The sequence below is a fragment of the Pelobates fuscus genome, chromosome 3 (genome assembly GCF_036172605.1).
Source record: "Pelobates fuscus isolate aPelFus1 chromosome 3, aPelFus1.pri, whole genome shotgun sequence".
Taxonomy (NCBI): Eukaryota; Metazoa; Chordata; class Amphibia; order Anura; family Pelobatidae; genus Pelobates; species Pelobates fuscus.
The window spans coordinates 98,754,876-98,826,964 of record NC_086319.1 but is presented as its reverse complement, the minus strand read 5'-3'; the positions used below and the strand labels follow the sequence as shown (position 1 = coordinate 98,826,964).

Below are 72,089 nucleotides of genomic sequence, written 5' to 3'. Positions count from 1 at the left end.
TGATCCATGGAAGCCCCACCCAGCAACTTGCAGGACTAAAATGGTCTGCTGTTAATGTCTTGGGTTCAGATACCACAGGACAAGTTCAGGTGATTTGTGGACAGGGCCAGACTCGCCCACCAGGATACCGGGAAATTTCCCGGTTGGCCGTGGCACCTGGGGGCTGCAGAACTCTTACTCTTCCCTATAGAGAGGGAGCCCTGCAGCCATTTTTAATAATAACATGGTGCCTGCCACATGTCGGTGCTGCCGGGTGGCCGGTCTGGCAGCACACTCTGAGGTGATTACTTACCTTGCGGCCGGCGGCCCCATCTCCTGTGCTGTATGACTGCTGTCAGTATCAGTGAGTGTGCCGGGCTGCCGCCTAACCGGTCCGGCGGTACACTCACTGATACTGACAACAGTATAGCTGTCAGCACAGGAGGACTGAGGGAGGGGAACAGAGCTGACTACCATGCTCCCTCGTGGTTCCCATAATTCCCAGCACAGCCACATCATAGAGTAGGGATTACTCTATGATGTGTAGATGCTTGGAATTATGGGAACCACGAGGGAGCATGGTAGTTAGCTCTGCCCCCTCCCTAGTCTTCCTGTGACAAGGTCAGCAGGGCCACAGAAAAAGAGGGGTAATAGAAACACAGGGGAAGGGGGGACAAATAGAGAGTTAATAGAAAGACACTGGGGGTGGGGCGGACAAAGAGAGGGTAATAGAGAGACAAAATGGGAAAGGGGGACACAGAGACTGAGGGGTAATAGAGAGACACGGGGAAGCAGGGACAAAGAGACAGATGGGGTAATAGAGAGACACCAGGGAAGGGGGAACGACAAAGAGAGGGGTAATAGAGGGGGGCAATGAGACAGAGGGGTAATAAAAAGACACAGGGGATGGGGGGGGGGGACAAAGAGACAGGGGTAATAGAGACACGGGGAAGGGGGACAAAGAGACAGAGGGGTAAGAGAGAGACACAGGGAGGAGAGGGGAAGAGAGACACAGGGAGGAGAGGGGAGAAAGAGACACACAGAAGGTTTGTTGGGGGACAAAGAGACATACAGAAGGGAAAGGGAACAAAATGACACAAGGTTTGTGGGAGGCATCGCTGGGCTGGGGGAAAAAGAGACACAGAGTGGCTGAGAGAAGAGAAAGAGGCACACAGAGTCTGGAGTTAGAAAGAGACACACAGATGAGATTTGGAAGGGGAGAAAGAGACAAAGGGGCTGGGGCTAAGACATACACAAAAGGGGCAGGGGGGAAGAGACATACAGAGGTTGGAGAAGGGTAAAAAGAAACACACAGGGGCTGGGATGAAGTAAAAGATACACAAGGGACAAAAAGGAGACAATTGGAGACAATTAAACGTAATAGACGTAATTGATGTGATAGACGTAATTGATGTGATCCTGACAGTAATACACACACATATATATATTTGAAAAAGACCCTTAGGGGTCGAAACGTCGGGATTAATTTTGTTATACTAAGAAAATAAATTTCACCTTTGAAAAAGCCCTACAAGTGCACCTCCTCTCCTTTCTGTATATATCCATACGCTGGAGAAACATTAAGGAAGCGTGCCGAGGATCACTTAATATACATTTATATATGCATAATACACATATAAATGTCATTAATATATACATATATGTAATGAGCACGTATTGGCCCAGTCTTGTTGCTAGTTGCATACTCATGCACAATAACATATTCAAAGTGAAGAGCGCATCCATAGGACTTCAAAATGAACAAGATAACTTCATTTTTTTTCAGTTGTGCAACTGCAGACATTCAGCATTTCAGTCCTGTTATGGTATTTTTTTTTTTAGCAATAAACAAAGATGTTTAAATGTCTATCTGTTCCTGTCCAAATTATAGAAAATTGAATTGCGTATATACGCTGAAGTAATTCAGACTGAGTTCAGGTTAAAATAACTTCGAGGAAATTTATTGGCAAGTGCCCCAAGAGCGGGCTCGCAGGCCCTTTTAAGAGGCATTTTGCGTCATCATTGATTATCAAGATATCAGTAAATAAACATCATTAATTTGATTAATTGTTAAGTGTCTGGGTTAGTGTCCACCTATCAATATGATTAATTGGCTCAAAAACTAAGTGGTTAGCTAAGTGTCCACCCACCGATAGGTGGTATTGTTCTGGACACGGGTGGGGACAGAGGGCTCAAGCGCCATCTTCCCTAGCATGAGGTTTACTCGGTGGAAAGGGGGGCTTGAGCGTCACTTCAGTTTGAGCTACACAGTCAGTGATGTCAGGTCTTGTGGTCAGGTGCAAGGTTCTCTTATGAATAGAACATTTCATTATTACAGTGTTCTCATGGCCTTGGCTATACTTTGTTGCAAGTTATAGGGAAATTCAGCAGTTCCCGAGTTAGTCATGTCTTTATAGAAAATACAGTCTCTGTTCATTGTATTAGATGTGCTGGGAAATTCTGTCATGTAATGTAGTTTTAAAATGGAAAAGTCAGGTAATGAGGACAAAATGGAGGATTTGTCACAGTGTGAGGTTAAAATGGAGTTAGTACAACAATTCAATATAGGTTCAATAAAGATTTTTAATAATTCTACATCAGTCCCCCCTATGAAATGTTAGATTCTAAGAGATAAAACTTTATTTGTTAATACCAGAAGACGTGTTAGCCCAAAGGCACAGAAACCCCGTGGCCGCTAGCTAGGTGTTAATGCAAAGTGCAATTCTGTCCCTAATTCTGACCCTAATAAGCTAACTCATCGTCAGTATGGCTCTCGAACACTTCACTCCCATGGGTGGCCCATGGTGGCTTGCCCACCACTTCTCCACACGGGGCCTTTACCATTCACTGACAGATGCTGTCCCTAGGCTGGACCTGTTGAAATCGTAGTGATAGGCAAAAAGACTCAAAACACATTCTTCTATATCTACTGGCAGGGTTAAAGGCACGGTGCCCAGATGAGGCCGGGCACCGCCACACACATAGCATGCGGTCTTGTTATGCTTATTGGCATTATATTTCATCCATTCTAACCATAGATTAACATCATTAAAACCTGTTTCAGCGGCCATGGTATCTTCAAAGGTGGGGTTAGCAATGGCCAAAAGGTCTTGAAAGGTCTGGATGTGTGGTTTTAATGGATTAGGGACCATATGGGTGGCCTTTGCCACTCAGAAGAGTTGCACATATCTTTGAGGTAGAAATGCCCTAACTTGTGATAGGAACCCTTTTTCCAATACATTCCCATTACATATTGGTCTGCATCTGTTGGACTTGGATGCTCAATATTGAGGATTAATTTCATTGGTGTACCCCCCCCAGGCTTTCTCAAAGTCATTCTCTGGAGAAGGGATCTATCATGATCATCTACTTTAGATAAGGCACTTTTTGGTTTGTAACCCCAGGCAGGCCCGGCATTCCATCCCGCCGCCCCCCAATGGTCACAATTGTGCCCCCATTGTTTGTCAACTACACAAACATATGGGTCTTTTGCGTGAGGGATATCTCTATAGATATTCTGAATTTGTGATGTAGGGAATGGGCATTCTACGATGTCACAAATAATCAAAGGTATAGGTAGCCACATGGGTACATGATGAATTATACCAGAAAGTGTACCCACCAACATCTTTGGTGATGGCTACCTGCTGGGCCTTAATTAGACTAATTAAGGAGATGATGTACCAGAGGTACATGGTTGTGCGGTATCTGCTTCCTCTGGGGCAGGAGACTTCTTGCAGTGGGAAGCGTGGATCCAATGTGGCCTGCCGGCCAATTTGACGGAGGTTGCGGTGATCAGGAGAACTTGGAATGGGCCGTCAAATCTTGGTTCCAGGGTGTTTTTCCGCACAAATTTCTTGACCAGAACCCAATCTCCGGGAAGCAGGTTGTGGGTACCTGTATCCAAATCGGGATCTGGAATTGAAGAGAAAACTTGGGCATGTATTTTGTTTAAGGCACTTGCAAGTTCAGTTACATAGTCTACTAAAACATCAGATTGAAGTTGTAACTGTTGCGGATAATAACAACCTAGTCTGGGTGCTGTCCCAAATAGAATCTCATATGGGGATAATGAGTGCTTCCCTCTAGGTGTGTGCCTAATGCTGAATAAGGCTATTGGCAGGCTCTCTGGCCAGGGCATCTTTGTTTCTTGTGACATTTTTAACATTCTGGCTTTTAAAGTGCCGTTCATGCGCTCTACTTTACCACTACTTTGTGGGTGGTAAGGTGTGTGAAAGGCTAGGGTCACCCCCAGAGCAGTCCAAATTTCTTTAGTCACTGTTGCTGTAAAAGCTGGGCCCTGATCACTTTCAATGACTTCTGGAAGTCCAAATCTACATACAATGTCTGTAAGTAGGCGTCTTGCGGTTGTTTTTGCAGTGATATTGGCCACTGGGTAGGCTTCTGGCCAGCCTGAGAACATGTCCACTATTACTAGTGCATATTCATGAGGCCCACTCTTGGGCATTTGGATATGGTCAATTTGAATTCTCTGGAATGGGTACATGGGTTTTGCCAGGTGTTTTGAAGGCACCTTGATTGGTTTTCCTGGATTGCATTTTGCACAAATGACACAGGCCCTGCAGAAGCTGTTGATCAATGTTGTGATTCCAGGTGCTTCATAATACTTTTGTATGAGGGCGGCCATTAGGTCTTTTGACAAATGTGCAGGTCCATGTGCCCATTGGACAACTGCTGGATATAAATTTTTCGGGAGGCAGAATTTGAAGTTGTTGTAGTATATTCCGTCCTTTAGGACAGCTCCTTTCTTCTTCCATTTCTGGATTTCTTCAGGAGTAATTGCAGCTTGCTGTTCTCGCAAAATTCTTAGATCAGTAGGAAGGGTTTGCAGGGTAAAAATAGGAACTTCTTCTTCTTGTCCGGACATTTCTTCATCCACTTCCTGCAAATCTCTGGCTGCTTGCTTAGCAGCCTGGTCAGCCAAATGGTTGCCCTTTGCTTTATCTGTATCCAACTTCCCATGTGCCTTCACTTTCAAAACGGCCACTTCTTCAGGGAGTAGGAGGGCATCCATTAGCTCCTTGATTGCAGAGCTGTGTTTGACTGGTGTACCGGCAGTGGTAAGAAATCCTCTTGTCTTCCAAATGAGGCCGAAGTCATGTGCCACACCCAGAGCATATCTTGAATCTGTATAGATGTTGGCACGTTTTCCTTCGGAAATTTTGCATGCTGAAGTCAGGGCTTGTAATTCAGCTTCCTGCGCAGACATCGCAGGTGGTAAAGATGATGACTTGATAACTTCATCTGTCGTGGTTACGGCGTACCCTGTATGGTATTTTCCTTCTTCATCAGCATACCTTGAACCGTCCACAAACAGGGTAAGATCAGGATCTGGTAATGGATTCTCATGCACAGTTGGTAAGTGTATTGTCTCCATTTTCATCTGTTCAAAACAGTCATGAGGTGTTTCTGGGTCATAATCATTCACTATGACCAAATCTTGAAACTCTTTTTTCCAGGAAATGGCGTGGCCATGCTTCAAGAAGATCAGTTGTTGGGTATTTGGCAATACCATTTTCCTGTAGCTGTGATTCATCCATGGTGGCCCATAATTTTGCCCTGGGCCCAAGATCATTCCATGACCTGGTTTTTAACTTGGTAACGGGGATATGTGGGATAGCAGTATCCCAATGACGGTACAGGTAATTGAGTTCTGGAGGTAGTTGGATCAGGACCATGCTAATGCCTTCAGAGTCACAATAGAAATCTTGAGCAGTGAGCTTCACATCTATCCAATGATAAAGCTCATCTTCATAGCAAGGTTCAGGAGTAATGTTTGGCTTGTACCACATGGTACAGAAGGCGTAATCCGGGCCTTCACAAAGAGGTGTATTTTCTTCATAAAAAGTTAAATCTGGATGCATTCTCTTGATGCACCCACAGAGAAGGTAGATGTAGGTTTCATCTATGATAAACCCATAGTAGATACCCCCCTCAGGGAGTGGAAGAAGAGTGGACGGATTAAGAACTTGACATCTTTGTATGGAAATGTTGTCAGGCAGAAGAAGGTGACATTGTAGACGCAGGTGTCTGGCAGGAGACACGTGCTTGAGCTGGACTTGGTTGATAATGGCAGAGATGTCATGGGGGGCCAAAACAACCAGAGGGTGGCCGAGGACTAGGTCTGCAGTTCTTTCAATAAGTTCTCTTGCAGCAAAAACAGCCCTGAGGCAGGAAGGAGTCCCTCTGGCCACAATATCCAGCTGGCAAGAAAAATATCCAATAGGCCTTTGGCGGCCTTTTAAGTCATTAGTTTGGGTAAGAACTCCTGTAGCATGGCCTTGTCTTTCAGAGACAAACAATTTGAAGGGTTTGGTATAGTCCGGTAGGCCCAAAGCAGGAGCAGAAGCAATGGCACGTTTTAGAGAGTTGACATTTTCCAGAGCTTCATTAGTCAGGCAGAATGGGTCGGACTTGAGTGCATCATAGAGAGGTTGCATAAGCAGAGAGGCTTCTGGGATCCATGCTCTGCAGTAGGAAATGAGGCCTAAAAAGGCATGAAGAGATTTTGAAGTCCTTGGAGGTGGAATATTCAGAACTGCTCTGACTCAATCCCGAGTGAGATGTCTGGTACCTTGAGATAGGCAATGACCAAGGAAAATTACTGAAAGTTGACAGAACTGCAGCTTGAGAAGTGAAGCTTTGCATCCTTGTTCTGCTAAATGGCAAAGGAGACTAATTGAACAGTCTTCAGTTGTGGGTATATCATCTCCACAGAGCAGTAAATCATCCACATACTGGAGCAATACAAGTTCTGGGTGTTCAGCTTGCCATGGGTCAAGGATGGTGCACATGGCTTTTGCAAATTGACTTGGAGAATTTTGTGCCCCTTGGGGCATGACAGTCCAGGTATACTGTTGCATTTCATGGGTGAAAGCAAACAGGTATTGACAGGTTGGATCCAGTGGAACACTGAAAAAGGCATTAGCCAAGTCAATGACTGTGAAGTACTTTGCAGATGGTGGGACTCCAGAGAGCAGAGTGTGAGGGTTTGGTACAAGAGGGGTGTCCAGGACAGTTGCTTCATTGACAGCACGGAGATCCTGAACCATCCTGTACTTTTCTGGCTCACCTTTTGGAGTTTTCTTCTTCACAGGAAATAATGGAGTATTACATTCTGATTTACATTTCACTAGAGCACCCTTCTCCAAGAGTGCTTTGATTTGAATTGAAATGGCTGCCGCCTGTGCTGGTTTTAAAGGATATTGTGGTTTTCTTGGTAACTTAGCTCCTGGAATAAGCTTTACCACCACAGGTGGGACATTTAGGTGACCTATGTCCTCTGGGCCTGAGGACCATAATTTAGCAGGCACCTTTGTTTTTAACACATCTGGAAAGTTGGATCTCTGTTTTGCTGCTTCCCCACGGGGTTCTTCTAAATGCAGCATCAGAGGTAGGGAGCATAAGGCTGAGGTGTCTGATTCAGATAGAGGTGTAGACATCTCTACTTGTCCATCTGGAGTGAAGGTGATAGATGCCTGCAGGCGTGAGAGGACATCAGCGCCTAACAGGTTAATTGGGCATGTGGAGGATACCACAAAACGAGCAAGCAGGCTAGTGCCAACTCGTAGTGGAGTCTTTAAAGGACTGTGTCTTGGCTGGCCATCCACTCCAACACAAGAGACATCAATATTTGACAGAAAAGATGGGTCTGGCAGGTCTTGTTCTCGTAGAACACTTCGGGCTGCACCTGTGTCAACAAGAAATGTGGTTGGTTGGCCCTCAATGGGTAAAGTCACTGTAGCAAGTGGCCCCCCCTTATCCCCTGTAGACACTGCCATGACAGGGGTTACAGACACAGGCTTGCCAATTTCCTATTCATCTGGTTCCTCAACTATTGGAACCGTTGTCTCGGCCTTAGGGGCCGGGGCAGGCTTGGACGGCTTTTTGTGCTCTCTTGGCTCTCTTCTAGGTTCTGGGCAATCACTTCTATAATGTCCTATAGCCTTGCAATTAAAACAAGTTACATTCTCTGGTTTAGCACCCTTGAGGGCAGGGGTGGTGCGGGACACCATGAGAGGAGCTGAACTGGGTCTTCTGGGGGTCTGGGCAGATTCCAGACCCCTAGCAACTAAGAGTAAAGTATCCAGAGGAACAACCTTATATTCAGGGCGTGCAGCAATGATTCCCTTACGTATGGAGTCTCTAACACCTTGGACAAACGCACCTGACAGCATTTGTGAATGAATCTTGTCAGTAAGATCAAACCCCAAATCTGTAAACATTTGATACAGTCTTGCATGAAACCTTTCCACTGATTCTCCTTTATCTTGTATAATATCAGTAAGGCCAGCAGCTTGATCTGCAAGTTTGTCCTTAGCCCAGTCTTTCAATTGGTTGCAAAAAGTTACTCCGGAGGGGTAATCAACATCACTTACAAGCAGATCTGTACTGAGGTGGCGGGCCATGCTGGGCCAATATGCATCCCCGGCTTTAATAGCACAAATGCTTAGTAAATCACGCCATGCTGCGGAATATGTCTTTTGAATTTGAACTATCCCTCTGTAAAAATAGGCTGCTTTTCTGGGTCAGGGAGTGACTTCATTAAAGCACTAGCTTGAGTGGGGTTAAAGGCAACATATTTAGGAGGGGCCCGTTCTCCCCGACCCTTGTGTCCAAAAGGATCATCGATGGAACGGTGGGCTGAGGCTCCCGCAGCCTCCAATGAGTCTTGGGATACCCTGTCATCCTCTTCCTCTTCTATTTCTATGATCTGGGCCCTTCTACGTGAGGGGGCCGCCTGAGGTGACAGAACCGGGGGATGGGAGGGAGTCCCAGATGCGGGAGTCGCTAGTGGGTCGTAATCTTGGGATAAGTAGTCACCGGGAAGCACCGGCATCAGGGGTGCCGAATGACTGGGGGCCGCCATATTGGAGGCGTGAAAGGAAGCTGCATTGGGGTTAAGGGAAGAAGTGGCGGCCATGTTGGATGTGGGCACATCCGGGGCAGATTGTGCCGGACTGGGCATGACCGGAACCTGGGGAGTGGCTTGGGGAAGGGGGTATGGATAATTTGGATAGGGCAGGGCCATGGGGTATGGGAAAGGGTATGGCCAGGCTGGGGAGGGCAGGAGAGTTGGGTGGGGATTAGGGAAGGAGGTGGGAATTTGGGCCGTGGTAGTGGCGGGTAAGGGAGAGGACGGAGAGGGATTAGTAGAGGTGGGTGTAGAAGGAGGAGCCGGAGCGGGTGTAGTAGGATTAGCAGCAGCAAGGGAGGAGGGGTTAATTAGTTGGGCGGATGCAGATGAAATGTTAGGATTAGGTACAGAAGGTAGTGTGGGGATGGATAAGGATGATGGGAATGTTAGAGATGGGGAAGGGGAAAAGAAAGATCCATCAGAATTCAGGACCGGGCAGACAGGGGAGGTGACGGGATGGGCATCGGGAGTATTGGGAGTGGGGAACATAGTCAGCTGGCTATCACCTATTGCTGACTGAACCTTGGGGATAGACATCCCCTGGGCGCCATTTTGGGGCGCTGGCTGAGGGAATACCCCAGCAACACAGTTATTATGATACACAAACAATTTCACACCTTTGTGATTTATTTCTTCCTCAACCCAACCTTCTTGCTGAATAGCCTTCGCTACTCTGTACCACGCTTCAGCAGTCTTTAATAAATCGTTATCTGTAAGCTTGCCTTTCTTCTCTGTCAGTAATCTATGCCAGCTTTCTGGCTGCAATCTACCACATGAAGGCACAGCAATTTTACACACTTTAGCAATTCTTTCAACACCTTTAACCATCTCCTCTCCCTCTCTGTCTTCAATTAAATCACATGCGAGCCAGCCCTTACTGGGCTTACTCAATTCCTGTCCCATATTCCCCTCTCCCCTACACCAGCGTCCCAGATATAGGGAAAGAAAGGAAAATGAACCAGAACGTCTACAATGCTCGACTGCCACTCAAGGAGGGTGGGTCCCCCTCAAGTGCGTCTTCCCAAAACGTAGACTAGTCACTGAATCCGCCTACCCGGGGTGGTAGACACGGATTGGAACGAGGTGAGAAGTGTGTGACCAATCACTTCTCTATCAAGAGAAATAGGAGTGGATAGAGTAATAATACAGGAAATGTAGAAAAGGTAAAAAGGTAAGGAGAAATCCTTAGAGACAGACACAGGAGTTTGAATGACTCCTAATTAAACAAACAAGACAACAATACAATTGAAATACAGTGCATGCATCACAGTTCAAATAAAATCGACAGTAATTCCTTTCCTTTACTCGTGTGACCAAAGTAAGTCACCTCCCTCAACCTCGTAGTGTCCCCGCTCGGGGAATGACTTCCTCAAGTCTCACTACCAGCGGCCACAGGAAACAGCAACCATCTCCGACCCGAATCCTGTATAGCCTCCCTCGTTATAGCAGTCCACGAAGCGTGGCCACCTCTATCCTCACTCCCGTAATGCCCCTATGAATCCCACTCATAAGTCTCACTACCACGTGGTGCGGGAAACAAGCAATTACAAATACAAAAAGAGAAGTCCTGCGCTAAAGCAGCAAGGACTACAACACACATCAGCCCCAACATATAGTAAAAACCAAAGAAAAGAAAATGTTACTTGCGCTTTTTCCTTAATCCCTATGTATATTTAGACAAATGGAGGTCATTTAGTTGCTCCAATGGCCATTGGAGGGATGCCCGCCTGCCAACGTCAAGGCAGACCCCCCCTAAGCGGGTCCTAACACTGACCCTTCAGCCTGCTTCCTTGAGCTTCTGGCAAAGATATCTCTAATGAGACAGAAAGGGGTATTTTTTATATACACCCCTTTACTTATTAACCCTTAATAGGGAACACATGGGATGGGATGGGTAGCAGCATTGTAACCAACCCCTTTCTGTCTCATTAGAGATATCTTTGCCAGAAGCTCAAGGAAGCAGGCTGAAGGGTCAGTGTTAGGACCCGCTTAGGGGGGGTCTGCCTTGACGTTGGCAGGCGGGCATCCCTCCAATGGCCATTGGAGCAACTAAATGACCTCCATTTGTCTAAATATACATAGGGATTAAGGAAAAAGCGCAAGTAACATTTTCTTTTCTTTGGTTTTTACTATATGTTGGGGCTGATGTGTGTTGTAGTCCTTGCTGCTTTAGCGCAGGACTTCTCTTTTTGTATTTGTATTTACTTTGTATCACACAGCCTGGTTACAATGCTGCTACCCATCCCATGTGTTCCCTATTAAGGGTTAATAAGTAAAGGGGTGTATATAAAAAATACCCCTTTCTGTCTCATTAGAGATATCTTTGCCAGAAGCTCAAGGAAGCAGGCTGAAGGGTCAGTGTTAGGACCCGCTTAGGGGGGGTCTGCCTTGACGTTGGCAGGCGGGCATCCCTCCAATGGCCATTGGAGCAACTAAATGACCTCCATTTGTCTAAATATACATAGGGATTAAGGAAAAAGCGCAAGTAACATTTTCTTTTCTTTGGTTTTTACTATATGTTGGGGCTGATGTGTGTTGTAGTCCTTGCTGCTTTAGTGCAGGACTTCTCTTTTTGTATTTGTATTTACTTTGTATCACACAGCCTGGTTACAATGCTGCTACCCATCCCATGTGTTCCCTATTAAGGGTTAATAAGTAAAGGGGTGTATATAAAAAATACCCCTTTCTGTCTCATTAGAGATATCTTTGCCAGAAGCTCAAGGAAGCAGGCTGAAGGGTCAGTGTTAGGACCCGCTTAGGGGGGGTCTGCCTTGACGTTGGCAGGCGGGCATCCCTCCAATGGCCATTGGAGCAACTAAATGACCTCCATTTGTCTAAATATACATAGGGATTAAGGAAAAAGCGCAAGTAACATTTTCTTTTCTTTGGGAAACAAGCAATGCCTGCTTGAATCCCCCTCTCCACAAATTAAATAATCAGGAGTGCCCCCAACTCAGCGCTCAAAGCTGGAGGGTTCCACCGCTCTGCAATAGAGCTACGTGCACAATGAGGCTAGCTAGGCTATCAAAGTGACACAAGAAGGATCACAGGAAATTATGAGTCTACACAATTTCCACAGTTCCAACACACCTCTTTTTCCATACAGCCACAGCCACGAGGCTCCTAAAAGAGGTAAACAGGCAAAGAAGACCCCCAGGAAAACTTCCACAGGTCAACCCCCCTTTTTCCCTACAGCCACAGCCACGTGGCTCCTAAAAGGAGTAAACAGGCAACAGGACTCCAGGCAAATCCCCCGGGTCCACCCCCCTTTATCCCAAAAAGGGGCAACAGACAAACACAGGACCCCTAGGCAAACTACCACGGGTCCACCTCCCCTTTATCCCAAAAGGGGAAACAAATAAACACTCAACCCGGGCACTTAACTAAAACAGGCCAATTCAAACACACCCAGGCAACAGATAGACTAAATGCAGGTAAACAAGTGAGTAACGAGACACCGGACAAGATATTACCTGTCTTTGATGTCCTCCCGGGAAGCAGTCACAGACACGTGGACGGGTCAATCAAAGGGGCCGGAACATACCGGTGGCTCTGCAGAAGTCTCTACCGTGTACCTGGAGGTGATCAGTCTCCTTTCCTTCCCCCCGGATTCCTCCGTCCAACAGCGTCTTCCTTAGGACGGCTCACCGGCCAGACATAGCCCGGTGCCCCACGTTGGGCGCCAAAGTTGTTATGGTATTTTTTTTTGCGATAAACAAAGATGTTTAAATGTCTATCTGTTCCTGTCCAAATTATAGAAAATTGAATTGCGTATATACGCTGAAGTAATTCAGACTGACACACGGAGTTCAGGTTAAAATAACTTCGAGGAAATTTATTGGCAAGTGCCCCAAGAGCGGGCTCGCAGGCCCTTTTAAGAGGCATTTTGCGTCATCATTGATTATCAAGATATCAGTAAATAAACATCATTAATTGGATTAATTGTTAAGTGTCTGGGTTAGTGTCCACCTATCAATATGATTAATTGGCTCAAAAACTAAGTGGTTAGCTAAGTGTCCACCCACCGATAGGTGGTATTGTTCTGGACACGGGTGGGGACAGAGGGCTCAAGCGCCATCTTCCCTAGCATGAGGTTTACTCGGTGGAAAGGGGGGCTTGAGCGTCACTTTACACAGTCAGTGATGTCAGGTCTTGTGGTCAGGTGCAAGGTTCTCTTATGAATAGAACATTTCATTATTACAGTGTTCTCATGGCCTTGGCTATACTTTGTTGCAAGTTATAGGGAAATTCAGCAGTTCCCGAGTTAGTCATGTCTTTATAGAAAATACAGTCTCTGTTCATTGTATTAGATGTGCTGGGAAATTCTGTAGTTTTAAAATGGAAAAGTCAGGTAATGAGGACAAAATGGAGGATTTGTCACAGTGTGAGGTTAAAATGGAGTTAGTACAACAATTCAATATAGGTTCAATAAAGATTTTTAATAATTCTACATCAGTCCCATTACTAAAATGTCCTTAATAGACCAAAGTATTTGTACTGAAACATTGATTACATGCAAATGTACGTCTACTTAAAAGAAAGGCGCTCTTTTGTTTATTTTGAAGCCCTATATGCGTTCTTTCGTTGGAGTAATAGTTTTCAATTTTAAGTTATTTTTTTCACCCTCTATATCTGCACACTATGCTGGCGCGACGCATTATTGGGCTGGTATAGAATTTTTTTAAAGGGCTGCTTTTAGTTCCCAGTCCGGCCCTGATTGTGGAGTCCATGGCTTAATGCATCAGAGCTGTTTTGGCAGCACGAGGGGGACCTACACAATATTAGGCAGGTAGTTTTAATGTTGTGACTGAACAGTGTATTTTGTTTCTTTTTTTATTTTTTGTTTGTGTTAAAAACAGATAATTCTTTAAAACTAGGTAGGAATTTATTTCTCTAATACATGCCATTTGTAGGGGATCGAATGTATGGATAATATTACCTTAAGCTTATTACCTGCTCACTCAATAAGTTTAAAGTGAGCCTGCCACATCCACCGTGACTTGACATTGCTTCAGAGGAACACCTGTAAGCATCATTTCCACCACAGGGCACTTTAGAGATTAAGGGTGTCCTACCACCCTTCAGGGTCAATAGTCAAGCCAAAATCACATTGTTAGCAAATAGTTTGACTACGGTACTTACAGGATATTTCTCGCACCTTCACCACTGCAGATTGCTGCAATTATTACAGTGCTTGGAGTCTTCCTTTAAAGGGCATATAGTTTCACCTGCATAGCAATACATTGTTTTGCCAAATTGATTTAAAATGTTAAGACGAAAAGTGATTGAACAGTTTGATATTTTAACCTTTCTGGACTTTAATGCGATATTTTGATTATTTCTCTAATAGCTATAATATATTAAACACATGGGGTTTATATTTGACCTAAAAATCCCTTTTAATTACCATTACATTTGAAGTTTTTAGTTTTATCAGTCTAGAGTTATTACTGTAGACATGTATACAAACATATATTTCTGCACTGTACAGGTTAAGAGACGCATAATTAATTATTTGCCGGGGACTTTGCTACATGGACTTTAACCACTAGAGGGAGCTAGAAACTCATATTCTCTAACTGGACTGAATATAATCAAACAATGGAACAAGACGAACACAGGCAATCTATGGCAAACAAGTACAGACCCAAAGTGATATAGACAAGACAGCATTATTTTAAAAGGAAGTCTACTTTCATCTCTGACTCCTACATGATGAGACCAGAATCATCTTGAGAAGAATGTAAATTCTGGATAAATGTAAGTGACCAAGTGTTGGATGAAATGCCTTTTTTTCAATGTATATATTTTCTTTTTTATTTGTAAGACTAACAGAATATCTTTCCTTTCCAGATAGCTTACTGTGTATAAAAATAGTAACTAGTTAACTCATAAAATATATGTATATAATAATAATAATAATAATATATATATATACATATATATGTATATATATGTATAATATGCATATATATTTACAAGTATATGTGTGTTTAAATGTGTGTATGTATATATAAATATTTTTTTTTTATTCATATACATGTGCATTGTGTAGTATATTGTTGAGATATTATAGAAGTTTTTGTATGGTTATGTTTCCTAAATTAGGACAATTTGGAATCAGTGTGTGTGAATTGTTATTATTATTTGTTTAACTGCACAGTGTATTTGATCAGTACTGAAAATTAGATATTTTTTAGCAGTGACTGCACTGTGTTTTGCTTGGAGCTGTGTCCTCTTGTTTTGTCATTTACTCGTCTGTGTATGTTTTAGGAAGCAGCAAAGCTGCAAAGAGACAGCAGACAGGATTGCTGAATGAGTGGATGTTGCTGCCCAGTGACTGTTCAGGTACCACTCCTGAAGGTCATGGGGTCATAAGCGTGGAACCTTCTGTGAGGACAAGTCTTCTGTGCAAGCCTCTGAGATTTAGGACTGGATTCTATTGGTAGCACTTCCCCACAACACAATCATGATATCTGATGAAAAGCTTACAGTGTATGCAGGAAGTGCAGAACAAAATCCAGGGGTCCCCTGCTTGGATGCTTCTTATATATACACCAGGAAAACCTTCAGGGATCCAAATATTTAAGTATAAAAGGCATGATCCCTAGATAGGACTTCTTGTACACTGACCCAAATCTCTCCCAATTGCCTGGATTGCTTGTTCCAAAGATATGCATTGTTAGATCTGGAATAAAAAATAAGAACATCGATTTGTGGCAAATTGGAACTTTACAGAGGGATTACACAATTTGAAATACATTTGAACAACAGTTACGAATTGGATGAGAGAGTACGAGAGGTGGACTCTATGATTATTAAGTTGTACCTGTTGCAGAAGTTAAAGGGATGTGCTTCTTTCTTTTTTGGGGCACTGCACTTTTTACAATGTATCTGGAGACATAATACTGCTTTGGGTTGAAGAAATTGAAGAAGCTAATATATTTTAATAGATAATTTCAGTTTTGATAGAAAACAGCAACATTTTGAATCTAAAAAATTGTCTCAATATTTGGAAATGCCTGAGAGCCATTTTGGAAAAAGGAAATATTTGGTAAAGCTAATTTGGCCTCCCAACTCTAAGACATGCTACGAGAATGTAGGAGTACAACCACTCTATGGGAGACCTCAAAGAAGGTAGCCAAAATCCATAACTGCCAGAGCAAGTCAAGATCTTCTCTATAAAAGTCAATAAGGAAGGCATCTCCTAACTGGAGTATAGCAGGTACAGTATTAACCTTGGGTAGGTGGGTACCATCTGCACATGTGATGATCACTATTGTGAGCATCAAGTTGTAAGCCTGAATTAAGTGAAGTATGATTATACTATATCTTTTTACCCATGCGGCCAATTATTTTCTTTTTAAGCATTGCAATTATTAAAATGATTTTATGGTAAATGATACATCTTTAAAAAAAAGCTTTAATTAAGAATTTGCATTGCATAAACACATGTACAAATAGACAAAGTTATTAACTCAGTCTGCCGCTTGTGCTGATGTACTATTGATAAAAACAAGAAAATAGACATTTAGGAAAAATATGAAAGATTTGGATATTACTGCGTTAAAATAGATCATTTTATAACTTGATGAGAACCATTATGGTTGGAAATTGATAGGGTGCTAATTTGTGTAATCCCTCTATAAAAAAGACAATTTCATTAAAATTACTCATAAAAAATGTCTATAAATTCCATTTCAGTGAAATTTTGCATAAAAACCGTCTATATCACACACACAGATGATTACATAAGGGAGAATATAACCTCTTCCAGGGGCTTGTGGATATATAGTGTCAATGTATTTACCGTATCCAGTCCAATAGTATAAAAGATTCAGTATCTGTATTGACTCCAATAGTTCCTCATGCATATTGTATCCCTCCTGTAGATTGTAGATCCAAACATCAAGTGAAATTAACCCCTGAGGGGCCAATGACATAACAGGCATACCCTCTAGTGCTGTATGGGTTAAACTAGAACATCCTATGCCCTAAGCATTATATAACAACACAGCATGCTAACTTGCCACTCTGTTCATGTTAGGAGTGTTTCAGAATCCATAGAAAAATATTTATGTAAATTATGTATTACACCAATAAGAACTATTTTTAAATTTGCGTTTGCCTTTTTTCGTATTATATGACAGAGTGAATAGATAAATAAAAATGGCAAAATACTGGCATTTAGAGATTCAACGTAAAGGGAGGTTAGACACTTATCACTGAACTGCTGCGAAATGACCACAAATGCAACATTTATGCCAAAATAACATAGTTAAAGACAACTTGTCTTTTGGTCTATATTTTTAATAAAATTTGGTGAAGAAATCCCACCACTGACTATCATTGAATTTAATCAAAAGTTCACAAATCGCATATCATTAGGATCAAGACTAGGAACAGATCTAGATCATTTCATCAGAATTCCATGTCAATCAGTTCCTTCATATAAGGGCTTATTCACTAAACTGTGAATAATAGGCCTTGTTGGCTTTGGAAACGAAAGCCCTGAATGTTTGACTCTTCATTCCTGGATCTAAACAGGTTGTGGAGGTGACAAGAATAAATACATTTTTCTTTATTAGTGTTTTATACTCAAAGCTGCCGCCTGTTATAAAAATAAAGATCACTAGTGGTGCTCGCCAGGTATGTTTTGGGAGATGGGGCTGGGGATCACCCTTTTATTAGTTAGGGAGCTTGGTAGGATCACATTCAAGACCAAGGCTGTTAGCATGTGCTTGTTTCAGGCTATACATTCAATGGGATCCCCAAAAGGATAGGTACGGACATAACACGTTGCGATATCCCTGCATCTCTGTTAGTGAAGGTAGGGGTCATCAAGTTTTGTTTTGGCCTTAAGCCCCAACTGGTGCTGGAACCTAACCGCTACGCCCCTGTGTAATATAAAAAAAATTGAATTGCAAATTCTAAGCCACATTGCAGTTAAAAAAAAAAATCAGTGTAAAAATTTTAATTAATTTGACCATTCTCCACAATTCATGATTTAGTGGAAAAAAAAAACACTGTGTGTTTGCCATATCCCAGTCTTTAGACTCTATTTAGGTCAGATTTGAGAGTCAATTCTGTTCTGACATTGTGATTACATAGCTCATCCCTCAGGGCTTTATTCACTTCCATGGTTGTAGCAAATTGAAATAGAAATTGAACAAATTTAGTCTTAAATAGCCAAACTGTGACTACATGACTACAATTTCTAAGAATAAGTTACTTTAGCTGACAGTTTGCCATTTGGATTTTAATTCACTACAATTCAGACTTCAGCAAACAAATCCCTAGGTTACAGTTACTGAAGAGACAAGAATGCATGATTTAGGCTTTAACCCCTTAAGGACACATGACATGTGTGACATGTCACGATTCCCTTTTATTCCAGAAGTTTGGTCCTTAAGGGGTTAAACATTTCTAACTCAAAATTCTGAACCTGCAACAATGTGTTGTTTAATATATAGTGAATTACAGTATATCTAGGCCAAAAAGGAGTTAAAAATGTTTTAATATTTCATTTTACAAACATGGAGGTTCATAATTGTTAAACAATTCAGAAGAACAGCACTTACTGACAGAAGATAATATTTTATGACTCTTTCAGACATAAATAGCAATGCATACATATCTTTTCTCAATGTTTAATATTTGTCCCAAAAGATCTTAATGGAACCTTCAGAATTTAGTCACTACCAATGAAAAGATTGAAGCCCCCTCCCCCCCCACAAATAAAATACAGTTGCGTAGCAGTTGTTGATGCATGGAACATCCATCCAGCAGAGGTGGTAGAGACCTGTAAATTAGAATTACTTTGATAGACAGGATACCTTTTTAAACCGGCAACCGCAATCAACAATAAAAACTGTGATAAAAGTGTGTGCGTACCTAGGAAAAAGGAATTCTAACAGGAGCAATTATGCTTTTATATGCTGTCATAATCTATATTTCTATTGTAACTCTTACATTGCAGGGAGCACTGAATGAACTGTGCAGCCTAATCTACACCTTATGTTTTCAAATAAATCAGGATTTTATTCAACATGCGCTGCTACCCATCTGTGCTCCTTATACTTGAACAGATAACTCTTCTAGAAACATTTAGATTAAGCTATAAAACCGTGTTTTATAGGCATTAAGAACTGGTGCATTCCATTTTTTCATATATGAAGTATATTTTTTTTCTTGCCAGATAAAGAATAGCTTCAGGGATTATTAACTCTGCTGCTACAAAAGACTATAAACTTAGTTCCCCATTATAGCGAAACTTATCTAGTTTCAAAAAGCCGACAATCAGCAACATTTAATACATCTTTCTGTTGATTTAAAAAAAAGAATTATTTTTAGCATCTGTAAATGTATTCGTTTGTTGTTAGAATAAAATCTTTTACTTTAGTAATAGTTACCGCTGTATAATATGTCGTAACTAAGCTTGACAATGAACGCAACCCAAAAATTGTTTAACAATCCGTTTCATGGTGAATAATTCGACCAGTCTTTGGGGCGAATTGACAAGGACGTTAAAAATCTTAGGACAAAGCAACTGATTTTTTTTACTATAACAATTTGCAATTCGTTTATAAATTCTCCAGAATTCACACAGTTTATACACTAAACAGCGATATCTAGTGAATCAATTGTACAGCGCTGCGGAATACGTTTGACGCTTTATAAATACCAGTAATAAATAAATAAAATCAAATACAGAATCGCAAAATTGAGGCTAAAAATGTTGCGATTATAGGAGAGTTGGATAATTTTTCCAAATCAACTATTCTAAATTCTGCAAATCAGTTTCCAGTGCATTGTTTACTGAAAAAAACGTTTAGTGAATAAACCACATTATGTTATAATGTAATAATAAAAAAAAAGATATACATAAATCAATGCTGGCTGGTTTTATATAATTCAAGCGTTTCAAAGACCCTCAACAACGAGAAAATAGAAAGAAAAAAATCCCACACACAATTACACAAGGAAAAGGTTTTAAGTAAAGTGAATCCCTTAAGTATTTTAGAATCTAGGACAAGGCTGGGATTCTAGTTTTGATTTGCTGGGAAAGTACTTTGATGGCAGCAGAATTGTTCAAGCAGTAAAGGTGATGTAGAATGTGGTGTCATATTTATTGCGGAACACATGAAAAATCTGCTTAAATAACCACAAAACATTTTGGCTTCTTCCTGCGCATTTTGTATCTTCCAATGTATTGTGTGAGAATTGCCAAAGGCAAAGCTAGAGTAGTTCTCAGATTGTACATTTAACACCTTAGCCATTGATTCTGAAGTACCTCAGGCTTTCGTCTTAACGTAAGTCCTCCAAATGTATTTCCTGAACACAGGTGCCTTTGACATCCGTTAGCCATGTGTGACTTTCTTTCAAATGTGTCCTACTTGTGAATGTCACTAGACAAGGGCTTCTAAGTTTAGTGTGCAGGAGGCTTGCATATTACAAGTGCTAAATACAAAACTGAAGTATTAGCAAGCTTTTTCCTTTTCAATGTTGTTACCATGATATACGCGCAATATGAGTTTATTTACCAAGAGGGTTATTCACTAAAGTCAAAATTCAAAGTGAATTTCAAATTTAAGATCATAATAGCATGGAAAAGCCAGCCATGCTTTCAGTTTGACTACTCTCGCTAACCCTGTTGGAATCATTGGGATTTGACATGAGAATTTACAGTTTTATTCTGTGTTTGTTACATATAGGTGCTGCAGTTGCTATTTAGGGTTCTACTTTGTGTGTATGTGGATTGTGTTATTTTGTGCATGAGCATGGCTAGATTGTAGTTATTGGGTTGGGGCCCCCAATTGTCGATATAGGGAAGAAGGGACCAAACAAATTCATAGTTCCGGGGCCCTGTCTAACACCTGGGTCCTGGGTAGCCACATACGGCCAATCCTGCTCTGTGATATATATGTATAGGCTATATATCATGTCATGTGTGTGATTACGGGCTGTGTATGGGCGGCTGATTGAGGGATTATGTGTGGGTGAAATGTCATATTGTTTGTGTGGTGTTATGTGTATATGTGTGGGGCTGCTTAGTGCATTGCATGTGGGAGGCTGCTTCTGGGGTTACATAGTTACATAGTTACATAGCTGAAAAGAGACTTGCGTCCATCAAGTTCAGCCTTCCTGACATTAGTTTTTTGCTGTTGATCCAAAAGAAGGCAAAAAAAACCCAGTTTGAAGCACTTCCAATTTTGCAACGAGCTAGGAAAAAAATTCCTTCTTGACCCCAGAATGGCAGTCAGATTTATCCTTGGATCAAGCAGTTATTACCCTACATTGAAAGTTTATATCCTTGAATATTCGGTTTTTGCAAGTATGCATCTAGTAGGACTCTGATAAAACCACTTCTTCAGGCAGAGAATTCCACATCCTTATTGTTCTTACAGTAAAAAAAACCTTTCCTTTGCCTTAGACGAAATCGTCTTTCTTCCAGTCTAAACGCATGACCTTGTGTCCTATGTAAAGTCCGGTTTGTGAAGAGATTTCCACACAATGGTTTGTATTGGCCCCGAATATATTTGTATAATGGTTGTGTGCGTGTATGTGGACTGTCAGTAGTGTTACATTTGTGTGTGGGCTGTTTGTATTAGTTGCATATGGGGGAGCTTGTTCTGCAGCTGTGTGTATGTTGGGCTGAGTGGTCAGCCTGCCTGTAGTCCAGTGGGGGCCAGGTAAGGTCAAAGGGCAGTGAGTGCTGTGGGTTGCTCTCCTGCAGTGTCGGTTTCCAGTAACAACTGCTGGAAGGAAGTGATCTCAGATCACATTTTGGCCATTTTCTGCAATGAGTAAATTGAGGTCTGGCCCTCTCCACCTGCTGAAATTACTGCTATTGATAGGCATTAGCAGACATGTGAAGATGTTCCAATGGGACCCTTGATACGCCAGCTCCAGGGGAGATCCTGAAATATCCCAAATCTGTTTAGTGTTAGCAGCCTTGTGTGCCATGGCAAGAGTACATCAAGTGTCAAGCATGGCATGCTTGCCATAGATTGCTGACACCTACAGTAAGGAATAAATTCACGTAGGATGTAATGACAAGTTGGCAGCTCAATACTGGCATACTTAAAGCGGCCCAGGTACATATAGGCCTCAATGTGTTCTAAAAGGTCAGGGGGGGATCAAGTGCCCTTCAGTGTGATTCAAGGTGGAGTATAACTGAGACAATACTATTTGCTCACAATACCTGCAGAAAAAATGAGTAATGCCATAAGGCATGATATCACACCAGGGCTTTCTACAGTTCTGCCAGTGAATGGGGGGAGAGGATTTCCTTATCTCTTACACTAGACCAGAGGTAGGCACCCTTTTAGTAGTACTGTCCCAAAACATGATCTTAGAGTCCTTTAGCGTGCCAGTCCTATTTTATTTAACTTGATGTGTATACGTCGTCGTATTGTGCTTGTGTTATTTATGGGTGCTGCAGTTGCTTTGTAATGTTGTATTTCTCTGTATGTGGGCTGTTATATTGTATATGTTCATGAGATGTTTGTGGTATTGTGTATGATCCCTGTATATACTGTGTATGGCAGCTGCTTGTGGAATTAAATAATAAATAAATCAAAAACCATTATCAAGTAAAAATATTAAATGCCTTTCAAGCATCTCTCAACATTAAAGCAACAAGATGTTAAGGGCAGGATACTTACTGACTTATTTACCAAATAGTTGACAAACGACCTTCAAAATGAAACCTAAAAAGGTTCAAATTCTCTGTGACGCGTGTGTCTGAAAAATCACAACCAGACTCAGCTATTGCTAGATGGCTGAGGAGTGATACATCTCAGCAACAGCCCTAGAAACTGCAACGTACATCTGATCACTGTGGGCAGTATAGCAGTCTCTATAAAGACTACAAGCCTAAAACTGATTGCCTTGAAATCAATGTGATTGGATTTTACAATGATCAATCTGACTTGTGGAGTTAGTGTTAGAATAAGCCATCAGATAATAGTGATTATTATTAATTATTAAATATTAGCTATTAATGTTAGTGTGTAAATGTAGAAGATGAAAAAAGATTTAGAGGGCATTTTTTTTACAACATACTAGTAAATTCTTCTTAGAGCTTACTTCAAATCATGTAGGGGTTTGTAGGCTAAAATAATACACTGGGGAGGGACCAGAATAGGTTATAGATGTTCATATCCTATGTAAGTCTCACCTTTAAATGTTGTTAGGATTTGAACTGGTAGAGTGTTGAGAAAGATTGTCTTAGCAGTGGTGGGGCTAATAGTGCTCATTTGAACACTGTAGTTTTAAGGCCCAATTCAACTACCATCCATGCAACTAAAAATCTTAATTTGAACACTGCAGCTTTAAGGCCCAATTTAACTACCATCCCTGCAACTAAGAATCTTCATTTCGGCTCTACCCACCGCGGTTTCTTCAAACTATATAGCATTACTCCTCCAGCTGTTTCGATCCACAGTCAATCACCTCCTCATTCCCTTCACATGTTAGCATGTTAGTAATCGCTGCAGTCACACTATAAATTCTCCCTGCCATCAACTGCAAATTACTCTGCTACCTCTTGTCTCATTTTCCTATTTTACCTTTAGATTGTAAGGGCCATCCAGCTTTTGTATCTGTCTGTTTATATTGTATTGTTTTCCCAATTGTACAGAGCTGCAGAATATTTTGGTGCTTTATAAATGCCATAAATAAATAAATAAATAGACAGACAATACACAGAGGAAATGGAACACAAATATGTTAAACCAATTCAGTACTGCGAAGCAAACAAATAATAATAACATAAAAGAACAAAAACACAGTATAACCAAGGAAAATAAAGCAGAACAGAATTAACTATGAGTACTTTGGATACAAGGACAAACTAGAAAAACCTTGTATGCAATGATAGGCCTCTACGGTCATCAGGATATAAGAATAGGCCCCTTTATACAAAGGATACAAAGACAGGATAAACAAAATACAGAATTTGGACTATGAGTTCTAAGGAAACAGGTCCGATTCACACACCAGCTGGTTTGTCCTTCTACAGGATTTGTAATATTGTGTTTTCTTTTCCCTACATTTAACAAATGTGTATTTGAGAGGTTTGTAGAAAAAAACTGAATGTAGAAGCTATTTAGCATATTACACTGCACAGGGCCGCCACCAGAAATTTTGGGGCCCCTAACTCAGCTCAGGGTCTGGGCCCCCTGGGGACCGCCTCCAATCCCGCCCACAGGGTCCGCCTCCAAATCCCGCCCACAGGAATACACACAGACACAAAAACACACACTGATACAAAAGGACACAGACACACACACACAAAAATACATACTAACAGACACACATACTGAAACAGAAATACACGCATATAGGCATACGTACTGACACACACATACTGAGACATACACACATATACAGACACACAGGCATACATAGTGACAGATAGACACATACTAACATACATACATACAGACACACATGCATGAGGACTTACACACACATACACCGACATCACATACATACACACAGACATACATTAATTCATACTGGCATACATACATATAGACATACTGACATACTGACATACACACACAGACAGTCACAGACATTCTGACATACACACAGACATTCTGACATACATACAGACATACTAACATACACACAGACATTCTGACATACACACAGACATACTGACATACGTACAGACATACTGACATACAGACATTCTTACATACATACTGACATACGTACAGACATACTGACATACGTACAGACATTCTGACATACACACAGACATACTGACATACACACAGACATTCTAACATACATACAGACATTCTAACATACATACAGACATTCTAACATACATACAGACATTCTAACATACACACAGACATTCTAACATACACACAGACATTCTAACATACATACAGACATTCTAACATACACACAGACATTCTAACATACATACAGACATTCTAACATACACACAGACATTCTAACATACATACAGACATTCTAACATACACACAGACATTCTAACATACATACAGACATTCTAAAATACATACAGACATTCTAACATACACACAGACATTCTAACATACACACATACATTCTAACATACACACAGACATTCTAACATACACACAGACATTCTAACATACATACAGACATTCTGACATACACACAGACATTCTGACATACACACAGACATTCTAACATACACACAGACATTCTAACATACACACAGACATTCTGACATACACACAGACATTCTAACATACACACAGACATTCTAACATACACACAGACATTCTAACATACACACAGACATTCTAACATACATACAGACATTCTAACATACATACAGACATTCTGACATACACACAGACATTCTGACATACACACAGACATTCTAACATACACACAGACATTCTGACATACATACAGACATTCTAACATACACACAGACATTCTAACATACATACAGACATTCTAACATACACACAGACATTCTAACATACATACAGACATTCTAAAATACATACAGACATTCTGACATACACACAGACATTCTAACATACACACAGACATTCTGACATACACACAGACATTCTAACATACACACAGACATTCTAACATACATACAGACATTCTAACATACATACAGACATTCTAACATACATACAGACATTCTAACATACATACAGACATTCTGACATACACACAGACATACATACACAAATACAGCTAATTTTTCTTACCTTTATTTGCAGGTGGAAGGCTGTGGCTGATGGGAGTCGGCGTGGCTCCTGCGGGCTGCGGCCTGTCTTTCTTGCCTCCCGCGCGGTGCTGAGGGGAGGGGAGGGGAGGGAGCTGGGAGGAAGTGACGGCCACTTCCTCCCAGCAGTACTTTGCGGTTGGGATTTTTTTAAAGGGGCCCGGTCGCGCTATTGCACGGCCGCAGCGCTAACCGGGCCCCTGAAGATACATTGCCCATGGGGTGGCCCTAAGTGAGTGGGCCACCCGATGGGCCCCATCAGCATGCGCTACACGTGGGGCCCGGGCGGCCGGGCCCCCCAGGGCCGCCGGGCCCGTGACAACTGTTATGGTTGTCACCCCCTGATGGCGGCCCTGACACTGCAATCCAGTTGAGACAAGGCAAAGCCAGGAGAAATGAAGAGGAAAAATAGAAACATTGTTTAATTTCTCCCCTTCTTTGTATACTTTCTCAATGCTGACTGTCAGATGCAAAGGCCAGAGCTTATAACAATGACTAACAAGGAGCTAAGATGGAGGGAGGCACCCACTGCCAACTTATTTATCCTGCAACTCGGTGCCTCCATCTTAGCTCCCTCTTAGTTGTTGTGGTGTAATATGCTAAAACTTCAATATAATTTAAAAAAATGCAGAGCATCTCATGAAAAAAAAGTTTAACACAAGATGTAGGGGATTTTCAATGTTTTATTTAATTGTGCAATTTCTGGAGAAGTGGCAGTTCACCTTAAAGGGACACTATAGTCACCAGTACCACTATAGCTTAATGTTCTGGTTCTGGTGTCTATAGCATATCCCTCTAGGCTATTCAATGCAAATGCTGTCTTTTTAGAGAAAATGCAGTGTTTACATTGCTGCCTTGTAACACTTCGAGTGACAGTCTCTCAAACGCTCTGCATGTAGTCGCTGAACGCTCCCCATAGAGATACATTGATTCAATGATGAGGATATACTGATTGGCACTCATGCCCAATAGCCCCCCCCCCCCTCCCCGCCTTCTGTGCTTTTCTATAAGAAAGCATTGGATTGGCAGAGATTTTTAAGGTTGATGATCTCAGCCATGGAGGCAGGGCCATCCATGACAATACCAGCAGGGCGATGGAGAAAGGTAAGTAATGTTAAGGGTGGGGGGGAGGGGGCGTGGATCAAGACAAGTAGTCCAACACTATAGTGTTCTTTTAAACAGCCAGTTTCCATACAGGTTGAGCCCTTGAGTTAGGTGATTGCTGGGACTTATAGTGCCAGCTGGTGTGGATTCTGGAGCCCTGTCATATTTATAGGCCTTATGAAAGCAACTGCAGTATTGGAAGAGGCTGGTCTTAAAAGATAGTCTTGGTGCAAGAGCCCAAAACAACACTACAGGAAGCTAGTGGCCTGGAAGGTACTACAACAGACTAAATCGATCTGAATATTAGAGGAATCCTATGGAATTGTGGAAAAACATATATCAATATGAAATTTCTCACTAAAATATCCATTAATCAAAAAATGGCAAATGGATTACCAAAATATATCCTGTATATATCAGTTGTTTTCAAAGATATATTTTATCTCTTTGTTTAAATGTTATTATTTTTAAACCTGTGATGTGAACAAAACAAGCAAGACATGGTAGACTTGGAGCATGATATAAGGTCACCTGTGTCCCTCACCTCACCCGCATTCACCAGCTGCCCTCCAGTGAGGTCCCAGGAAATAAGCTGAGGATGAATTAGTAGATGAGTGGCTAAATGAGGGAAGAAGAAAAATAAAAAAAAGAGAGGGAAAGTTGCTAGATCTGCTGCAAGCGTCCAGACATCCCTAAAGCATACCCAACACCCGGTCCATCTTAGCTATGTATCCTCAGTGCTCAGGTCAAGCAGCCTAGGAGCCAGCAGCCAAATTATCCTCCACACCAGCCAACGTCCAGGTCCTGAAAGACACATTACGGAGGTCAAAAAGTTCCTTCTTTCCTTAGCAAGATTCTCGGGTCCAGTCACAGGACTCCAAACGGCCATTAGACAGGGCTAGTCGGGTATCCTGATATATAGGAATGCCACGGAACCCAGAGTTGAGCACTATTCTCAGTTGTTCCATGTAACAAAGCCATGAGGGACTTCATATCAATCCCTCACCTTTGTCCATCTATTGCTTCATTGTTAGAATCTGTGTTGTGTGCCATTTGAGTGGAATGATAGATTTGGCAGAGTTTAGAAGATATCTCGTTAAGGAATCTTTGTATGCGGGGAGTGGAAGTTTTGTGTGATGCAGAAACATAGATAGAGAGAGGCAAGTAGAAATCTATGATCTCAGAGAGCTCAGTATTTATTTGGTTAAGACATGCCAAGGTTCTATACCATTTGGAGATCAATTTATAATTGAGTTCTTGCAGTTTTGTGCTAATCATGCCTTGGTGTGCCAATATATGTATTTTTCCCATTGCTGCTCAGCCAAAGTGCAACGTGTAGCCTGTTCCTAGCTGGCCATATATTTCAGCAGTGCTCTTGGTGCAGAGGTAAGTAGTAGCGAGTATAGAATCATTATCCTCTTCTTTAGGAGCTTAGCCCCTCAAATGTGGCCAGGTCTCTGTCGACCAGGTACTTGCCAGCGATGCACATGTAATCGTGATGAATCTGGTATGAAATGTATTCTTAATGTTACCGTGCAAAGCCAGATAAATAAATACGTTATCACAAGCTTCTTCAAAGACCAAAATATTCAGGGTGACAGAGTAAATTAAAAGTAATTATATAAAATGCCAAATGTCAGCAAAACTCCTGTGATGTCAATTTTTTCTTGTGGGACTAATTTATCAATGTCTACAGGCGTAAAAAAAAAAAAAAAAAAAAAAAGAGTAAAAATTAGGTATAAGGCTTGTTACATGTTATGTGTGACATGTCATGATTCCCTTTTATTCCAGAAGTTTGGTCCTTAAGGGGTTAATCAATAAAAGGTGGCTTTGTGTAAAAAAATATTACCCAGGAGGTGTTATTCTATCTTCTTCACAAACTCTAAAACAATGTTCCATTCATACTTTAATCGTTTCTACCAGCAGGTACATTTACCTGTCACAAATAGAAATATGTGGTCCTGTAGGGGATTATTGATTAATTCTGAGGCCGGTATATTAATTGTAAAAAAATATCAAGAGACTCCAGCAATCCTTCCATTGTCATTTATTGCATCAGTGGTGCAGATGGAAATGTTTCAGTCTGACAACTTTTTTCTATATGAGGGAAATGCTGTGTTACTGTAATTGTAAAAAGTGGCATTTGATTTATAAGAGGCAAAGAAAAAAAACACAAACAAAGAAAAACATTTAATTACTTTTTGATTTTTTTTAATAGAACTCATTTTTCTTTTTTCTTGGCTCGGGCATGTTGGAAGTTGTCCATCTATAGTATAAAATCCTTTCAGCTGTATTTAATTTTAAGCTTAGCTCCTTGTAAAGTTACATATCAAAATCATGTTCAAACAAATAATCTGCTCGCTCATCTGCCATGCAAATGGCTAAGGTTGATTGAGAGCATTATGATTACACCAGCTATTCATTTTATTTAGACTACATTATGTTTTCAATTATCCTTTGGCTATTTATCTACATCCGCTTTATCTCTGTTTCATATTTAGTTAACTTAAGGCTAGGACACCTGTAAATTAAATACATTACAGAAGAATAGAAATGTTAAAATAGTCCTACAAAATTCTACCTATCATCAGACAGAAACGTAAAAAAAAAAATGTGGAAAACTCATGTACCGTTTTGCTTCTACCGTGCATTCTTCATGAATGACAAGAAATGGACAACTAGAACATAAATTCTCTTCCATTTTTATATATTTCTCTTTAATGAAAATTGGGCAGACTAGATGCGCCGAATGGTTCTTATATGCTGTCACATTCTATGCTTCTAAGAAATATTTTACACAGCGTTAATCATGTGAGAGTTCTCTTCACTACGTTGCTCCTACGTGTAAACCCTCTGTTTTCATAAACATAAGACATGTAATAGTTACATTTGGATTTTAAAACTAGTGGATTAATGATAGTGTTATAGACAGGACATTTATGAACAGGTTTAGTTGATCATAAATACAAAAAAAAAAGTCATGCGCTCACTCCCATCACTCCTGGGCGGCAGCAACGACCACAGTACACATCAGCTAACACATATAGTAAAAACCAAACAAAAAAAGTTATATATTTAAATTTATTTTACCTCCATTTGTTTAAATATACATAGGGATTAAGGAGAGAGCGCAGGTAACTTTTTTTCTTTAGTTGATCACAGCTGACAGATCCTGTATGGGATCACCCGAATTCACACACCCATTGAAGGCATCATTGATAATTATGTTTTAGATAATGGGAATGGAAAATTAGAGAAATATTGCCTCATTACCAATTCTTCTGAGACTAAAACAGAACTTTCACATTAATTTACATCCAGCAAAAGCTTGGAGACTCTTAGCTTTGTGTTGATTTTTTGTGGTTAGTAATAATAATAATAATTATTATTATATTATTATTATTTATTCAGCAGCCCTTGACAATAATAAATTGAGGATATTTAACAACAAGTATTGACATAGAACGTATTGTTGACAGAGACATGTGGTGAAAAGAACCCTTCACAAATGAACTCGCAATCAGCTCACAGTTTTTTTGTTGCTGTTTTATGCCAAAGAGGTTAGTAAACTATATTGTTTGTTGGTGAATTAAGTAATGATTTGCTTTAACTCATTTTAAAGTTCTAGAGCCTACATTCTGTGACTTTGCTTTGTGCAGTGAATTCACTGACTGAACACTAACAAAAACAGATTTGAGGATATTGATGAGCTGAATGCTGGCATCGGGTAAAAAGGATATAGCCCGGATCCATATATATAGAGTTTCATTTCAAAGTGCCATGTGCAATCCTGGAATAAGCATTATGGCAAGGACATTCACCAACCTCTTGTTGTACTTGATAAAAAGAGGGTTAATGGAGAGACCACCAGTATTTGATGTATTATTAAGGGTCCAGGCGAATGTGGCAGAAAATGACCTGTTGGAACTTTAACAATCCAATACTCTTCAAGTCCATCAGTGTTTATTTTGTCGACTTAACAATTTAAGTGAAATTTTAGTTGACTTCAGTAATGTTATGTGATATCAATTTAGAACCCCAGATAGTGAAATGGTCCCCAGAATATGTATTTTTTAAAATTAATTTCAATTTGGCATTTAACGAAATAACCCAAAAATATTTTACTCAGCAGAAGTATGGAAATATGTGATTACAGATATAATAGGTTGTTTTTGCACAATTAGTATATGTTGAACAGCTAAGTTGGAGATATAATTTTTATTTTTTTTACAATTTATCAATTCAGATTTCAGTTTGTCCTGTGCTGATTCCGCTGTCAAATTCTTCTTTTCAGCTTAATTGGGCTCCAAATTGCTTTCTTGTGGCTTTATTTTTTTCTGTAACTATATTTAAATGTATTTTATCATGCAACTGGGAGTTGCTTAATGTCTGCTGTGTGCTTCGATAAACAAGACTAACAGGGTTGCAATAAAAGAAGTATAGCCACGCTTCCTATAGCTACAAAAAAATCAATATGGTTCTAAAATAAAATTACAATAGTGTGAAAAATCAATAACTATAGATTAAACCAGATAACACTACAACATGTATAACATACCAAACCATACAGGTCTAAGCTCTTTAGAATTAATTTTAACTGGTATAAAGTATATACATTCACAAATTACAACTAATGAACTAGATTACAAGATATAACAAGACTGTGTTTCTAAATGTGAGTATCAGTGCTTAAAAATCACTCATTTGTAGGAAAGTCTGGTAATGTCAGAATACAGTTTTTTAGACCTTGAGCTTTGCCGTCAGGGAGCAGTTGTTCAATTCCCCCAAGAGGTCGCCAAACATTTAAAATAAAAATATCAATTTAATAGAATCAAAAGTTTAACAAATGAAAAAAAAATATGTATCAAACAAACACAGAAAATGTAACAGTTTGGAAATCTTATGTTTCATTACACTGGAGCTCCAGAAGCAGTTCCTTCACAAAATTCTGTAAATCCTCTGCAATGCCCGGCGTCCTGCTCAGTGTAGTAGGGTGACACAATTTCTTCCGGTATTCCTCTCTTCTAGTTCAGTTTACTGAGTGAGAGTTACGGGTGTCTGAGCATCGGATTCGGCTTTCCCCTTTGGTGCTCATTTGGCTCCCAGATTCGATTCTTATTCAAAGCCTCTGAACAAGGCGGCACTCTTCATGACAATTACTGTTCTCTAAAAACAATACATTCTACCACACATATATTCTAATGTTTGTATTTACTTGATTTCCACATATTGAGTTTACAACTGTTTAATCATATATTTGTGTTCAAACCAAGTTAGCATCTAACTTACTATTTAAATAAAACTCAAATTTTATAATAAGTTATTGCCAACATAGAAGATCTGACAATGGTTATGAGTTCATGGCTGAAAATGTTCAGTCACTATTAAACAAGCAAGGTATAAGACATGAGACCTTGGCCCCTTACTCACCCCATCAAGAACAAACCGCTGAGAGGAACTGAAGAACACTTCTTGGAATTACAAGATGTCTAGTGATCTAAAGTAAATTGCCAAAGCAGTTATAGACATAGGCAGTAATGACTGCTGCTCATATCCAAAACAAATGCTTTAATAACTATCCATATTATCGGTTAATGGGCAAATTGCCTAACCTCTTCAAAATGAAGATGTTTGGGTCAGAATGTTTTGCATATAAATATGACAGAAAGAAACTAGATTTAAAATGTACAAAAGGGATGTGACAAGAATAGCCCTCCTTACCAAGTTTATTATCTAGACAGAGTAAGGTTCTCAAATACAGACTTGTGAAAATAATTACAAAGAATATTGTTGACAAACTCAAACAGACATGATGAAGAGGACTGCTGTAGAGAGAGCAATACATCATCTGTACCAAAAACTACAGATTTGGGGGGACGAGTGCGCCTGCCAGGGAAGATGGCCGCATAACTGCTCAGCTCCATGTGGCCCACGTTAAAACCGCACCAAAACGCTCACTTCCACCGGTACCAGACAATTACGGGTGCACCATACGCTCGTCTGAACCCTCCGGTACCCCAAAACAACAGGGTCAGGACTGAAACAGTCAATACGCACCTACTTAATGGCGCCAAGAGATCTTACATACCAGCCCGAGATGGTGGCCCTTAGCCCAACTCCGGGATCACCACCTACAACTCCCACTAGGTTCTCACCGGCCTCACATGCATCGGAGGCACAGATGGTGCTAGACAGGGAGCTACGTGCCATACTCCCTCTCCAACCATCTAAGCCGGGTGGTCTAGGAAGAAATTGCCCAAGTACGAGTGGATATGGCAAATATGGATGACAGAGTCACTATCACCGAGACCAAGAACAGGGATCTCCGCGCCGACCTAAACAAAACCCATGAGCCGATGACAGGCTGCGAGACAAGCATGGCCCACTTAACCACCTGGGTGGATGACCTGGATAATAGGGGCCGCAGACCAAACCTCCGAGTCAGAGGAGTGAGACAGGGTGGCCCGGCGGAAAACATACCGGAACTCCTGCGCACAATCTTTAGCCACATGCTGGGAGGCCAACAGCTCCCCAGACTGGGCCTAGTCAGAGCACACCGCGCCCTGTGCCTCCACCCGCACCGGGAGACCACCCCTTGAGATATAGTATGCTGCATAGATAATGTCACCCTGAAAGAGGACATACTATGCACCGCCCGCCGCATAGGCACAATACTCATAGACGGCCAAGCCATTGCGATATACCAAGATCTATTCTGCTACACACTACTGGCACGGATAGCTCTCCGCCCGGTGATGATGGCACTGCAAGCAGCGGGAATCCCTTACACCGCCAGGGACAGACAACGTACACACTCAAGGCCACAGCCAATGTCCCAGGATCTCAACGCTTGCTAGGCCTTCCTCCTGTACAGGTGCCTAGCTGACTGGCACACCAGTTCCTTCAGCAACTCAACTGCCCACCACCACCAGGCAGAGAACCAGGCCACAACTGGTCCCAACACCAATGGCCCTGGCACCCGGCCCGACCAGACTGGAGGAGTAAAAGATAAGGCTGAACACCACAACATTTCGGGACACAAGTCGCACATATGACACCTGCCAGCACAGCTATGGGACGGGGACTCACTTTTATTGGGGAGGAGGGTTAAGGATAAAAAAAAAGGATGAAAAAAATGAATATAATAAAAAACAGTTTGTGAGATGGGGTGGATAAGGTAGAGACGAGGGAGAACAGAAGGGGATAATGGAGAGGCAGGCAGGGAACAGGGGACCGAGAGAGAGAGGAGGGGACTGGAGGGGAAGGAGCAAGACATATGTAAGGGAGAAGAGGAGACGACTGCAGATAGTGGTGGTGAAGAGGGGGAGGGGGAGGAGGAGGGGAGAGAAAAAAAGCCACACAAAAAAACGCACAGGAGACCTGGCATCAATACGCAACCTAACGCAGCTTCAATGCTTAAACTCACAGGCAATGGTTACTGTACTGAAATGCATATTTCTAATTGCTACCACCCCCACCTACAGATGTACCCCCTGCAGACAACTCAGGTCCAGGTGAGACGTGAGGTGGGTGGGGGGGAGGAGGGTTCGCCCTCTTCCTGGGGTCCAGTGGGGCTGCTGGGCGGGCGGTGCTGGTAAGGGAGCATTGATTAGTGAGCTCTCTGCTCAGCTCCCTTGCGCGCCATCCGTCCGACTGCCTGCTTGGCTTGTCAGTTAGCCGCAAGGCTAACAAGACATTTGCCCTGGGCATTTGGGGGCGGCTTTTTTTGCCGCCCCCTGGAAAATGCCATCGAAGGCAAATGCCTTGTTTGCCTCGCGGCTAATACGTCCCTGCCCACCACACTACACCTGGCAACTACTCACACCATACACGGCCAAGCGGAGGAATCTCCGGAGGAGGGAACAGCCGACCTGCAGAGGCGCAATACTGACCACAAAACACGCATACTACTGGTGCAAACCTCACCACACTACAGAAACCAGACAGAGAGGTGCAGCAACACCCCGCATACACTGGCCTCTACGTGGAATGGATGATTCTCATACTCCTGACCAATAGTGATTACACATAGATCAAACCTGGACAGACACACCAGATACACCAGGAATCCACCACCCCCTCAGAAAAAGGACATAGTGCACCCCTTACACAAAGGGAGCGCTTCCATCTGGGAGTAACCCCGGTCACCCAGAACCACTGGACTCGAGTGGGCCCATTGCCTGGACACCTGTCTATTTCTAACATCTGCTATATGAACACAGAAACAAATGTGGCAGACTCCTCGCTAACCTCCTGAAGCGTTGCAGAACCCACCTATACATCCCCAAAATTAAGGAACACACCCAACAAGTTCGCCACCTCCCGGAACAAATCTCTGCCATATTCCTCTGCTACTACAAGAAACTTTACCACATACACAAAGGACAACTGTAGGAGGTGTCACTCCTCAGGTGAGACAACATCCAGACTACCACGAATCAAGGACCACAAATGCGAAACGCTAGAGGCCCCAATCACGATAGACGAATTGGCCCTTGCCATCAAAAAAGCACAGATGGGCAAATCGCCAGGATCCGATGGCCTACCCCTCCTATAGTGCAAGACCTCTCACCAGACCTCCTCCCGAAATTACTGACAGCCCTGAACTCCATCTTAGAAGGAGCAATATCCTCTACACAATTTACTGCCGCTAATATAACTCTACTCCCAAAAGAGGGCAAAGACCCAACGCTATGCCAGAGCTATTGCCCGATCTCGGTCCTCGACATCGACATCAAGCTGCTGGCCTGCATCCTGGCTAACCACCTGGCCCCACTGCTACCAGGTTTGCTGAACCCGGACCAAACGGGTTTCATCCCGGGCAGAGAGATAACACCATCCGAACGGTGAACCTGATCTCGGAGGCCAGGAGGACCAAGCATCCGGCTCTGCTCCTGTCAACGGATGCCTAGAAGGCATTTGACCAGGTGGATTGGGACCTTATGTTCGGAACACTCTGGGACCTAGACATTGGGCCAAAATACATCACCTGGATACAGCCGCTATACACATGCCCGACAGCATGACTGCGGATCAACGGTGCTTTCTCAGACCCGTTTCAGATACACAACGGAATCCGCCAAGGCTGCCCACTCTCACCCCTGCTTTTCGCATTCACACTCTGCAAGCGATCACAGTGGAATTTAAAACCTATGGCCGCATATCCAATTTGCAAACCAACTACACCAAATCCTAAGCCTCAACACCAACCCCACTCAGCAACAGACGATCCAACAACGCTTCCCCTTTAGTTGGTTTGACACCCATATGAAATAGCTAGGGATATGGCTCACACCAGACCCAAAGGATCTATACGCTCACAATTACACTCCCATCCTCACTGCAGCAGTAGAAGAACTACACACGTGGAACTCATGTTACATTTCCTGGCGGGGCTGAGTGAACGCAGTCAAGATGACCCTAAACTCCTCCTCATCTTACACAAGGTACCAGTCATGGCCCCAAAGACCTTCTTCACAGCCATACAGGCAGAAGTCTACAAATTTGTTTGGCGGGGTAATCCCCTCCGTATAGCTAACTCTCAACTGACTCTCCCCAAACTTAGAGGTGGACTAGCCCTGCTGGACTTCAGAAAGTACTTTCTTGCGGCCCACTTTACCAGAGTCATCAGCTGGTCCACAAAGATGATAGACAAGCCATGGGTTCAGCTGGAAGAAGATAGCACCAACTGTAATCTACGAACCCTGCCCTGGATCACATTTTCAACTCCCAAACCAGTTTGTGAAAGCCACACTCCAAATCTGGCACCAAGATGGACCCAAATACTACCTCACGACCAACCCAAGCCCCATGCTCCCCCTGAAGGGCAACCCACACTTCCCAGCGGCAACCACGGCCCACTCCCATGCCTGATGAACTGAGACAAGATCCTCCACATAGCTGAAGCGATATCCTCGCCATGCATAATCCGCCCTCTCACCGACCTCTACCCAGAACAACAACACACATTCCTACACACAATGGCAAGGGAACAAATATCACACTACTCGCACTCAATACCACGCCCACTTAACCTTAAATTTGACATTTCCACTTAAGTAAATAACCCTGATAGAAAAACTCCCCAGTACTTGGAAGGTTATGGCAAAGATTTCAAAAGTAATGACCATGCATTAACAAATTGTTGTTGTTGTTGTGATTATTGTTACAGGGTGTTTCACATGCCACAAACCTTTGAAGATGCCATAAACTCATCGCAGCCACTGTTCTCACTCAATGCTATGAAATAGGAAATGGATTAATTTAGAAAAAAATTAAACATTCCCTTTGACCACTTTGACAGAGGGTAAACTTTCAGTCGGAAGATTGATGTGTGTATGGAATTAAGAACAAAACTGATGGATGAGAACGTACAAGTCCAGATATGTTGCTAAATGTTATAATCACATAAAAGGGAATTGATTACAAAGGAATTTTCTCTCCAACTGCAAACATTCCATCAGTACGAATTTTAATGCAACCAGCAACACAATAAAACTTACTTCTTCTTTAAAAGTGAAAATGACCTACTTACATGGTCCAACTAATTGTGAAATATATGTAAAACTAACAGAGCTTTCTGAGGTCAAACCCAACAGATTGAAAAATTAGTTCTCAGATTGAATAGGTCATTGTACAATTTAAAGCACTTAGGTAGAAATGGAATAAAATACTATGTGACCATTAATGTAAAAATGGGTTTAAATAAAATCCAACAGACCACTGCAGATGCATCAAACAGTATGTAGCTAAAAAAGTCATGCCAGCAATATAGGTAGATGCTCTCATTGTCATTGTCAATAATAAAACAATACACAATGATGTAAATGGATTGCTTACAGCTAAACTTAAACCCCCAGGTGACCAGCCTGCTTTTCAACGTTCTTACCATTTGGGACTAGGGCTGTTTTTACATTTCTGTGGTATTTGTGTTTAGCTGTAATTTCTCTTGCTCATTTACTGTACCCACACATATTATATACTGTTTTTCTCACCATTAAATAGTCTTTCTAACGATTCCATTATTTTCATCATATCATATAATTTACTATAAAAATAATTATAAAATATGATTACAATCTGTTACGCATCTACAACCGCAGAAAACACCCATGCTAAATAGTTTCTAAATTTTGTCCTGAGTTTAGAAATACCCAATGTAAACATGTTCTTAGCTTTTTCTGTAAAGTTATAGAGCTATAAGTACAAGTAGCACTTTGCTATTTCCAAAAAATGTTTTTCTCTGGGGGCTAAAAGACCTTATTTTGAGGGTGTGCATTCCAATTTTCCAACTTGGAATTTTCACAGCTGGTCATCATACACCTATGTCCTATTTAGGAAATTTTTGAAGCCAGCCAATGTAATTTACCCTCCTCAAACCATATATTTTTGAAAAGTAGACAACCCAGGGTAATTAATATGGGGTATGTCCAGTCTTTTTTAGTAGCCATTTAGTCACAAACACTAGCCAAAGTTAGCATTTATATTTGTTTATTTGTTAAAAATGCAAACAACAGTTATAAACGCTAACTTTGGCCAGTGTTTGTGACTAAGTGGCGACTAGAAAAGACTGAACATACCCCATTTTCAATACCTTGGGTTGTCTTCTTTTGCAAATGGAATGGCATCATGGGGGTAATTCTCATTCCTGGGCTACCATACGCTCTCAAAGGCAACATAACCAATCTGGCAAATTTCAATGTGAAAAAACGGCCTTATATTTGACCCTGTAACTTTCAAAAACACTATAAAACCTGTATATGGGAGTACTGTTATACTTGGTAGACTTCGCTAAACACAAATATTAATGTTACAAAACAGTAAAACAATGACATTATCAATAAAAGTGCTGTTTGTTTGTGAAAAATGCAAAAAACTTCACTTTCCCTGACAATATTATCGCTGTGATATGTTTTACTGTTTTGAAACACTAATATTTGTATTCAGCAAAGTCTACCAAGTAAAACAGTACCCCCCATGTAAGGGTTTTAGGGGTGACTTGGAAAGTTAGAGGGTTAAATATAGTGCTAAAAAATTTAATTCTCTGGACTTTCGTCCTGGGTTGTCAGGCAGGTCCCCGATATTGCAATCAATAAAATTACTACATAAATATGCATGTAGAATTTATATATATATATATATATATATATATATATATATATATATATATATATATATATATATACATATTTATATATTTAAAGTCCACTTGTATATTTATGAAATTATTTATGTAATTATGTATATGGACATATGTACCGTACATTTCGTATTATATTTATTTATTTTTATATTCATATAAATATAAATATATCAAAATACAGTTAGAATAAAATTATATATATATATAACATTTCTTACATTTTTGAAAAATTATTTGTACATTTTTTTTTTCATTTTATTTATTAACTTTATTATTTTTTACTTTTTTCACCAGCAGGGCAATTGCCTGTCAGTTCAGGCAGTCCCCCTGCTGGCAGCACTGTGGACACCTATTGTGGCCATGTGACCACACTTTCATGTGGCCATTTGACCGCTCTAATTTGCAGAGGAGAGACTGTCTAGGCTGTCAGACAGTTCCCCCAGGGAAGAAGAAGACCGATCGCCAGTGGGGGAACGGAGGCAATTAGGTAAGTACATGGGAGAGGGAGAGGAAGTGAGGGAAGGGGTTAATTTTAAAAAAATATTTATTCTTTAAAAACAAATTTAGATTTGTTTATTTCTTCACTGAGTACCTCAACCCCTCGAGACACGCAGCACAGGGAGAACCTGTGGAGAGCCTGCATGATGGCTTCCGATGCTCTGCTACACAGCCGGGCACCAGGTGGAGCAACTCGGAAGTATTCTCTCTGTGGGGAGCGATCACCTGGTGTTCTCCGGTGGTCCGGCAGTGAGAGGAGGTATTGAACGATGCCTCGACATCGATACCGTTAGAGCGTACCTGATGGTCCCTAAGGACTGTTTTTTGTTCTGTCTGATGTCGGGAAGGGGTTAATTTAGAAGAATCAAACATTTCCTAGATATCAACTTCAAACAAAGTGATGGTTTAGTAAAAATTACTCCAATCACAGAGGATTTACTAAGTTGTGCTACAAGAAATGTAATCTAGATGTGAAACTAAAAGCTTCACTCACACTGATTGGGCCTCTGATGTGAATGATAGAAGGTGTATGACAAGATACTGCTTATATTTAACTGAGAAAAACTCACCGATTGCATGGGAAACTAAGATACAGTCCACAGTAGCTTTGTCTTCGTGTGAAGTTGAATACATGGCTTTAGCTGTGACTACACAATAAAGCTTATACCTAGAACAGTTACTCAGATGGATGAGCTATCAAGGAGTAATAGCTATCTCAAAGAACCAGTTTGTTATCAGAGATGTAAATATATTGATATCAGTGATCGGTAATTGTCATATGGTTCTTGATTACTGCCCAACCAACATGATGATAGTAGACATCAAGACTAAGCCTGCAAAACGATGCTCACATTTAGAATGAATATAAGTTATATGATTTAACAATAAATTTGCTACAAATATTAAAGCAATGGGGGTGTTGATTTATTATGCCTAAGTAGTGATGTACCGAACTGTCCGCCGGCGAACAGTTCCCGGCGAACTTAGCGTGTTCGCGTTCGCTGCGGCGGGCGGACACATGCGCAGTTCGATCTGCCCCCTATTCGTCATCATTGGGCAAACTTTGACCCTGTGCCTCTCGGTCAGCAGACACATTCCAGCCAATCAGCAGCACTCCCTCCCTTCCACACCCTCCAACCTCCCTCCCAGCATCCATTTTCGATTCATTCTGAAGCTGCATGCTTAGTGAGAGGAGGGAAAGTTTAGCTGCTGCTGATTAGATAGGGAAATTGATAGCTAGGCTAGGGTATTCAGTGTCCACTACAATCCCGAAGGACTCATCTGATCTCTGCTGTAAGGACAGCACCCCAAAAAGCCCTTTTTAGGGCTATAACATCAGGCTGCTTTTTTTTTTTTTTTTTCCTGTGTAATGTAATTGCAGGTGCCTGCCTGCCAGCTTCTGTGTGAGGTTCACATTGGATACTGTGCCTACTTGCCCAGTGCCACCACTCATATCTGTTTTTACAATAGGTTAAGCTTTACATTTAAAACAATTTTTTTTTTTTCACTGTAATAGAAGAGCAGTTGCCTGCCTGCCAGCTTCTGTGTCAGGTTGGATGCCTTGCCCATTTGCACAGTCAGTGCCACCACTCATATCTGTTTTAACAATAGGTTAAGCTTTACATTTAAAAGAAATAATTTTTTTTCACTGTAATAGAAGAGCAGTTGCCTGCCAGCTTCTGTGTCAGGTTGGATGCCTTGCCCATTTGCACAGTCAGTGCCACCACTCATATCTGTTTTAACAATAGGTTAAGCTTTACATTTAAAAGAAATATTATTTTTTCACTGTAATAGAAGAGCAGTTGCCTGCCTGCCAGCTTCTGTGTCAGGTTGGATGCCTTGCCCATTTGCACAGTCAGTACCACCACTCATATCTGTTTTAACAATAGGTTAAGCTTTACATTTAAAATAAATAATTTTTTTTCACTGTAATAGAAGAGCAGTTGCCTGCCTGCCAGCTTCTGTGTCAGGTTGGATGCCTTGCCCATTTGCACAGTCAGTGCCACCACTCATATCTGTTTTAACAATAGGTTAAGCTTTACATTTAAAATAAATAATTTTTTTTCACTGTAATAGAAGAGCAGTTGCCTGCCTGCCAGCTTCTGTGTCAGGTTGGATGCCTTGCCCATTTGCACAGTCAGTGCCACCACTCATATCTGTTTTAACAATAGGTTAAGCTTTACATTTAAAAGAAATCATTTTTTGTCACTGTAATAGAAGAGCAGTTGCCTGCCTGCCAGCTTCTGTGTCAGGTTGGATGCCTTGCCCATTTGCACAGTCAGTGCCACCACTCATATCTGTTTTAACAATGGGTTAAGCTTTACATTTAAAATAAATATTTTTTTTTCACTGTAATAGAAGAGCAGTTGCCTGCCTGCCAGCTTCTGTGTAAGGTTGGATGCCTTGCCCATTTGCACAGTCAGTGCCACCACTCATATCTGTTTTTACAATAGGTTAAGCTTTAGATTTAAAAGAAATAATTTTTTTTCACTGTAATAGAAGAGCAGTTAGTTGTCTGCAAGCGTCTGGGTGTCAGGCCTACTTCAGCGTGTGCTCTGCAGACCTGTGCCAGCGTGCTTTGACAGTTGCCAATCATATCTGGTGTCTCTTTAGCGTGCTTTTACAAAGAAAAAAGGTTTCCAGTGTAAGCTAATAGCAGCCAGTCAGTGTCCTTCAAGCGGCTCTGTCAGGCCTTCCTTCAGCGTGTGCCCTGCACAACCCTGCCAGCGTACTTTGACAGTTGCCACTCATATCTGGTGTCTCTATAGCGTGCTTTTACAAAGAAAAAAGGTTTCTAGTGTAAGCTAATAGCAGCCAGTCAGTGTCCTTCAAGCGGCTCTGTCAGTCCTTCCTTCAGTGTGTGCTCTGCAGACCTGTGCCAGCGTGCTTTGACAGTTGCCAATCATATCTGGTGTCTCTATAGCGTGCTTTTACAAAGAAAAAAGGTTTCTAGTGTAAGCTAATAGCAGCCAGTCAGTGTCCTTCAAGCGGCTCTGTCAGTCCTTCCTTCAGCGTGTGCTCTCCAGAACTGTTCCAGTGCACATTGCCAATCATATCTGGTGTCTCTATAGCGTGCTTTTAAAACCAAAATTTTTTTTTCACTGTTATAGATTGAATAGCAGTTACTTGTCTTCAAGCGGGTGTGTCAGGCCTACAGTGTGTGCTCTGCAGAACTGTTCAAGTGCACATTGCCAATCATATCTGGTGTCTCTATAGCGTGCTTTTACAAAGAAAAAAGGTTTCTAGTGTAAGCTAATAGCAGCAAGTCAGTGTCCTTCAAGCGGCTCTGTCAGTCCTTCCTTCAGCGTGTGCTCTCCAGAACTGTTCCAGTGCACATTGCCAATCATATCTGGTGTCTCTATAGCGTGCTTTTAAAACCAAAATTTTTTTTTCACTGTTATAGATTGAATAGCAGTTACTTGTTTTCAAGCGGGTGTGTCAAGCCTACAGTGTGTGCTCTGCAGAACTGTTCAAGTGCACATTGCCAATCATATCTGGTGTCTCTATAGCGTGCTTTTACAAAGAAAATTTGTTTTTCACTTTTATAGATTGAATAGCAGTTACTTGTCTTCAAGCGGGTGTGTCAGGCCTACAGTGTGTGCTCTGCAGAACTGTTACAGTTCACATTGCCAATCATATCTGGTCTCACAGTAGCTTGCACGCATAGTACCACTAATCCCCCAAAAAATGACAGGCAGAGGCAGGCCACCCCGCAGGGGCCGTCGTGGTCGTGGTGCTGTGATTCCCTTTTGCCCTAGAATAATGCCCAGTTTTCAGAAGCCACGTACCCTGAACTTGAAAAGTTCTGAGGACATAGTTGACTGGCAAACACAGGACACCCAATCTTGTACAGCCTCCGCTCGGAACCTTGACGCACTATCCTCCTCCAGCTTAGCTTCAGGCACCTCTCAAGATACCACTCACCCGCCTGCCGCCACCACCAAAACTAGCACCACAGCCGCTTTACTTGGTATGTCAGAGGAGTTATTCACACACCCGTTTGAAGAAATGAGTGATGCGCAACCATTATTGCTAGAGGATGTAGATAACAGGGATATGTCTCAGGCAGGCAGCATTAAACACATGGAGGTACGGTGTGATGATGATGATGTTGTACCCGCTGCTGCTTCCTTTTCTGAGTTGTCAGATACAAGCGAAGCGGTTGATGATGACGATGCGTCCATGGATGTCACGTGGGTGCCCGCTCGGCAAGAAGAAGAACAGGGCGAAAGTTCAGATGGGGAGACAGAGAGGAGGAGGAGACGAGTTGGAAGCAGGGGGGGGTCGTCGCAAGGAGCTAGTGGCACAGTCAGACAGCATGCATTGGCACCCGGGGTCAGCCCGACAGAACGCCAATCAACGCATGCTGTGTCCACCACCAGAATGCCGTCATTGCAGAGCTCAGCAGTGTGGCATTTATTTTGTGTGTCTGCCTCGGACAACAGCGATGCCATTTGCAACCTGTGCCAAAGGAAACTGAGTCGTGGGAGGTCCAACACCCACCTAGGTACAACTGCTTTGCGTAGGCTCATGATCTCACATCACAAACGCCTATGGGATCAACACATGAGTACAAGCAGCACGCCTACTCTAAGTCGCCATCCTCCTCCTGGTCTAGCATCTTCAGCCACGTCAACCACTGCTGTCCTTCTTGCCCCCTCTCAACCATCCGCCACTCCGTCTCCCGCCTTGAGCAGTTCCCGCTCATCTGCCCACAGTCCTGTGTTTCTGTCAAGGACATGTTTGAGCGTAAGAAGCCAATGTCACCAAGTCACCCCCTTGCCCAGCGTCTGACAGCTGGCTTGTCCGAACTATTAGCCCGCCAGCTTTTACCATACAATCTGGTTGAGTCTGAGGCGTTCAAAAATGTTTTAGCTATTGGGACACCGCAGTGGAAGGTAGCCGGCCGGAATTTCTTTTCACAAAAGGCAATCCCCAACTTGTACTCGATTGTGCAAAAGGAAGTCATGGCATGTCTGGCACACAGTGTTGGGGCAAGGGTCCATCTGACCACTGATACCTGGTCTGCAAAGCATGGTCAGGGCAGGTATATCACCTACACTGTGCATTGGGTAAACCTGCTGACGGCTGACAAGCAAGGAATGCGTGGCATTGCAGAGGAGTTGGTGACACCGCCACGAATTGCAGGCAGTCCTGCTGCAACCTCCTCTACTCCTCCTACTCCATCCTCTTCCATATCCTCCTCGGCTGAGTCCTCTTGTGCCGCTGCTTCTTGCTCCACATCAACGGCACCCCCCCAGCTCCCCAGGTACTATTCCACATCCCGGATACGGCAGTGTCACGCCGTCTTGGGTTTGACTTGCTTGAAAGCAGAGAGTCACACCGGACAAGCACTCCTGTCCGCCCTGAACGCACAGGTGGAAAAGTGGCTGACTCCGCAGCAACTGGATATCGGCAAAGTGGTGTGTGACAACGGAAAAAATTTCATAGCGGCATTGAAGTTGGGCAAGTTGACACATGTGCCGTGCATGGCACATGTGTGTAATCTGATCGTACAACGCTTTGTGCATAAGTACACAGGCTTACAGGACATCCTGAAGCAGGCCAGGAAGGTGTGTGGCCATTTCAGGCGTTCCTACACGGCCATGGCTCACTTTGCCGATATCCAGTGGCGAAACAACATGCCAGTGAGGCGCTTGATTTGCGACAGCCCTACACGTTGGAATTCAAAACTCCTAATGTTCGACCGCCTGCTCCAACAAGAAAAAGCTGTTAATGAATATTTGTATGACCGGGGTGCTAGGACAGCCTCTGGGGAGCTGGGATTTTTTTTGCCACGTTACTGGACGCTCATGCGCAATGCCTGTAGGCTCATGCGTCCTTTTGAGGAGGTGACAAACCTAGTCAGTCGCAACGAAGGCACCATCAGCGACATCATACCATTTGTTTTCTTCCTGGAGCGTGCCCTGCGAAGAGTGCTGGATCAGGCTGTAGATGAGCGTGAAGAGGAAGAGGAAGAGTTGTGGTCACCATCACCACCAGAAACAGCCTTATCAGCATCGCTTGCTGGACCTGCGGCAACGCTGGAAGAGGATTGTGAGGAAGAGAAGTCAGAGGAGGATTGTAGCTTTGAGGAGGAGGAGGAGGAGCAAGACCAAACACAACAGGCATCCCAGGGTGCTCGTTGTCACCTATCTGGTACCCGTGGTGTTGTACGTGGCTGGGGGGAAGAACATACCTTCAATGACATCAGTGAGGAGGAGGAACGGGAAATGAGTAGTTCGGCATCCAGCCTTGTGCAAATGGGGTCTTTCATGCTGTCCTGCCTGTTGAGGGACCCTCGTATAAAAAGGCTGAAGGAGAACGACCTGTACTGGGTGTCCACGCTACTAGACCCCCGGTATAAGCAGAAAGTGGCGGAAATGTTACCGAATTACAACAAGTCGGAAAGGATGCAGCATTTGCAAAATAAATTAAAAGTATGCTTTACACAGCGTATAAGGGTGATGTCACAGCACAACGGGAATCTAACAGGGGGAGAGGTGGAAGTCATCCTCCTCCTCCTCCTCCCACGACCACGCCGGCAAGGACAGGACGCTTTAAAGACGTGTTGTTGATGGAGGACATGCGGACCTTTTTAAGTCCTATGCATCGCCACAGCCCTTCGGGATCCACCCTCAGAGAGCGACTCGACCGACAGGTAGCAGACTACCTCGCCTTAACTGCAGATATCGACACTCTGAGGAGCGATGAACCCCTTGACTACTGGGTGTGCAGGCTTGACCTGTGGCCTGAGCTATCCCAATTTGCGATAGAACTTCTGGCCTGGCCCGCTTCAAGTGTCCTGTCAGAAAGGACCTTCAGTGCAGCAGGAGGTATTGTCACTGAGAAGAGAAGTCGCCTAGGTCAAAAAAGTCTAGATTACCTCACCTTTATTAAGATGAATGAGGGATGGATCCCGAAGGGACTGACACTGGGCGATACATTCGATTAAAAAAGGCCTGATGAGATGAGCTGCCTTGGGCTAAAAATGGTCCACACGCTGCTGTATTTTAGCTCTGAATGACGTTTGACTTGCGTGACTTATCCGCCACCAACTAGGGTTCAAGCCACCATGTTTTAGGGCACTTTCTGCCTGTGAAACAAACATCAATTTTTCTGGCCGCTGCTACAGCAGCGGCTGCAACAATACCAAATTTTTCAGGCATGTGTACATGCCTAATTTTTAGGCCCACTGGTGCAGCACTGTGGCTTCAAAAACCAAACCAAAAAAAAATCCTCCAAGATGGCACCAATATACCAGTGGTCTAAGCATCTTCCCACCTTGGCCTAAAAAGGGGAGGTGATTCAACAATTAAAAATCTCTGCCATTTACACGTCCACTGATAGGAGACGCGGAAGGTATTAAACTGATATGAACAATACTCCACTCCTATCAGTAGGTCCGTCCCATTGTGATTTATGCCCCCCACCCACCGCGCAGGGATGGGGGCCGGAGGGGAGGAAAGTAGGCCCCCCCATTGTGATTTATGGCCCCCACCCACCGCGCAGGGGTGGGGGCCGAGGGGGGGGAGGACAGTAGGTCCCCCCATTGTGATTTATGGCCCCCACCCACCGCGCAGGGGTTGGGGAGGACAGTAGCTCCCCCCAGTGTGTATCATGGGCTTTGAGGACAGGTGTCAATCCATACCTGCCAAGTGACCCTATGTAGGGGTAACAGTCCCTATTCTGCTCTGTGTCAGTGTGTATCATGGTCTCTGTGGACGGGGAACAGTCTCTATTCTGCTCTGTGTCAGTGTGTATCATGGTCTCTGTGGACGGGGAACAGTCTCTATTCTGCTCTGTGTCAGTGTGTATCATGGACTCTGTGGACAGGGAACAGTCTCTATTCTGCTCTGTGTCAGTGTGTATCATGGTCTCTGTGAATGGGGAACAGTCTCTATTCTGCTCTGTGTCAGTGTGTATCATGGACTCTGTGGACAGGGAACAGTCTCTATTCTGCTCTGTGTCAGTGTGTATCAGGGGCTTTGAGGACAGGTGTCAATCCATACCTGCCAAGTGACCCTATGTAGGGGGAACAGTCCCTATTCTGCTCTGTGTCAGTGTGTATCATGGTCTCTGTGGACGGGGAACAGTCTCTATTCTGCTCTGTGTCAGTGTGTATCATGGTCTCTGTGGACGGTGAACAGTCTCTATTCTGCTCTGTGTCAGTGTGTATCATGGTCTCTGTGGACAGGGAACAGTCTCTATTCTGCTCTGTGTCAGTGTGTATCAGGGGCTTTGAGGACAGGTGTCAATCCATACCTGCCAAGTGACCCTATGTAGGGGGAACAGTCCCTATTCTGCTCTGTGTCAGTGTGTATCATGGTCTCTGTGGACGGGGAACAGTCTCTATTCTGCTCTGTGTCAGTGTGTATCATGGTCTCTGTGGACGGGGAACAGTCTCTATTCTGCTCTGTGTCAGTGTGTATCATGGACTCTGTGGACAGGGAACAGTCTCTATTCTGCTTTGTGTCAGTGTGTATCAGGGGCTTTGAGGACAGGTGTCAATCCATACCTGCCAAGTGACCCTATGTAGGGGGAACAGTCCCTATTCTGCTCTGTGTCAGTGTGTATCATGGTCTCTGTGGACGGGGAACAGTCTCTATTCTGCTCTGTGTCAGTGTGTATCATGGTCTCTGTGGACGGGGAACAGTCTCTATTCTGCTCTGTGTCAGTGTGTATCATGGACTCTGTGGACAGGGAACAGTCTCTATTCTGCTCTGTGTCAGTGTGTATCAGGGGCTTTGAGGACAGGTGTCAATCCATATCTGCCAAGTGACCCTATGTAGGGGGAACAGTCCCTATTCTGCTCTGTGTCCGTGTGTATCATGGTCTCTGTGGACGGGGAACAGTCTCTATTCTGCTCTGTGTCAGTGTGTGTCATGGTCTCTGTGGACGGTGAACAATCTCTATTCTGCTCTGTGTCAGTGTGTATCATGGTCTCTGTGGACAGGGAACAGTCTCTATTCTGCTCTGTGTCAGTGTGTATCAGGGGCTTTGAGGACAGGTGTCAATCCATACCTGCCAAGTGACCCTATGTAGGGGGGACAGTCTCTATTCTGCTCTGTGTCAGTGTGTATCATGGTCTCTGTGGACAGGGAACAGTCTCTATTCTGCTCTGTGTCAGTGTGTATCAGGGGTTTTGAGGACAGGTGTCAATCCATATCTGCCAAGTGACCCTATGTAGGGGGAACAGTCCCTATTCTGCTCTGTGTCAGTGTGTATCAGGGGTTTTGAGGACAGGTGTCAATCCATATCTGCCAAGTGACCCTATGTAGGAGGAACAGTCCCTATTCTGCTCTGTGTCAGTGTGTATCAGGGGTTTTGAGGACAGGTGTCAATCTATATCTGCCAAGTGACCCTATGTAGGGGGAACAGTCTCTATTCTGCTCTGTGTCAGTGTGTATCAGGGATCATTAGGATATGTGTCAATCCATATCTGCCAAGTGACCCTATGTAGGGGGAACAGTCCATATTCTGCTCTGTGTCAGTGTGTATCAGGGATTTGACTATCTTTATTCAGATTCAAAAATTACAATTCCAGGAAAAATGTAACAAACATTTACAAGAACATGTTATGCACATCATAGAAACAACGTAAACCTCTTTAAAGCCACAAACTTAAGACAAAAAATACGTACACACAATGTGTAAGGGTTTGAAAGAATATTCTGAATCCTTACATGTTTTCTTTATCGTTTGTTTGATTTTTGTGAACCATATATAAACTACAAGCAGCGTGAAAACTATAAAAACTCAAGTGGCCATGCTGATCAAATTAAATAGTATGCTTTACACAGCGTATAAGGGTGATGTCACAGCACAACGGGAATGTAACAGGGGAAGAGGTGAAAGTCATCCTCCCCCTCCTACGACCCCGCCATATCTGCCAAGTGACCCTATGTAGGGGTAACAGTCTCTATTCTGCTCTGTGTCAGTGTGTATCATGGTCTCTGAGGACGGGGAACAGTCTCTATTCTGCTCTGTGTCAGTGTGTATCAGGGCAGGGCTTTGAGGACAGGTGTCAATGTTAGGTGATTTCTGCCCTTTATGGATTAAAAGCAGACTCTGCATCAACTGTGCAATTTTCCATGGGAGTTTTGCCATGGATCCTCCTCCGGCATGCCACAGTCCAGGTGTTAGTCCCCTTGAAACAACTTTTCCATCACTTTTGTGGCCAGAAAGAGTCCCTGTTGGTTTTAAAATTCACAGATAAAATAGAAAGGTGAACAGCGCTAAAGATCAGAAATTGTACATACGTTTAGTAGAAATACTGGCCAGCGGAGTAACTTAAAAAAAAGGAGAAACAAAGATACAAATAATGGTACAGTATGTATGAACGATATAATTCCACAAGAACAAAGGTGTTATATTCACACTCACACTTTGAGGAGCTATATCAGCTCGGTGTTAAGAGCTTGGACGGAATAATCCCCGTCTATGGATTTCTTGAGGTTCCAGATCGTTGGTGAGTTTATAGGTGTAAGTATTGGTTATATGAAAAACAAGAGTAAAATACGCCACATGGTCTAGTACGTAAATATAAAATATTGTAGTAAGAGTAGATAATCCTACTTACATATACTAGAGCAATGACCTGCTCTAGTTTGGAGAATTTCAGGTGGAATAATCCCCACCTCGGGATATAGTGGACCCAGGTATAGCAGCAAAGCAGTATTAAATAGGAAGGAGGACAAAAACAAATGACTGGATGGTTTAAAAATTATATATACTTTAATACAATAAGTAAAAAGTGAATAATACACTATAAAACCAGTCCTGTATAAAAGTCCAAAATTCTTCCTCACTTGACGCGTTTCACCGAAGCTTTCTCAAAAAGAAATTATTTTTTAATTTGAAATGCCAAGTCCGAGCTTGATGAATTGACTGATTGTATACAGTGCTGAAAGTCATTGTTGCGTGAAGCACATTAACTCTCAGCCACAGTGACTCTGGTCTGGCAGCTTGCTTGAGGTAGACCCCCAAGCTCTAAACAGAAAGCTGCCAGCAGATGGTGGCAACAGAAGCTTTCTTCTGTTTTAATTTGACATTCCCTCTGCTAATATCAGTACTGATGTTAGCAGAGAGAAACCATTGGGAGTATGATTAAGATTAGATTAAGGGTTAAGATTAGGTTTAATATTAAGTTTAGAATTAGCCTCAGGATTATGGTTCTAATAAAGTTTGGATTAAGGTTCAGATTAGAATTAGGTTAGGCCCAACAAGGACATTCCTCTGTTGAAGTCAGCAGAGGGAATCCTTCCAAAACTATTGCTATAGTTATGACTAAGATTAGGACTATGGTTATGATTAGGGTTAGTCATAGGAATAGGGTTAGGATTAAGGTAAGGTTTAGGATTAGGGATATATTTGGGAATATGATTCAGTTTAGAACTAGGGTTTTGTTTAGGATTAGTGATAGGATTAAGATTGTTACTTTGCAAAGGTATACATGAGTGTATACATTTGCAAAGGCATGCATTTATGGAGTAATTTAAATATGTGAGCTACAAAAATTCAACCAAAAGGCAATTTGCTATTTTTTACAAAAAAGAAATACATTGGGCAGATGATACATTCAGCCCTGTATTTTCACAAAAAAAACTGACAAGGGTCGGACAAAGGGGTAATTCTATAACAATGACATATAGCTGAGCACCATAAATTGGTGCTAATATAGCTATATAATAAGGCTCAAAATACACCATATGACATACCTACTGATGTCTACATTTACAAAAGGTAAATGCCCCACAGTGTTGATTAGGCCCATTAAATCCATTTATCAAAATTCAAACAGTAAAAATTTAAATAACAATATCTCTTATATAACACTGTAACTTTACATGATAGTGGCAAATACATACATTGGAGGTATTATTTTATTTGGAAATATTTGTAAAACATATTTCTTTTTAACATTTATCATTTATTTTAATTACTTTTCCTAAGCTGTAGCAATTATGCAAACAGTAATATTGTCAAAATAGTTTTTTGTCTTTTGCATTTTTTTTTAAAATGCAGATTTATATACGTTTACATTACATAAAATTAAAGCCCATTTTGTCCTTTAAAACAGTATATAATATGTGTTGGTGCAATCAATCAGAAAGATGGGAATTGTGGTTGAACACACACATAGCTCAAAATTGCACAGAAAGTGTGAGTGAAATTCCAACTAAATTTGAGTAAAATTACAGAAAGTGTGAGTAAAATGCATAATGTTACATCACATAATGTTACATCAGGACATTACTATTAAGATGACTAAAATGCTGGGCATTCAACGTGAATTCAAAGTGAATTTAAGAACTTAGGCCAAAAGACCCAACTTGTAGAAAGTCTCCTTTTAAATTGGCTATTTTGGCCTTAATTTATACACACTAGTCTTTCTAATCTTGTCAAATTAACCTTTGTATTCATTTATTTTGAATTTAAAAATATATAAATGTGTCTAATAGTTTTATTTTAAATTATTTATGAACACCTTTAAATCATAATCGTAGCTGCTTTTCTTTCTTTTTTTTGTTGATTCATTTTTCTACATTTTATTCAGAAAAATGTTTTTGTGAAAGAATAATGTTAATAGAAGACTACAATTATTTGCGCATAGCAAATAAAATAATTCTAAATTAACGCTCTTAATGCGACCCTTTTATGTGCATAACAAGCTTAATACCAAGGTTATATTAAGACAAAATATAAATCTGTACACCTTGTACAATCTGTACAATGTGCTGTGGACGTATATAGTACCTTCTGGAATTGAATAGAATTTTGAAGGACGCTTATGGTACCCAGATGTAAAAGAATTACTTTTCATCATGATGTAGTTGATAAACATCAAGGATTTGACACCTAGTCACATTTAGCAGGGTATTCGAGGACACGGTTATTATATCTAAATAGATTGTCTTTGGACCTTAAAGCGTTCCTATATTGCTTTGGATATTGTTTTGTTTTTTCACTTAAAGGAACTCTTGTGTCTAAATGTGACACCATCACATCACAATTTATGTTTTTTTGTTAATACATTGTGAAACACCATTTTTTGGTGTTAGTTTCTTTAGACTAGTTGCACCTTGGCTACAAGTTTTATCATTAATGTTTCACATCTCAACCAGCTTCCTTTTTGGACGCTGGTTGCGATTCAGTCAGGAAGTAGTTGCTCTCTATTCTTTTCTGCTGACAAAGGTGATACAGTGAATTGGTGATTTGATCGCTTGCTTCCAGCACTCCCTTTGACTCTACTGTCTTGAAATCCTCTTCTCCCACTGTCGGATGCTGACTAAACTTCCTCCTATTATTTTAACCCCTTAAGGACCAAACTTCTGGAATAAAAGGGAATCATGACATGTCACACATGTCATATGTCCTTAAGGGGTTAAATAAGAAAAATACATTTATACACATGCAAGCACTACGCATCCACACATATATGCACTTTTGACATTATAGTCCCCATTTGCCCCACAGCACCCATTGAAACATTCAAAAATGTATAATTCCCTCTGCCAGTCACAGAGCGTTTCCAACACCATGCAGAGAAGCTGAGCACTGTGCATTTTCCCACTTTACACAGCTCGCACTCCTCCACAGCTTTCCTTTTATATAGTACTTATATACCATGAACACCTTCAATGCTGCATGGGGCAAGGTCTGTGTAGTTGGATAAGAGATTGGTGGCTTCAGTTATTCAGTGGGTGATGGGGGTGTATGGAAGCTATGATTTTGATATAATTGAAGGTTGAACTGTGTGATTTAAGGTGTTATCAGAGACGTGCAGATAGATTTATTAGATCTTGCCTAGTCTCTTTCCACCCTTAGAAGGAAGACCTGTGACCTGTGGTGTCCACAAACATAGGACTACCACAGTTATTAACCAGGCGGCTGAAGTGAATACAAAGTGGCAGATAAACATTTATTGTAGTAAAAACTATGTGCTTCCTTTTACTCTCCTCTGCAAGCTCTACCTCAGTCCTGCTAATTCTGATCACAGTGACTAAACAGTGTAAGAACACTGCAAGATAGGGTAATCGTGAACAGTTTATGTGACGTGGAGAGGTGTGGACAAGGGGGCCATGTTATGATGTAGAAAGCTGCAATATCTTTTTTCTTTGTTTTACTAAATGACTGAGAATTGAAGGAAGCTGCAGCAGGGCAAAGAGCTAAAAAAAAACTATAAAAAAAAGAAACCGTGTCGATGCACATTGTGTCTTGTTAAACATTTAATGTAATTTTTATTTTTAATGCACTCCATTGTTTAACATATGTCTAGATACAGCATTTCATCTTAGAATTTCTAATGGAAAAACAAATTGCACACAAATGTCAAGTAGATTAACCATGTTTGTATACTAATGTGTCATACATTGTAGTTTATGTAGGGTGTTATAGGCTATAAAAAAAAAAATTTTCAACTAAATTATATGACCAGTAATTCTGCACCTATGTAAAGTATATTGCCTGATATACTAAATAATAAATCATATTTTTTGTTTGCAGAGCCTGGGTATCTTCAAATAAGTGCAGGCAAAAGATATAGCTCTTTATAACTGAAGGATGTTGAATAAAAAAATAATACAATTACAAATTAAGACACTTTGAGGAGTAAGTCTTCCACTGAAAAAAATTAAATAAATGCTTTTGAACAGACATAATTTAACAAAATGTAACTAACATTCACATAGCCACATAGCAAACTGAAATACTTATACATGCAAAAAATATTCTCATTGTAATGTTTGTGCATTTTCAAACTAAGCCTTTAGACGTGAGGTTTGAAACACATTCCTACTCACGTCATTTTAATGGTGATAAAAGCTACATTATAGCACTTAAGAAATTTCCTTTGAATGAAACATTGGAACTTTAAAATAGTGTAGGATGTAGCGGTTTAACCCCTTAAGGACACATGACGTGTGTGACACGTCATGATTCCCTTTTATTCCAGAAGTTTGGTCCTTAAGGGGTTAAAGGAAAAAAAAAAGAACTCTTTCTGTGCATACATAATAATATATATATATTTTTCTTTTTGTTAACAGCATGGTGAAACACTGCGGGTTGCAATTCGAAATGATCAAGAGTGGAAGAATAAACGTATTTCAGTGATTTGAAATTGCAGAAGTTTTATCTTTGTGGCATTTCTGAATGCGTACAAAAATACTGAACAGGAACACTGAAGCATTATTGCAGACAAGAAGAGCACGTTGAGATGGCCTAAAATACAGCGGATCAATAAGCAATTTTACATTGCCTTGAAAAGTGCTTGCTCTCCACCAATTTGCAGTGTATCGCAACAGATTATCAGTGCTAATAGGCACAGTGATGTCAGATCCATTGTTGTGATTGCCTAATTTGGACACACGATGGCTAAGTCAAGAACTGGACTGTATGATATGGCTTTGTAGTGACTAACAAATGGACATATTGTGAGACTTAATTTTTTTTTTATTACTCTAGAGAAAGCTACAAGTCAGTTAATATGGGTACTTGAAATAGCTCTGCCAACAGTCTACTTTGGTTCATGATAGCCATCACACACTTCTAGACTAATTACAGAAAGTAACAATGACATGATTTCACTTGGTGAAGAAATATGACTCTAAATGTCACCAGTATGGATGGAGAAGAGTTAATAGCTGAAAGAGATTCATCTTTTCGTGTCCTTACAGGCTGTTTCCTTTCTGTCCTAATACTTTCAACACTTCTAGGTAACACCTTGGTGTGTGCTGCTGTTGTTAGGTTTCGTCACCTAAGGTCCAAAGTCACAAACTTTTTTGTGATTTCACTGGCTGTGTCAGACCTTTTAGTAGCGGTCTTGGTCATGCCTTGGAAAGCAGTTGCGGAGATTGCTGGTTTTTGGCCCTTTGGTTCATTCTGCAACATCTGGGTTGCTTTTGATATAATGTGTTCAACAGCTTCGATTTTGAACCTTTGCGTAATCAGTGTAGATAGATACTGGGCCATCTCCAGTCCATTTAGATATGAAAGAAAAATGACACCCAAGGTGGCTTTCATTATGATAAGTGTTTGCTGGACATTATCAGTCCTGATATCTTTCATTCCAGTGCAACTCAACTGGCATAAAGCAAAAACAACCAGTTTCTTTGATTTGAACATCACTTTACAAGGTAGCACGATGGACAACTGTGATTCCAGTTTGAACAGGACATATGCAATTTCTTCATCACTGATTAGCTTCTATATACCCGTGGCCATCATGATTGTAACTTACACAAGGATATACAGAATAGCAGCTAAACAAATAAGACGCATCTCGGCTTTGGAAAGGGCAGCGGTACATGCTAAGAACTGCCAAAATACCACTGGCAATAGAAGCAGTATTGATTGCCAGCAACCTGAAAGCTCATTGAAAACATCCTTCAAAAGAGAAACGAAAGTTCTAAAAACTTTATCAGTGATCATGGGAGTATTTGTATGCTGCTGGTTGCCATTTTTCATACTAAACTGCATGGTGCCATTTTGTGACCCCAGTGCGAAAACAAGTGGAACAGAGCCTTTCTGTATTAGTTCTACCACCTTTGATGTTTTTGTGTGGTTTGGGTGGGCAAATTCATCATTGAATCCCATTATATATGCTTTTAATGCGGATTTCCGTAAAGCATTTTCAACACTACTAGGCTGCTACAGGCTCTGCCCCACATCTAGTAATGCTATAGAAACTGTTAGCATTAACAATAATGGAGCAGTAGTCTACTCATGTCAACAGGAACCGAAGAGTTCAGCTCCAAAAGAGTGTAACTTAGTTTACCTGATTCCACATGCTATTATCTGTCCGGAAGATGACATCTTGAGTAAAGATGAAGAAAGGTCTATTTCTAAAAGTTTGGAGAAAATGTCTCCAGCATTCTCTGGGATTTTGGATTATGATGCTGATGTCTCACTGGAAAAGATAAATCCCATTACACAAAATGGACAGTCAAAAACCTGAAATTAGAGGTCAAACATCATTTAGAACTAGACCAGGGGTGCCAAACTTCTGTCTCCGAGGAAAAATTATTACCTGTTGTGTTTTTTTAAAATACTCTTAGCACTTTGCTCAGTGATGCACACTGCTAATTGTTTAATTAAGTGTTAATGAAAGAAATCCTTAACATACCATCATATTTTGATCCTTGATGCCAAGGTTTGACACCTTTTAAACTAGACCAGTGATGGATAACCTTGGGCAGTCCAGATATTTGCGGACTAGGACTCCAGTAGTGATTGTCCAGCAAAAGGGCTGGTTCATCATAATGGATACCTTAGTCAACTATATCCGGAATGCCAGAAGGTGAACATCTATAAACACTTTCCAGACAGTGATAGTTAAAATGTCCGAATTTCAAATAGATTTCTAAAATACATTCCAATGTATTTTGTAAATGTGTTTTTGTGATGTTCTTGGGGAATCAAGATTCTTAAATGGAAGACACGGGTGATGTCATAGATTGTACAGTAATATGAAAATGTGTTTCTGTTGATAATGACAACTCTCAATACAAAACAGTGCACTGATAACATACGTGGGGATAGCTTTATCAAGGAGTGTTTATTTTGGAAAATAAACATCAAAAACATACCAGATAGTCATATTTAGGGAATTGATCACAAAAAACTGCACTACACGTTCTCCCCTTTCCTTTCTTATGACAAAGAGTTAACATTCGTACATTGGGCAGAAAGGCTAGTTCCGAAAATGAGGAAGGAGTTTCAAATGTAAATGGCACTGTTCCAAAATTGAACAGAACCAAGTATAGATGGCCAGAATTAAAACAGAGTAATTCCACTGCAGGCTAGTAATACGTTGGAGCAAATCCTGATAGTGCCTAGGTAAATTTACAAATGGATGTTTCATGGCATGACTCGTGGGAAGGCCTGATGAAGAGGTTTTAGAAATTGCAGGTAATAACTTAATAACTTTTTTGATAATATAGTATAAAAACACATTTAGTTTAATAGCAGTAGAACTAAGCAAAACACTAATTTGCACCAACATTAAAAACTCTAAATACAGACAGGCAGGGAAGAGGGTAGTGCAAAGATGGAGTGATCAGGTTTCTAAATGATTGACACTTTAGGGGAGATTTATGAAAGTGTTCTGTTAAAAAAAAGTGTTTGAAAGTACTAAATGTTAAGCAGTAACCATGGAAACCAGTGGGACCCGCAGCTACATCCCATTGGTGACCCCTCCCTTTTTACCTCTGTGCTCCAATTTGTAGAACAGAACACTATTCTAAATCCCCCCTTATGTTGTGCTTTGATAAATCTATCCCATAGTATGGCAAGAAAAGCCTTTGTGATAATTAACTTGAAGAATGCAATGGTTACCAGCTGGTTTCCAAAGAAACCTGGTAGAATGTGTACAGTACGTATGTATATGCCTTTATAATTTCCTTTTCGAAAAGCAACTGAGCCTTATAGTAAAAGTGGGTATTTTTTTAAAATTATGGAAACATTATTGTAAGTATTTACAATGTTTATTTATTATGTTAAATCAATATTTTTAAGAGATGTCTATACATTGAAACTCTATAAAGATTTACCTTTATTTAGCTTATTTTAAAGAACTCAACTGTTATGTCGTTTAATGTTCCACAGCAACATACAGTATATTTGATATTTAACAACCTATTTTTGGCTACACATATGCGTTTCTGTCTTTAATCTTACCTGCGTCAAAATAGGTCACAGTAATTTAACCTGTGTCACATTGCTGCAAACCAAATGGTACAGATTGTGAAATCTCACTTCCTTTATGGCTTAAAACTCTACAAAAATATTTTAATTTTTATTTTGTTTACCTGTAAACATAAGTTTATAAAGATGTTGTTTTAGAAGTTGAGTATAAATAAATATATTTTTTGTTTAAGCTGAATTAAAGGGGCACTATTATCACCAGAAACACTACAGCTTAATGTAGTGGTTTTGGTGTCTTTAGCATGTCCCTGGAGACTGAGCACTGTAAACGCTGCCTTTTCGGATGCTCAGATGCCCACTAGAAGTGCTTCCTAGTCTAGTGCCGCAAAATGTGCATCACCTACGTTCCGCATCTCCAACCCTGCATGGACGTGCTGAACGTTACCCATAGAAATCAATTGACTTAATCCATTTCTGTGAGGTGATTCTGATTGGTGCATCCCGGTGTTTTGCCCCCGATTCGCAATAGCCTCCCAATACTTACTTATGGGGAATGATGATCTCATCCAAGGAAGGGGGACTAAAATAGTTAGTTAATCCCTAAAGTGTCAGGAATACATGTTTGTATGCCTGACACTATAGTGTTCCTGTAAAAATGTTATACGAAGAATACATTTTAATATAAATAGCATTGGAACCACTTACCTCTTTATGTCATACTAGGATACCTATTTAAGGGACTGTTCTCAGTAGTAGTATAGAAAAATATATTAAGCAATGCAATTTACATTTGAGATAACTCTACTGAGAATGGCTAAGGTCGTTCTCTTGCAGAAATAAATTGATTGAAAGCCATTAATTTGATAGGAGACCATAAATATATATATATATATATATATATATATATTTTAAGTTCACTAATTATATCCCTGCTATGCTGGGGAATCATACTTTTGATTTATTTTTGTTTTAAATAAATGTATTTAAGTTGTATTACTCTCTTGGACATCTTTCTATCACCTTCACCTATCACCTTCATTGTTTTTTTTTTTACATAATACAGGGGGTGAAAAACAATGATCTAACATTTCTCCAGCTTCCTCATATCCACTTGTTCCTATTAATCCAACCATGGTACACACTTTTTGTTTATTTTACAGGATAGGATTCAGATGTGTTAAACACTGAGATTAAGGGGATTCACAGATGTAAATGGGTGCATGTTGGGGGAGAAGCATAGACTGAAATGAATCTTCAGCTTGCTATTAAATGGACACTTTAAGCACCCAAACCACTTCATATAAACAAAGGTGGTTTTGGTGCATAGTTCCTGTCCTATTTCTATTGCTGTATTCAAAATGTGGCAATAAACATGTCTCTACTGGCTGTTAGATTGAAAGCCACATGCTGTGAATGCTTTTCAGAGAGCTTGACTGGTTCACCGTGAGAAGCATCTGATTTGAGAAACACTCTGATTGCCATTCATTGCTTTGTATGCTCCTAATGCTTCTCTGAAAGAACTATTGGATAATACCAGAGATCATGTATGGGAATGATAGAATGATCTCAGAACAAGAGGAGTGGGTGCCGAGAGAGGATGGCCTGGTATAAGGTTACTGGTGAGTTTGCTTTTAGCAAGTTTATAAAGACAAGGGTGTGGTCTTATTTAAAATAAGTAAGGGACATTCTATGTAGCGGAGAGCCGATCTTGCACAGCTATTCTTCACTAGAGATTCCAGTGAGGCTCAGGAACAAGGTGATGTTAAGTCCATAGGCAAGGTTTCCAGCAGGTAAAGTAATACAGCAGTATCCCCATCGCAATCCCAATAACTGGACGACACACAGTTTCAGGAGTAGACTGACAAGCTTTATTCCACAGTTCCTTATAAAGCCCTCTCCCATGCAAGGGAGGAGGTTCTAACACTTAAGACATTATCCAATCTCTAAGTAGTAACCTCCCACAGATCTCCTCCCCTCCTCTAGCATCATAATCCCCTTATTGTGTACACAGTTTTCCCCGAGTTTTGGATGTACCCTAAATACTTGGGGTACATCCACAAATCCAACATCCCCAGATAGCTCTATTCTGGGGGACCAACATACTTAAAAATTAGCCCATTCGGATGAATGGTTCGTGAGATATGGGGTTCCAAAGATTTGACCGACCGCATGGGTAAAGTATCCGAAAACAGTTCCATGCATTTTGGCCCTGCGGTCGGTCACAAACAAGGGAATGAAAACAGGCGAATTGCCTGTGTTATAGAGCCTGGAGAGGGTTTGAATGAATTCCCTTGTTTATGGGGTTCTTTCTACCGAACGTCGGGTCATTCGGTAGTTTCCATACGAATTTCTGGAAGTATGGAGGTCTCAGCGGTGTTTGCCTAGTCAAGTGTCCGATTTTAGTTCCAGACACTCGACGGCAAAACACTGCTGTTCGGTAGTTTAAGATGGCCGCCGCCACGTGTTTGTTTCCCGAATGGCGGCCACCCAGAGGACAAAGACCACACTGCACTGATTGCCAATTACCTGTTTGCAACATTGTTGCAAACGGTAATTGGAGGCACACTCATTCCTGGGTGGTCTGGTTGTTCGGTAGTTTCATTCCCTTGTTTTATTTGAATGATTCTACCGAACAACTAGAGGAATACAATTCTTTACATACATTTAACTGTCATTATACCCGGATACCATGCTTTCTATACATGTACATACACATTAAACCAGCCATATGACCAAATACACTTATTCTCATACATGTCGTGGGACAGCCCGGTACCAATCCGCTACATTCTAATAATAAAAATATCTACTTTTAATGTTACAGTGTTCCTTTAGAGGCAATTCCGTTGTCATATTATGATATAAGTGGAATATGGAAGACGGTATGCGTTTTAATAATAAATATTTGCACACTAAATAGCTAATAACCAACTTACAGTGAAGTAAAGACCTAAAAAAAGGAAACAATACACAGAATTCTATCTTCATAGTAACAGGAAGGCAGCTAATCTATACCTTTTGAAATACTCTCCAGATTGCATGTTCTTATTAGAAATGGTAGAAATTTAGGTCTGAGCAGCATAACTATTAAAGGGATACATTGTTGAAAATTTGGAGAAAAATATAAATTCTCCCATGTAAGTCCAACTTGATTTTTTTCAGAGCCAATTTTGTTTTAAATGGTTTTTATTTTGAGTGCAAACTAAGTTCAAACATTCCACAGAAAGCAATAGTACATTGACATTTGCCTGCGCAGAGGCATAATATGTTAGCACAAAACCATCCTGCAATGTGCTTGTAAAGTTTCCAAATGTTGACAATTTGGAGTTAAATTAATTGTCAGCTGCTGGTTGGTTTAGGAAGCGTCAATACAAGAGCCTAAGGCTGCAGTGGTTGCCGTATTTTGGGGGCTGCCTAGAAACATAGTGATGATTAGGCTGGGAAACTGCTATGTCCCTTGTGGACAAATCGGCAATGAGGACAGTAGGTGAATAAAGCGCATTAGATGGATTTAGTACAACAGCGCTGAAATCACACATGTAGGCAATATATAGTATGCACTGTAGCATTTAAATCGTGGAACTAGGTTAGACAGTATTAGGTATTATTAAGTAGTGATGTATCGAAATGTTCGCTGGCGAATAGTTCCTGGCGAACATAGCGTGTTTGCGTTCGCCACGGCAGGCGAACACATCCGCGGTTCGATCTGCCCCTATTCATCATCATTGACTAAACTTTGACCTTGTGCCTCACAGTCAGCAGACACATTCCAGCCAATCAGCAGCAGACCCTCCCTTCCAGACCCTCCCACCTCCTGTACAGCATCCATGTTAGATTCCTTCTGAAGCTGCATTCTTAGATAGAGGAGGGAAAGTGTAGCTGCTGCTAATTCGATAGGGAAATGTATAGCTAGGCTAGTGTATTCAGTGTCCACTACAGTCCTGAAGGACTCATCTGATCTCTGCTGTAAGGACAGCACCCCAAAAAGCCCTTTTTAGGGCTAGAACATCAGTCTGCTTTTTTTGTGTGTAATCTAATTGCAGTTGCCTGCTTGCCTGCCAGTTTCTGTGTCAGGATCACAGTGGATACTGTGCCCACTTGCCCAGTGCCACCACTCATATCTGGTGTCACAATAGCTTGCATTTAAAAACAAAAACATTTTTTTCACTGTAATAGATTGAATAGCAGTTAGTTGTCTGCAAGCGTCTGTGTGTCAGGCCTACAGCGTGTACCCTGCCAACCTCTGCCAGTGCACAGTGCCATTCATATCTGGTGTCACAATAGCGTGCATTTAAAAACAAAAACATTTTTTCACTGTTATAGATTGAATAGCAGTTACTTGTCTGCAAGCGGGTGTCAGGCCTACAGCATGTACTCTGCCAACCTCTGCAAGTGCACATTGCCACTCATATCTGGTGTCACAATAGCGTGCATTTAAAACCCAAAACGTTTTTCACTGTTATAGATTGAATAGCAGTTAGTTGTCTTCAAGCGGGTGTGTCAGGCCTACAGCGTGTACTCTGCCAACCTCTGCAAGTGCACATTGCCACTCATATCTGATGTCACAATAGCGTGCATTTAAAACCAAAAAACTTTTTTCACTGTTATAGATTGAATAGCAGTTAGTTGTCTTCAAGCGGGTGTGTCAGGCCTACAGCGTGTACTCTGCCAACCTCTGCAAGTGCACATTGTCACTCATATCTGGTGTCACAATAGCGTGCATTTAAAACCAAAAACGTTTTTCACTGTTATAGATTGAATAGCAGTTAGTTGTCTTCAAGCGGGTGTGTCAGGCCTACAGCGTGTACTCTGCCAACCTCTGCAAGTGCACATTGTCACTCATATCTGGTGTCACAATAGCGTGCATTTAAAACCAAAAACGTTTTTCACTGTTATAGATTGAATAGCAGTTAGTTGTCTTCAAGCGGGTGTGTCAGGCCTACAGCGTGTACTCTGCCAAACTCTGCAAGTGCACATTGCCACTCATATCTGATGTCACAATAGCGTGCATTTAAAACCAAAAAACTTTTTTCACTGTTATAGATTGAATAGCAGTTACTTGTCTTCAAGCGGGTGTGTCAGGCCTTCAGCGTGTACTCTGCCAACCTCTGCCAGTGCACATTGCCACTCATATCTGGTCTCACAGTAGCTTGCACGCATAGTACCACTAATCCAAAAAAAAATGACAGGCAGAGGCAGGCCACCCCGCAGGGCCCGTCGTGGTCGTGGTGCTGTGATTCCCTTTTGCCCTAGAATAATGCCCAATTTTCAGAGGCCACGTACCCTGAACTTGAAAAGTTCTGAGGACATAGTTGACTGGCTAACACAGGACACCCAATCTTCTACAGCTTCCGCTCGGAACCTTGACGCACCATCCTCCTCCAGCTTAGCTTCGGGCACCTCTCAAGATACCACTCACCTGCCTGCCGCCACCACCAACACTAGCACCACAGCCGCTTCACTTGGTATGTCAGAGGAGTTATTTACACATCCGTTTGAAGAAATGAGTGATGCGCAACCATTATTGCCAGAGGATGTAGATAACAGGGATATGTCTCAGTCAGGCAGCATTACACACATGGACGTACGGTGTGATGATGATGTTGTACCCGCTGCTGCTTCCTTTGCTGAGTTGTCAGATACAAGTGAAGCGGTTGATGATGACGATGCGTCCATGGATGTCACGTGGCTGCCCGCTTGGCAAGAAGAAGAACAGGGTGAAAGTTCAGATGGGGAGACAGAGAGGAGGAGGAGACGAGTTGGAAGCAGGGGGAGGTCGTCGCAAGGAGCTAGTGGCACAGTCAGACAGCATGCATCGGCACCCGGGGGCAGCCCGACAGCACGCCAATCAACGCATGCTGTGCCCACCACCAGAATGCCGTCATTGCAGAGCTCATCAGTGTGGCATTTTTTTTGTGTGTCTGCCTCTGACAACAGCGATGCCATTTGCAACCTGTGCCAAAAGAAACTGAGTCGTGGGAAGTTCAACACCCACCTAGGTACAACTGCTTTGCGTAGGCACATGATCGCACATCACAAACGCCTATGGGATCAACACATGAGTACAAGCAGCACACAAACTCAAAGCCGCCATCCTCCTCTTGGTCCAGCATCTTCAGCCACGTCAACCACTGCTGTCCTCCTTGCCCCCTCTCAACCATCCGCCACTCCGTCTCTCGCCTTGAGCAGTTCCCGCTCATCTGCCCACAGTCAGGTGTCTGTCAAGGACATGTTTGAGCGTAAGAAGCCAATGTCAGAAAGTTACCCCCTTGCCCAGCATCTGACAGCTGGCTTGTCTGAACTATTAGCCCGCCAGCTTCTACCATACAAGCTGGTGGAGTCTGAGGCGTTCAAAAAATTTGTGGCTATTGGTACACCGCAGTGGAAGGTACCCGGACAAAATTTCTTTTCACAAAAGGCAATCCCCAACCTGTACTCGATTGTGCAAAAGGAAGTAATGGCATGTCTGGCACACAGTGTTGGGGCAAGGGTCCATCTGACCACTGATACCTGGTCTGCAAAGCATGGTCAGGGCAGGTATATCACCTACACTGTGCATTGGGTAAACCTGCTGACGGCTGCCAAGCATGGAATGGGTGGCTCTGCAGAGGAGTTGGTGACTACGCCACGACTTGCAGGCAGGCCTGCTGCCACCTCCTCTACTCCTCCTACTCCATCCTCTTCCATAACCTCCGATTATGCAGACCACTTAACTTGCAAACTGCAGGTATATGGGCTGCAAAATGTCTGGAAATCGTCAAGTAGTCAAAAATGATAATGTAGAAAATGATAATAATGAAATCCCCTTTAAGTCAAAAAAGTAACTAAAGAATAGATAGGGATATGTGAACCTGTTTCTTCCTACTGACAATCGTTTTAGAGTCTATATATACATATCATATATCCAAGGAAATGAGCTTTAATATGTCGGGCTCTAAGTAGTCCTTGTTAGATATGCTGACTCATAAATTCGAGGGAGGAAGAAAAAATGCAAACTTGCCACTAAGTTTAGGGTTCCAGAGTGGATACTTCTATATATGAGTCCAAATGTATGTGCATAAATTATTTTGGGAATAAACCGATCAAAGAGTACAGAAGTACATACACTATAAGAAGTCCACCTAAGACCCAAAGTAAAATATATATATACAAGAGGAGGTGAAGAAATGATATGGATATCGTGATGCTTAGAATGCCCACGGGATATCCATATAAAGTATCAATAGTAAGGAAGGATATATATATAGATTAATTGTACCTTCGATTTGCTAAATCTGTAATACAGAGTAGTATTCTCAATGGCAACAAAATCTCCAGTACAGAGAAATCTGCTTAATCAGACCTCCACAAGTGGCAAAAGTTAGCTCCTATCTATCAATAACATAAATAAACAAACATAAGTGCCATAATTATAGTGTCATACTGTGAATAAGTGAGAAAAAGTGTGCTGTCTATAAATAAGACAGACAAACGCCTGACGCGCGTTTCGGTGCTGTAACAAGCACCTTCGTCAGAGGCAAATAAGCCGCTGCTCTGGGTATCCAATATATACCCTGTGTATGTTTTTCGCTATCCAATAGACTTCCTCGCTCAATGGGGGGCGTGGTTAGTTCTCGGCGCGAAAATAACTGACCTATCGTTTCAGTGTATGCGGAGATGAGTGGGACCGGCAAGGTTTGCAGCCTGAAATAGGCTCCTCCCACTTTTCTCCGTAGTCGGAGCCCGGTCGAGGCTGTCTTCTACCGCATAATCGGCAATGCCGAAATGTGAATGGAGCTATATACACAAATAAGTAGTGAATATATGTTCATGTATGTAATGATTCCAAATTTAGTTTAATCCGTTATGGACAGCGAAATGAATATACATATATGTGTAACCAACTAGATTCATAGTACCAATGGAAAAAATTATACTTGACAAGGATACTTGTCATGACTATGTATATTCCAACGGATGTACAGGAAGGTTGGTAACTATATATAGACCACTACACATAATGTTAGGGTGATTGGATACTTTACAGGAGAGCAGACTATAAAAAGAAAAAAAAGACAAACAAAAGAAGATACAATAAAGCCTAAATAAATAGGTCAAACAGCATAAAGCATATATTTTAAGACTACTTGTATGTATTAAAATAGTTGAGTCATGTGTTGCAAGGAGTTAGATGCAATTTTTAGAAATTTCATAATGTAAAAGTTTTATATTAGTCAGAGATGAATGGTGTGAATGAGAAGCCCTCATTCAAACCCATCGGTGAGAAGGTTTTCAATTTGTATATCCATATGCTCTCTCTTTGCAAGAGTTTTTTATCAAGATCACCCCCCCTCGGGCCAAGTGAGACCTTTTTAATTCCACAAAAACGTATATTTTGTGCAGAACCTCCATGGTGGAGTTTTAGGTGTTTTGATATGGGAGTATCAACTAGTCTCCTGGGGTTCAGTGATGTAATGTGTTCCCGTATCCTTTGTTTAAATGCACGTATGGTCTTGCCAACGTACATTTTTTTACATGAACAGGTAAGTAGATATATTAATCCAGTAGTTTGACAGTTGAAAAAGGTTTTGATCTCAAACTCATTGGTATTCGTAGAGTCGGAGATCTTCTTAGATTTACGTAATATGAAGTTGCATGATTTGCATCTACCGCATTGGTACGTCCCAGATAGTGAGGATTTCAACCATGTGGGTTTGGTAGATGGGGTTCGTAGGTGGCTTGGGACTAGTATGTCTTTGATATTTCTGCCACGTCTCACTGTGACTGATGCATATGGTGTAATGACTTTCTGTAGATGTTGGTCCTGTATAAGTAGTGGCCAGAACCTATTAAGGATCTTAAGTGTTGGGTGCCAACCTGCGTCAAAGTTACCTATGCATCTTATCAGCTGTTTGTTTTCACTTTCATGTTTTTCTAACAGGAGGGTTTCTCTATCTGTTATTAATGCTCTTTTATATGCATTTTTCAGGCATCTGTTTGGATATCCTTTCCTTTTGAACTGCCCTCTCAGGATCCTTGCTTTATTTTGGAAGTCTTCAATGGTGGAGCAATTACGGCGTAGGCGTAAATATTGTCCTACTGGTATCCCTCTTTTTAGAGGGAGTGGATGATAGCTCTCCCAGTTGAGAAGGTTGTTGGTGGAGGTTGGTTTTCTAAAAAGAGTAGTAGTCACTTTCCCCTGGTCAGTGATCATGATATTAATATCTAGAAAGTTTATGGACCTGCCGCCCATTTCATAGGTCAACTTCAAATTTATGTCGTTCTGATTTAAAATATGTACAAATTCCTTGAAGAGGTCAGTGGTGCCAGTCCACACTATTACTATGTCATCGATATAGCGCTTCCATGTCGTGACATATTGAGTATATTCCAGTAGGGGTGTACCAAATACAGTATTTTTCTCCCACCAACCCAGGTGGAGGTTGGCATATGAGGGGGCACAAGCCGTCCCCATAGCTGTCCCCCTCACCTGGTGGTAGTACTTCCCCTGGAACATAAAGTAATTGTGCGTCAATATATAACTCATGAGGTCTTGTACAAATTGATTGTGTCTCTCTGAGGTAATTATATTGCTGTCAAGATGTGCCTTCAAATGTGTCAGCCCTATATCGTGTGGGATGGAGCTGTACAGCCCCTCCACATCTAAGCTACACAGGATGGCATTTTCAGGTAGATTGATTCCATCAAACGTCTTGAGAGTGTGCTTCGTGTCTCTTAGGTACGATGGTAAATCCATCACGGTTTTCCGTATGATCTGATCAATATACAGACTGACATTTTGTGTTAGATTAGAATTACCGGAGACAATCGGTCTTCCACTCAATGTAGTTTGTTGTTTATGTATCTTTGGTAATGAGTAGAAAGTTGCGACCACTGGATTTTTAATGTACATAAAGAGATATTCGTCTTTAGAAATGAGTGACAGGGACATTGCTTCATCCAGGATAGTTTTTAATTCAACCAGGTACTTCTTTGTGGGATTACCACTCAATAGTTCATAGGTATCTACATCTTGGAGTGTCCTTTGTGCCATCGACACGTATTCCTGTTTATCGAGAATGACCAGGTTTCCACCCTTATCAGAGGGTTTAAGAATAATTTCTTCCATGCTCTGTAGATGTTTTAGTGATTTGCGTTCTTGTGGGGTGATGTTACTATATGGAGAGACCTCAAATTCTCTTTTGTCAAGATTTTCAATTTCGTTACATGTTAGCTCTACAAATAAGTCGATATATTTAAACTCGGCCAGATATGGTGTAAATGTACTCCTTTTTTTTTTAAGTTGTGTAAATGGTGCTTGTGGGCTTGTTTGTATTTCGTTATTTGGTAAGAGTTCCACCAGTGTATCTAGCAATTCAATATCTGATGATTGTAGCCCCAAGTGTTTGGCTCTCTTTTCATCTTTAATACGGTGGAATTTGTGTAGCGCTAGCTTTCTGTTGTTTTTTTATATACGATTTGGGGTTAAGCCCCATGAGACTTCTGGAGTCTCTAATAGGTACTAGACAAGTTTATTGACACCTGTAGAGCCGATCTTGTCAGGCACTACATGGTAGAAGTTTACTTGCTATATTCATGTTTCGTTTCTTCCATAACCTCCTCGGCTGAGTCCTCTTCTGCTGCTGCGTCTTGCTCAACATCAACGGCACCCCCCAGCTCCCCAGGTACTATTCCACATCCCGGATACGGCAGTGTCACGGCGTCTTGGGTTTGACTTGCTTGAAAGCAGAGAGTCACACCGGACAAGCACTCCTGTCCGCCCTGAACGCACAGGTGGAAAAGTGGCTTACTCCGCAGCAACTGGATATCGGCAAAGTGGTTTGTGACAACAGAACAAATTTGTTGGCGGCATTGAAGTTGGGCAAGTTGACACATGTGCCGTGCATGACACATGTGTGTAATCTGATCATACAACGCTTTGTGCATAATTGCACAGGCTTACAGGACATCCTGAAGTTGGCCAGGAAGGGTGTGGCCATTTCAGGCGTTCCTACACGGCCATGGCGCACTTTGCAGATATCCAGCGACGAAACAACATGCCAGTGAGGCGCTTGATTTGCGACAGCCCGACACGTTGGGATTCAACACTCCTAATGTTCGACCGACTGCTCCAACAAGAAATAGCCGATAATGAATATTTGTATGACCGGGGTGCTAGGACAGCCTCTGGGGAGCTGGGGATTTTTTTGCCACGTTACTGGACGCTCATGCGCAATGCCTGTAGGCTCATGCATCCTTTTGAGGAGGTGACAAACCTAGTCAGTCGCACCGAAGGCACCATCAGCGACATCATACCATTTGTTTTCTTCCTGGAGCGTGCCCTGCGAAGAGTGCTGGATCAGGCCGTAGATGAGCGTGAAGAGGAAGAGGAACAGTTGTGGTCACCATCACCACCAGAAACAGCCTGATCAGCATCGCTTGCTGGACCTGTAGCAACGCTGGAAGAGGATTGTGAGGAAGAGGAGTCAGAGGAGGAATGTGGCTTTGAGGAGGAGGAGGAAGACCAACCACAACAGGCATCCCAGGGTGCTCGTTGTCACCTATCTGGTACCCGTGGTGTTGTACGTGGCTGGGGGGAAGAACATACCTTCATTGAGATCACTGAGGAGGAGGAACGGGAAATGAGTAGCTTGGCATCCAACCTTGTGCAAATGGGGTCTTTCATGCTGTTGTGCCTGTTGAGGGACCCTCGTATAAAATGTCTGAAGGAGAACGACCTGTACTGGGTGTCCACGCTACTAGACCCCCGGTATAAGCAGAAAGTGGCTGAAATGTTACCAAATTACAACAAGTCGGAAAGGATGCAGCATTTGCAAAATTAATTAAAAAGTATGCTTTACACAGCATATAAGGGTGATGTCACAGCACAACGGGAATCTAACAGGGGAAGGGGTGAAAGTAATTCTCCTCCTCCCACGACCACGCCGGCAAGGACAGGACGCTTTAAAGATGTGTTGTTGATGGAGGACATGCGGAGCTTTTTATGTCCTACGCATCACCACAGCCCTTCGGGATCCACCCTCAGAGAACGACTCGACCGACAGGTAGCAGACTACCTCACCTTAACTGTAGATATCGACACTCTGAGGAGCGATGAACCCCTTGACTACTGGGTGTGCAGGCTTGACCTGTGGCCTGGGCTATCCCAATTTGCGATAGAACTTCTGACCTGCCCCGCTTCAAGTGTCCTGTCAGAAAGGACCTTCAGTGCAGCAGGAGGTATTGTCACTGAGAAGAGAAGTCGCCTAGGTCAAAAAAGTCTAGATTACCTCACCTTCATTAAGATGAATGAGGGATGGATCCCGAAGGGACTGACACTGGGCGATACATTCGACTAAAAAAGGCCTGATGAGATGAGCTGCCTTGGGCTAAAAATGGTGACCCTATGTAGGAGGAACAGTCCCTATTCTGCTCTGTGTCAGTGTGTATCAGGGTCCTTGAGGACAGGTGTCAATCCATATCTGCCAAGTGACCCTATGTAGGGGGAACAGTCCCTATTCTGCTCTGTGTCAGTGTGTATCAGGGTCCCTGAGGACAGGTGTCAATCCATATCTGCAAAGTGACCCTATGTAGGGGGAACAGTCCCTATTCTGCTCTGTGTCAGTGTGTATCAGGGTCCCTGAGGACAGGTTTCAATCCATAACTGCCAAGTGACCCTATGTAGGAGGAACAGTCCCTATTCTGCTCTGTGTCAGTGTGTATCAGGGTCCCTGAGGACAGGTGTCAATCCATATCTGCCAAGTGACCCTATATAGGGGGAACAGTCCCTATTCTGCTCTGTGTCAGTGTGTATCGGGGTCCCTGAGGACAGGTGTCAATCCATATCTGCCAAGTGACCCTATGTAGAGTGAACAGTCCCTATTCTGCTCTGTGTCAGTGTGTATCAGGGATCCTTAGGATAGGTGTCAATCCATATCTGCCAAGTGATCCTATGTAGGGGGAACAGTCCCTATTCTGCTCTGTGTCAGTGTGTATCAGGGTCCCTGAGGACAGGTGTCAATCCATATCTGCCAAGTGACCCTATGTAGGGGGGACAGTCCCTATTCTGCTCTTTGTCAGTGTGTATCAGGGTCCCTGAGGACAGGTGTCAATCCATATCTGCCAAGTGACCCTATGTAGAGTGAACAGTCCCTATTCTGCTCTGTGTCAGTGTGTATCAAGGATCCTTAGGATAGGTGTCAATCCATATCTGCCAAGTGATCCTATGTAGGGGGAACAGTCCCTATTCTGCTCTGTGTCAGTGTGTATCAGGGTCCCTGAGGACAGGTGTCAATCCATATCTGCCAAGTGACCCTATGTAGGAGGAACAGTTCCTATTCTGCTCTGTGTCAGTGTGTATCAGGGTCCCTGAGGACAGGTGTCAATCCATATCTGCCAAGTGACCCTATGTAGGGGGGAAAGTCCCTATTCTGCTCTGTGTCAGTGTGTATCAGGGTCCCTGAGGACAGGTGTCAATCCATATCTGCCAAGTGACCCTATGTAGGATGAACAGTCCCTTTTCTGCTCTGTGCCAGTGTGTATCAGGGTCCCTGAGGACAGGTGTCAACCCATATCTGCCAAGTGACCCTATGTAGGGGGAACAGTCCCTATTCTGCTCTGTGTCAGTATGTATCAGGGTCTCTGAGGACAGGTGTCAATCCATATCTGCCAAGTGACCCTATGTAGGGGGAACAGTCCCTATTCTGCTCTGTGTCAGTGTGTATTAGGGTCCCTGAGGACAGGTGTCAATCCATATCTGCCAAGTGACCCTATGTAGGGGGAACAGTCCCTATTCTGCTCTGTGTCAGTGTGTATCATGGTTCCTGAGGACAGGTGTCAATCCATATCTGCCAAGTGACCCTATGTAGGGGGAACAGTCCCTATTCTGCTTTGTGTCAGTGTGTATCAGGGTCTCTGAGGACAGGTGTCAATCCATATGTCAAAGTTTCCAATATGTCATATGTCAGGTGTCAATCCATATCCATTGTGATTTAGGAATGTTAGGTGATTTATGCCCTTTATGGATTAAAACCAGACTCTGC

General features: G+C 41.9%; 1 protein-coding gene across 2 annotated transcripts; it reads left to right on the top strand.

Annotated features, from left to right (window-relative positions):
- Window positions 1-14,573: 14,573 nt before the first annotated feature.
- On the top strand, window positions 14,574-56,381 carry DRD1 (dopamine receptor D1). 2 transcript variants are annotated; one of them, XM_063445237.1, is made up of 3 exons: window positions 14,574-14,677; window positions 15,191-16,142; window positions 54,471-56,381. In XM_063445237.1, the coding sequence occupies exon 3, from the start codon at window positions 55,025-55,027 to the stop codon at window positions 56,378-56,380; it is 1,356 nt and encodes a 451-aa protein (XP_063301307.1). In that variant the 5' UTR covers window positions 14,574-14,677; window positions 15,191-16,142; window positions 54,471-55,024; the 3' UTR covers window position 56,381. The 2 variants fall into 2 exon arrangements, with proteins under 2 accessions (XP_063301307.1, XP_063301308.1); XM_063445238.1 differs by lacking the exons at window positions 14,574-14,677; window positions 15,191-16,142 and adding an exon at window positions 30,263-30,343.
- The last annotated feature ends 15,708 nt before the right edge of the window (window positions 56,382-72,089 follow it).

Excerpts from the sequence above, each read along its gene's own strand:
- DRD1 (XM_063445237.1), top strand. The coding sequence starts at position 55,025 with ATGACTCTAAATGTCACCAGTATGGATGGAGAAGAGTTAATAGCTGAA.